Here is a 72,089-nt window from a genome sequence, read left to right on the forward strand (position 1 = left end):
CCTCCCTCCTGTCCTCTCGGTCCGTCACCCTACCGGCAACAATGTTTCCCACACTGAACCAGCTCTCCTGCTCCCACACTCCCGCTCCTGGACCCTCCGTTCAGCCGCGGATCGATGTCTTGGTCCGGGAACGCTGAGCTGCGCTGCGGACCCTCCGAATGTTTCTCACTCCCTCCCGTCTGCCACAGCTCCGCTGCTTCACCCTCTTTGAGCCCTCGTAGATGCCTCCCTACCGGCTATGTCGGGCTCCCCGCAGTCCCATCCGGTGTCCAAGGCCGTCTGCTGGTGTTCAGCTGTTTCTCTATGAGAATTGCTGCGTCCTTCCGTGCATTCCCAATGCATCTGTGGGGAGGGATGCACTCCACGTCTCTCTACTTCGCCGCCATCTTTAATTCTCCTGCTTTTTTCTACCTAAGCCCCCAGCCCCTGTTGAGTGGCCCTCTTCTGTGGCCATGGGACTCTCCAGTGTCTGGGAACTCTTCCCTTCCTTTTGAGAATGCCATCTGTTTCCTGCCCCGGGCCTGACTGACATGCCACCTAATTGTGATCCTTGGGCTCCAATTTCACCTGTCACCATCCAACCCACCCTCCAAACTGCTCTAAAATGAGCTTCCTAAAGCTCAGAACCTGTCACTATTTAAGCACTGATGGGCCCCCACTGTCTCCTGGGGGCTGCAATGCAAATGCCTTCTTCTGGCATATTCTAGCTCCTGCAGGCTCTGGCCCCAGCCTACATTCTGGCCAGATCGCCTCCTTCTCCCTGTAAAGCAGCCAAAGCTTTGACCACACCAGGCGGCCTGTGCGTCACTGCACATTGCCTTGCACGCTCGGGGCTTGCCACCTGCGCTTCCTGAAGTTCATTGCTCCCCCTCCTGTGCCTGAGGAACACGCATCCTTCAAGTCTCAGCCCAGATATCGCGTGCTCCTGGAAGATGTCAGTCATCTTCCATGTGTCCCAGCCCAGGGCGAATCACATGTCCCCTTGTGGTTTGTATAGAGCTCTGAGCCAGCTAATGGTTGGATTGTTGGCCTGTTTGTCTTTCCCATAAGGTGGTGAGTTCTTTGAAGGCAGAGGTACCACGCCTAAGTCATCTCTCCATCTGTGGCAGACGCTGTTGATGCCCCATCCCGTATCGCCTTGACCCACCTGCAGTCACGGTGGGCAACTTCCAAGCACACTGACAATTTCTTACCTCAAGAGCCTGCCTCTCTTGGCTTCTGGGCCACAGGGACTCCCCAGCACCTTAGAAGCTTGCTCTGCTGCAAGCAGGCACAAGCCGGAAGTGCAGGTGCGTTAATACCCCTGGGGCCAATGGAGTTAATAGCCCTGGGGATGAGAGTTGGTGGTTTGATGTCCCAGACTCCCCAGCCTCCGGAGAGAGGATTCCCAGCAGGTTGTACACGGCGCCTCAGAGAGTTCTCAGGGAGGCTGCGCCCCAGTTGCCCACAGCAGTAACTTGGTCATTAAAGCACCCATCATTGCTTTGTCTTCCTTTTCCATCTCACTTTTCTCATTCCCTCACTTGTGCCTCCTAGCTATTCTCCTGAATAAACTATCTGCATCTTAAACCTTGTCTGAGGGTCTGCTCTGGAGGGAACCCCAACTAAGACCGGGACCTCAACAGCCACACAGGGCCCTGCACATAGTAAATGCCCTGCACAGGAATGAGGGATCAAGGAAACACTGGTCCAATTTGGCTGCATGGGGACCACACTGGGATTCAGGAACTGTGTCGTTTTGAGCTGTCAGGTGCCCTCCTAGCTGGGAAGATGCCACCCACATCTTTGGGGGCAGCCCGAGCCTTCTCCCAAGCGAGCTGCCTGCCGGGAGACTAGTGCAGACAGGCAGTTCTGATTAGGTATGCAAATGTAGGTCTGGCCCCGCAGCTTATGTGAGAGCCACAGAGCTCAGCTAAGTCACCCTGGAGAAAGAATCTTACAAAGAATACTAAAGAGCATCCAAGTGTGAAGGATGAAACACACGAGTTTTCTTTTTTAAAAAATGGAAATCAAATCGTACTTTCATCTTGGCTTTCTCACAACTCGGCAGCCCTCACCTAAGCCCTAAAAAGCAAAAGAAGACTTTACCCAAGATTTCTGACCTGGATTCAGACCAACTATCACCTTCATTAGAGCAAGCCTCACAGAATATTATAAGCCTCAAGGGAATGAGATGGAGGCAGCCTGGTAGACTCTGGGTCTCATCTTTACCTTCACAGAGCTCACATGAAACCCAGCCATGGTATAGCCAAGGAGACCGCCAAGACAGCCAGAGGCTTGGAAATGAGGACCACAAGGGCACAAGATGGCACTGCAGGCAGTAAGAAGAGCAGGTGCAAAATCACGGCAAAGCTGAAGGAATCGCAATTCACCTGGCTACTGTGGGTGGCATAAGTGATGGAGGGAAAAGCAATAAGAAGTGGGGAGTAAACAGGGGCTGATCATAAAAGGTCCTGTGTGTCTTGCCAGGGAAGGTCCCCAAGGGATCCTTGAAGGTGGGACGAGGAAGCCAGTTTGAAGATTTCTGCAACAGTCTACATGAGTGCTGAAACCAAGGAGGCTGCACAGGGATAAAATGGGCAGAGAACGATTTAAGAGGTTTGAAGAAGGTGGGATGGAAAGGAGCAGTTGGAAAAGTCAGGGGGCTCTGACTCCAAGGTTTTTATTTTACGTGACTGGGTAGGAAATGAAGCCTTCCCCTGAGTCGGTATATCCAAGGGACAGAAATGTAAGAGGCTATTTTAGTGGTGATGGGAAGATGGGCTGGGGGGCCCATTTGGGATTCAATGGATTCAAAACACAGGTGGGGACCTCCAGATGGAGATACCCTGCGGGCAGTTGGATGGATGATGTCAGAGAAGACATGGATTTTGCCATCATCAGCTGGTAGATAGTAATTGAAGCCATGTGAGCAGATGAATTCATCCAAGGCAAGTGAGCTGAGGGAGAAACAAAGGAGGCTGAAGACAAATTCCAGGAAAAAGAAACATCAAAGGAGTGAGCCACGTAAGAGGAGTCTGCAGGGGAGATGGTGGAATAGTCAAAGAGACCAGAGGAGAACCGGAAATGATAGAAAGGAAGTCAAGGTGGGTTCCATAAGTTGGCCAACAGTATTAGATTCTGCAGACAAGTTCAGAAAAGGGAAGACTGAACACTCGTCTCCGTACACTCCTACCCTCTTGATGAGTTCTTGACTTGATGCTTGTAACTCCATGTGTACCTGTCAATCGTTGGGGAGAGGAGGGTTTATTGACCAGTTTATGCGCTACCCAGGCCCTTTGTCTGCTCTCCTTTGAGTCATTTCACAGTTTATCAGCCCTTCAACCAAAGGCAGGACAAGGGAAATAAACTTTCCCCAGTCAATTTTATGACATAATCTATCAGATCTTTGGAAAGATTTAGCAGAGGAATAATTCGAAATGATTAGTTGGTTTCTGTTTGTTGTTGTTGGATTATCTATGAATTTCATCGTTCAAGCTAGGGCTAGTGGTCTTTCTTCGAGCTAGCCGTTCCCTTTCACTAAATACACAAAAGACTCTCACATGGGAAAAAGAGAGACATTTTCTTTTTAATCTAGTAGAAAAAGCAGAAGGAAATAGAAGTGTATATTTAGCAGACCTCTAGGGGAAGGAGAACTTTCTACGTGTTGAAATGATAGAACGCACCAGAAAGGAAAAAGATCGACCAGCTTAACTTCATAGTTAAAAATATTTGTTTATATATAAATCACATACACGCATACAATATTTATAAAATACTTGCAGCAAAGTTCTTTCTTATGGAGAGATCAGAAAACGTGGGGAGAAGGAAAATGCCCAGTTGCTATTTCAGTGAGCAAAGAACATGCGCAGATAATTCACCAAAGAGAAAACACAACTAGTTCACCAACTTTTAGAAGAATGCCGCGCCTCATTAGGAAGGAAATAATTGCGAATTAAAATAATGAGGTGCCATTTTCCTGCAATAAAATTACCTAAAATCTTACCTAGTGCCGTGGAGGGTGTGGGACAATTGTCACTGATGACAACGTCGATGAATCCAACTGTGTTGGGAAGGTATTTGGTAAATACGAATTGAGCCATAAAAATGTTCATATGCCTAGACCCAGCAATTCCACTCCTACCCACAGGAATCTAGTCTAAGGAAATGATCATAAACACGGTATGTATGGGAGAAACACTATATGCCCGGGAATGCTATAGCAGCAGAATTGCAAATACCAACATCTAAACTCTCAGCTACAAGGGACTGATAGAATAAATCGTGGTGCATTTACCAGATGAAACATTATGAATCCATTAAAAATGATGGCTGGGAAGACTGGCTAGCGTCATGGGAAAAGGAACGTCACATAATGTTAACTGGAAAGAGGAGGAAATTTTGCTTAAAGCAGTATATGATAATTACACACATTCCTACTCACAAACACACACATAAATTAAAACATGTCAAAACGCAAGATGAAAATCCACCCAAACACTGTGTCACAGTGTTGCTTTGGGGATGATTTTTCTTCTTTTCCAAATTGTCCATATACCGTAATGATTATAAGCGTGCATTTGGGGGATCGAATCATTGTGGGTTCAAATCCTAGTTTTTTTGCTTACTGTGTCATCTTGGGAAAGTTATTGAGGCTTTAAGTTTCCTCCTCTGCAAATTGAGAATTTTAACATCTACCTCAGAGGAATGTTATGAGAATTAAACAGAATATAAGAAAAGCACTTATTGTGCTCAGCACAGAGTAACCTATCAATAAGTGGCAGATTTTCTGATCGTAGTTATTACAATTTAATAATGCAGGGGACTCTATCATTTTAGAACCTTGCTGAACGCCCTAGACTGGGAAGTATACCCTGAATCCAAAAAACACTGTTTTTTCTTTCCTGCCCTCCTTTCTTCACAGACAATCACCAAGAGAGATTGTCAAAGAGTTAATTTTAGAAGGGAAAAAAAATGTTTGCTTTGCTTAATGAATGTGAACTTCCTCATTTTTCTGGTGTGTTTTTCTTTCAAGTTGTTTTTATATCAACACCACCCGGGCAGGATGTGCCAGGTGATGAGACTGTGGGAAATTTCACATGGAAAGAACCCTCCCCATTTCACACACTGAGATGCCAGATCTCAGGGGTGCTGAGGGGCTGGTTCACCCCCCACCCCAGGATTTCTGGGTGCCCCAGCCCTGGGGGACTCCTTTACTGTCCTTCCCACTCTGGAAGGACAGGGGGACTTTCTCCCCGTGCTGAGTACTAGCAGCCACTAGAGATTTTTGGAGGATGCTCTAACCAGAAATCGCAGTTAACACAGGGCTCAGAGAACCTGAGAGAGAGAGAGAGAGAGAGAGAGAGAGAGAGAGAGTCTGTGTGTGCGTGTGTGCGTTTCGGGTTGGCACTTCCGAGAAAGGCCAGCTAGGAAGTAGGTGAAGGCAGAACCCTAAGGGGTAGTCAAGGGCTGCAGCAAATTATATTAGGTGGCATGTCTTTTCTGACCAAGATCTGTGTACATGGAAGCTCTGAGCTCAGGAACCACCTTCCCTGACCACTGTTTCCTAGCCTCTCACTCTTTCATTCCCTTTATCGAATCCTCCTGGGTCCACCAGGCCTCTGCCCGCACCCCTCCCATCACATTCCTCAGTAAACACCCTCCCCTCCTCCCTATCCAACTGGTCTGGGCTCGACCAGTGATCTTTAGCTTGGGGGCCTTATCAGCAGTCTCAGCACCCTCCCTGCTGGTCTTCCCACAGGACCAGAGCACCTGTGTCAATCGAAACCCCCACTCCCCTCTCTCTGATACCAAGTGGGGAAAATCTCACAACTGTATCCGAGAAGGAGATTACACACTGATCTTATTCCACCTCAGTGGAACTATTGACAAGGGGCAGCCATCTCTTACCCAGCCTATGATTCCCCATATCCCCCACCCCACGGTCCTCCCCGCCCACCCCACTTCCGTCCCTTCAGTCTGTTGCTTCCGTTTCTACCCTCCTCAAGCTCACGACCCCATCTTCTGCTCCTCCAGTCTTGTTAGGTATCCTGATATCCTAATTCAAAGAAAAAAACGAGGCAAGTTGAGGCATAAATTCTCTACATTCCATCCTCTTTGCCTTCAAATTTTACCTTTTCCTGTTTTTCATCGGTCTCTGAAGAAAAGTATCCCCTTTCCCTGCCAAGAATAACTCCTTTTTCTTTGTGTAAGATAGCACCTCCCCGTCCTGATTCTTAGCTTTCTGGAGCTAGTGAGCAGTGAGCAAGCCACAGTTGCAGTATTCTACCTTATATTAATATTTATAACAACTCTGAAAGGTCTGCTGTATTATTACCTTCCTTTTAAAGGTGGGAAAACTGAGGTGCAAAGAGGAGTAGTCATTTTCTCCAGGTCACCCAGAAACCATTGGCTGGGTGGGGATTTGAACCCAGGCTCTCTGGCTCCAAGGCATTGTCTCAACAACTGCACGGTGCCCTCTTTCTCGGTTTTCTCAGGGAACTTATCATCCAACTTATTTCTCTAATCTCTTCACTCTCCCTCTCTACGCATTCAAGCTATCTCTCTTCCTGAAAGAAACATTTGCCTCCTCCTCTTCCTCCTCAAGGCTTTCTTCATCCTTCCAATACCAAATTATCTATAAAATATGCAAAACGTTCTCCCCACTTCCCAATTGCTATATACTCTGTACCCTCTCAGCCCCCTTCTTACCCCACCATGCCCAGAAACCTGAAGACCCCGTGGCAGGATGCATTTCCAAGATGGCTGCCACAGGACCTCTATCCCACGTGCTCTTCTTCTCATGTTATGTTGACACTCCTTTCATCAAGAGATAGGCTTGATGTTCCCTCCCCAGGAACCTGAGCAGACCTGTGACTATGGCCGATTGACTTTATGTGACTTTTGAGACTAGGTTATAAAAGGGGATAGAGTTTCCACCCAGTCCTCTTGAGATGCTTGCTCTTGGAATCCAGCCACTGTGCTGTAAGGAAGCCCAGGAGCCACATAGAGAGGCCAGATGGAGATGCTCTGTTTGATGGCCCCTCTAAAGTCCCAGCCAAGAGCCAGCATCAACCACCAGACAGGTGAGTGGAGATGCATCCAGATGTTCGCAGCCCCCAGCCTTAGAGCCTTCCTGGTGAGGCCCTGACATTGTGGAGCAGAGACAAGCCACCTCTGCTGAGCCTTGTTCTAACCAGTGAGGGACAATGAAATAATGGCTGTTTTAAGGTACTGTTTTGGGCTAATTTGTTACGCAGCAATAGTAACTGGGGTAGAGCCCCAACTACTACCAAGCTGAATGGTATCTGCATGGTAGTCATCCCTCCAGGTTTGTTTTTAGCACTTGACCTGGGCCTTTCCTTCCTCCTCTAACTCCTCTCTTCAATGGCAGGAAGATACTAAGAAGACACAACTAGATGCAGAGTGGGATCATAGACTGGATCCTGGGACCAAAAAAAAATGACATGAGTGAAAAAAATGGTGAGCTTTCAATGAAGTCTGTAATTTAGTTAATAGTATTGTACCAACGTTAATTTTCTGATTTTGCTAAGTGTGCTATGGTTATGTAAGTCATTACAATTATGGTAAGCTTGGTGAAGGGAATACAAGCATGCTGCAGTTCTTTGCAACTTTTCAGTAAGTTTAAAATTATTTCAAAATAGAAAGTTAAATAATAGCAAGATTAGCACACAACATAATGACTATGTTTATGAAAAAGTCGCCTCAAGTGGCACCTGGGACTCCAGCTTCCTTGTTTTCCCCTTTCCCTGATTACTCTTTTTCAGTCTCCATTGGTAAGTGTCCACTGTGCCCCACGCTAGGAGCTGGGCATTGCTACCCAGCATCCTACTTTGTCCTCCTGCTCTTTCTATGCAGCCCTAGTGCTCACAGCCACACCCATGACCTGAAGGGCACCTCTCCTCTGCTCTGAACTGAATACCCACTGCCTCCGGTATTCCAGATCCCCCTGGGCACCACTCGGGCAAGACACAGTCGATTACTCCTCTCCTCCTCTGGCTGCACCATCTGGCTCCTCCTGCTCAGGTCGCCATCACAACAAGTGACCTCCCCATCAACTCTGTGGCTCCTGGTAGAAACCTCAGTTTCACTAATGCAAATGACCCAACCACCTAAATCGTTCTCAAATTTTGTCATCTCCTCTCTACTTCCACAGCCTGATCCCTGTCATCTCTTATCTAGAATAATGCAATCATCTTCTAACTGGTTTTTCTGCCTCTTGTCTCTTCCCTCTGTCTCAGCTTAATGACTGTCACCAGAGATTATTCTGAAGCGCAAATCATGGTCCTGGCACTCTGATGCCTCTGGCTTTTGGGAATGAAGTTTGACCTCCATAACGTGGGATGCAAAGTCTTTCTCAACGCTGGTCCCAGGGAGCCTGTCCAACCTCATCTCCTAGCAGCCTTTTCCTCATCCCCACCGTCTTAAGTCCCAGATGCTTACAACCACTCCCCAAGCTTGAGACCGTTCTGCATTCCCTGCAAGCCTTCGATCGAACTGTTCCCTCTGCCTGGAATGCCTGGGGAAATCCAAGCTGTCTTCTAGACCCAATTCAAATGCCTTCTCTTCGGAGCACCCTCTCTGATGCTACCGGGCAGCTTTAATCACGCAAATTCTTTCTGCTCTTTTTCTCTAGTAAAGTGTTTATCAAATGCTGTTATTTTCGTATCCTAAAGTGTGAAGGACCAGAGGACATACACTGGAACTTCCATACGTTTCGATCCCAAGAGCACACCCTCATAACCTTTGTGCATGCTAATCTCCATCTCACAGTCGGCTCCTTGGGAAACTGAATCTTCGACATCCCACTTTTACAAATCAAGAAACTGAGGTGCAGAGAGGTTACGCAATTGTCTGAAGGCCACTCCAGGTGATAAAACTGGGGCATGAGCCCAGGCAGTCTGGCTCCAGAATCCGTACTTTTTTACTACATAATCCTGTCTTGGTGGATCACTGAGGGCCAGCCCTTTCTAGGATGGAATGTGACCTCGAGAAGGTCACATTCTGGATCTCCCCTCCTGCCTCCCTGCAAGGCTATTAGAGGGTGAGCAAAAGGGATTTCCTCAGGGGTCCACCAGAGCTCTGTTTTCCTAAAAGGCAGCCTGAGGGACCACCTATGGAGGCTCCCCCAACACCTGCAGCCCAAGTGGCTCTTTCCAGGCCAGCAGTTATGAAGACAGCTTCCCTTCCTCTCAGCTGGCCCTCCCTGCTGCTGCCCAGCTCACGGAGAAACACGGTGTAATTCCTCGCCTTGTAGAAGCGACCTGAATCAGCGCCCCTCTGCTGACAGCGTTAGTGACAAGCGATCGCATCAGGACACTGGAACAGCAGCCAGGACCTGGGCGCCCGTGTTATTTACGGGTCCATCATGTATAATTTCAGAGTTTAATTTTATCTTCACAAACTTACAGGTGCAAAATGCAGGATAAAGTTCTTTAAGGGGCCCCCGTGAGAAACCAGGCTACACTGGTCTTCCCTCCCTCCCCTCCAAGAGCTCTCAGGGTGGCTCACTCAAATTAAATCATTATTGAGGAGGAATAATCCTGGTAGGTTCAGAAAATCAGTTTTAAATTCAGCCTGCTAGCAAAATTCTGAATGTATTTACTTTCTAGATTTCATTTCTCCATCCATATTAAAGCTCCGTGGCATTATCAATTATGGGTTTATTGCAAAGCACAATAGGATTCAATCTGGAGGAATGCCTCAGGGTATGTCTTAGGAGGACGATAAAGCTAATAGTAATGGGTCTACAACTTCTAAGGCTAATTTTCACAGTTACAAATTTCATAAATAAATAGAAGCCATGTCAGTTTCCAGTCACCCAGCTTGAGGTCTCTCATGCTGATAAAATGGGACCTTCCATCGCTTCCATCGGGGGGCTCCCATTTGAGTCTTGGTGGGCTGGCCTGAAGACTCCCTGATCCCCTGAGAAGGGGAAATGACGGAGCCCTTCGGGACCTCCCTCTGCTGCTCCTCCAACCAGGTGAGGAGCTGGTTTGAATGAAAATGGACACAAAAGCACAGCCAACCCTGGAATCTGGGAGAACGACCATACGGCTTCAGCCCAGAATCCAGCCAGACTCCATGACGGGGTGGGAGGAACTGTCATGCATTAGTGCTGCGGTGCTTAAGCCAGGCAGGTTGGAGCTGTGTCTGATACAGTCTGGGACCTCTGTTGTCCTTCCGGAAAGAGCAGCAGGAAGAAGGAGCTGGTGGTGTAACAGGGCTATTAGTACACTCCCAGCTATTTCTCAGCCAAGTGCTTCTGGTACAGGAAGGGTGGGTCCTACCCACTGCCTCTGTGATGCCTGTGCTCACACACCTCCCACCTGGTATCAGACACTCCGGTTCCCAGAGTCACATCAACCAGCTAGCTGAAGCTACTGGCAATCAGTTTCCTGCGAGCTCAGACTCACTTCCAGCTGGTAGCACCCCGCCTCAGGTATGGACCTCTCATCTTTCCACTTTCTACCCTAGGCTTTCTCTGACAATGCAGCAGCCCCCTCGCCCAGTGTGCAAGTACGATCCAGAGGTGCAAGGTTAACACCCGAAGAGGTGGTTTTCAACCAACTGGGGGACAAGAGCCAGGGCTAAATGCTCCTGCCTCCCTTCTTTCAGGTGGACAAGTCCAGAAGCATTCCATGTACTTCTCAGGGTGTCTCAGCAGGGCAAAACCCTGGTTGCCTGCGACAGCAACCTGAACACACCTACCCTGGCTTTTCCCTCTTTCCAGTCTCCCTCTTTCCTGATTCTTGGGATCACCTCTCAAATGAGTGCCCTGCACCCAAGTCTTAGTCTCAGGTTCTGCTTCCAGAAAAACCAAACTAAAACAAATGTGCATCACTGGATTCGCTCCTTTGAGTAGGATAAAAGCAAGGCATCTTCCAACAGCTCTTGTAAAAATGCCCACGTATAACAGCGAGGGAGAAAAAGCCCTTTCCCTTTCTCCTATTCATGTGGAAGTTTCATCAGGGGAGTTATTTATCACCTGGGAAGGCAGGGTGAGAGGAAAACCAAGAGATGGAAGATTATTGATGGGGGGAGGGGTGGCAGGGAACAGGGCAAAAGAGGCCCTGGGAAAGCAAGACTCAACAGGAGTGACACGAACAAGGGCAGGCAGCCACGAGTGTGCCCCAGGTTGTGTGTGTGTGTGTGTGTGTGTGCAGACGTGTGCATGCCTGTGTAAAGGGGGCTGCACAGCTTCCAGGCAGCATGAAAGGGTACTTTTAGCTGAGGATGGGCCTGAGTCCAAGGCCAGTGTGAGACTCAGTGGCAAACACCTCGCCTGGAACTCAGTTCTGACTGCACACAGTTTCTGTCCCCAACAGTGACCTCCAGATGCCAGGAGGGCCCATGAGGTGGTGCAGGTACAGCTGTCTCAGGTGTGGTAGATAAACAGCAAAGCCAACATGGAGATCAATCAATAGATGTCTCAGGAGCCTTTAAAAATCCAACCCAGGGGCTTCCCTGGTGGTGCAGTGGTTAAGAATCTGCCTGCTAATTCAGGGGACACAGGTTTGACCCCTGGGCTGGGAAGATCCCACATGCTGTGAAGCAACTAAGCCCACACACCACAACTACGTGGCCTGTGCTCTACAGCCCGTAAGCCACAACTACTGAGCCCACGTGCCACAACTACTGAAGCTTGTGTGCCTAGAGCCCATGCTCTGCAACAAAAGAAGCCACCCCAATGAGAAACCTGCACACCACAACGAAGAGAAGCCCCCACTCACCACAACTAGAGAAAGCCCGTGTGTAGCAACGAAGACCCAATGCAGCCAAAAATAAATAAATAAAGTAAAGAGATAAATAATAAAAAAAATAAAAATTAAAAAAAAAATCCAATCCAGTTGGAAAACAACACCAATTAATAAATGGCTAGCATTTCTTAAGAGTTTACCATGTGGCAGGAACTGTCCTAAATTATTTGCCACATGCTGGCTATTCAATCCGCGTGACAACCTTAAGAGATAGGTACCATTATTACCCCCATGTACATATGAGGAAACTGAGGTACAGAGTGGCAAAGTAACTTGTCCAAAGTCACGCAACTAGTAAAAGGCTAGCCTGGGACTGGGATGTGAGCAAGGCAGAGTGTTTGGTGCTTCAGAGACATAGATGTCATATGAGACACATTTCTGGCACTCGAGGACTCTAAAATTTATTAGGGGAGACAGACATTTACACAAATAACAGAATATGAAGCAAAATGAAATAATCCCCACCTCCAGGGTACCATCCTCTGTTAAATAGTCTCTGATTCTATGGTTTATGTCTCATTGCAACTTTCACAGGAGCAGGTGCTCAGAAGTTTTGGGATGGATGAGCTTGGGGTCCCAGCAGTGACTGAGGTCAGGTTGATGTGCTCATTTGGAAGAAGCCACGCCTCCTCGATACTACTAGGAACAGGGGTGTGATCTGCCTTCAAGGCGCTGAATGACCTCCATCATTTCAGGTTTCTCTCATATGTGCCTTCTTTCATTCAATCATTCTGTAAACCCACGTTGAGCCCTTCCAGCTCCTATGTGCATCCCCCTGCCTTGTTTTAGGTAGCATAAATACTCTGGTCAAGCCTACTAGACCAGCCTCCCTGTGTCTGTACCCTGCTGAGTACCTGCTGAAAATGCAAGGGAATGTAGATTCGGGGCTTGGTGGCTCTGATAGGCTGTGTACAAAGTGAGTAAGTGAAGGAGAGGGAGCCTGGGCAAGGCTCACAAAGAGAGTCCAGGATGAAAGAGATCACATGACCCCTGGGAGAGTGAGACCTTTGGTTCCTGAATTTCCATTCCCAGTCTCAGTTTATAGCATATTTGCTGTTCTCCATTTCCTGCTCTTGGGATTTTGTAAGATATGTGTATTCACAATAAACCTCCCTCTTCCGGGAGATAGCTTGAGTGTGTTTCTTTTTCTTACAGGCAGAAGAATCTTTTTTATCATTTATTTTTTAGACTAAATAGAACTGTCACATTATGGAATACTAACAAATAATAAGAAAATATATTAAAGAAGAAGGCAGTGGAATGTGCATAATAAATATGTGGATAAAATGTTTTCTTCAAACATAGAAAGAATTATTGCAAACATATAGTCAACATCCAGATTCCATGATACGATGGGTCAAAGGGGATTAATGAAAAATGTTCACACAAGGACATACTAACTGTAAATCAATGCCTAGGAAAACATTAACTTCACAATTACAAAAAACTTTATTCATTCAGACACTTAAAACTTATTCATTGAGCACCCATTATCTGCCAGGAACTTTGTTAGATCTGAGGAATTTGGAGTTGAATCTGTTATAGATGATGCCTTCAGAGTGCTTATGGTCTAGTTGTAGAGAGAGTAAATTGGGCAGACAATAACAATCGCACTTAAATATTGGTAAAAGTGTAATAATAAAATATTACAAAATTAGTACCAGCTGGAAATGAAGGAAATGAAACTCCCAAGGTGCCAGGATCAAATAAAAAGTTAAGCCAGCACAATAAATGCATAAGTTGATCCTATGGCATCCAGGGAATCTATCAGAAAGAATATAGACTTTAGAAGCTAGGAGCCAGAGTTTGAGCATGGATGTGGAGTCAGAATATGGCTGTGGGCCTTCATAAAATGGGAGAGATAAAGGTGAGGTCTTTGCATAAAGCTGATATCTTATGGGGATGAAACAGGGAAGTAGACAACTTGGCCATGAGTCCAGGATAGAGGCAAATATCCTATTCTCTTTCCCCAGAGCTCTAGATAGTAAATTAAAAGCCCTCAATGAGAATTCAAAGCCCTGTGGAGTCTGAATTTACCCTACATGCATCATATAGGAATTCCTCAAACCATAAAATCTGGGCCTAGAAAGCAAATGCAAAAATCCTCTGTGGCAATGCTACCACATTCCAGAGTGAAAAAGACTCCCATCTAACCTCCTAAAAAAGCCCACTGAAGATGACTTCACAATAAAACACATTACAAACCATGCGAGGATATGACTCACCATGAGGAAAAGGGAAAAGAAAAAACAAATAAGTGAATGAAAATTCCTATAGGCATCCCAAGAACTTGAGGTAATAGAACAACTGAGAATGTAAATACATTTAAAATAATTAAATCAACAGAAGATGTAAAACTCATAATGAAAAGTTGTGACACTATGCTAACGTATAAAGCAGGCATATTCAAAAAAGAAGCAAATAAAATTTCTGGAAATAAAAAAGGTGAAATTAAAAGTTCAATGGATGAGTCAAACAGAATAAGAGACACAGCTGAAGAGAGAATTTGTGAACTTCAAGATGGAATGGAAGAAATCACCTATAATGTATAGTGAGATAAAGTGATGTGAAATACACGAGAGAATTAGAGAACATGAAGGATATAATGAGAAGGTTCAACATGTATCTAATAAAGTCTCTGGAGCAGAGACTAGAGGGAAGTGGCTAAATTAGAAACACTCATGACAAAGAACTTTTCAGAACTAATGAAATCCGTGAATCCTCAGATTCAAAAGTACCGTGAGTCCTGAGGGTGAGTGAAAATTAATCCACAATTAGATGCATCATAATAAATAACAAAGACAAAGAGGAAATCTCAAAAATAGTCCATGAGAAAAGGAAAATGATTTATAAGGAGCAACAATTGAATGACAGCAGCAGATTTTGCAGTAGCATCAATAAAGGAGAGAAGAAACAATGGCCAAAACACAGGGAGAAATAACTGTCAACTCAAAAATTCTATACCCACCTCAACTATCATTCAAGAGTGAGGATGACAGTGACCAAACAGCCTTACTAATAGTGGGTCCACATGTGCCTCCTGATATGATGCAATATGAAAAAAAAACATCGCGTATGAAGTATTCTTGTCAAAAATGTTTAATCTGAAAAGAAAGGAATAGGAGACTCTTCGGATTTAAAGGGATTTAAGAGACACAACAACTAAATGCAGTATGTTGTGCTCAAGTTGCATTCTAAATTAAACAACTCAGCTATAAAAGATAATGTTTGGAACAACTGGAGGAATTTGAATATGGACTAGATATTAGGTAATATTAGGGAAGTACTGTTCATTTTGTTTAGTTTGTATGTTAGTGGTATTATATTTATGTTTTAAAAGTCTCTTTTTTTAGAGATACATATTGAAGGACTTAGGAGCGTGTATTAGTTAGAATCAAGTGGGATAACAGAAGAAAGTTTAATAAGGGAACTATTCACAAAGGTATGGCCAGGATATAGGGAAACCAACAAAGCATGTTAAAGTACCCTGGAGCTACATGAGTTCTCAATCATGGGTCTAAAGGGAAAGAGGAGGGAGCAGTTACTCAGACCTGGAGAAAGAATTGTGGTTGTAGCTCTACAAGATCCCCTGAAAGTGGAGAAGTACAACCACTGCCGACTCTTGGCCCATCTTCTAATCTTCTCCTGGATCCTCCTAATAATCAAACCCAACCAAGAGCCAGAGAGCAAGAGGGTCTGGGGATCCAGTCCCTAGAAGTAATTTTTATCCAGAACAGAGCAGGATAGAGAAAAGGGAAAATAAAAATATTCTGCACAGGGTAAAAGTGAGGATGCCTGTTATCTACTCAAAAATACTTTAAGAAAAAAACAGATGAAGCAAATCTGGCATATGCTAACAATTGTTAAATCCAGAGGAAGAATATGTGTGTTTACTATTTTTCATACTTTTCTGTATATTTGAAATTTTCCATAACAAAAAGTAAAAAGAATGAGGGTGAAATAGATATAGAAATTTAAGAACAAAGTGAAAGAATTTACACTTATGATTTTAGCTGAAAGAATTACTAAAGGATTTACTTCACAAAAAGAACTCAGAAATTAAACCCGGAAGGAAGTGATAGGATGCGAAGAGCAATGACAAGCAGTGACCTTGGTAAATAGGCAAGTCAATCCACATAAGCATTAACTAGAAAAAAAATAGCTGGAAATTACAGATCAATGTGTAAAGTAATAATGAAGGTATAGGAACAGAAAAGAGAACATCAAAGTAGACGGAAGAGAAGGAGAGTTGAGGAAAACTTCCTGAGAAAGGGAGGAGTGACAAATTGACATGAGTTTTAAATGTCCAATAGGATCGACCAAAGAGGATCAGAGGGAAGGACAAATCCAGGCAGAGAGAACATCATGAGAAAGAGCAGAGATGGTTCCAAGGGTACACAGCATCTGATAAACTTGGATGGAAGGATACCTTTGGGGATGGTAGGAAAAGTAAGTAGGTAGGAACCACAGCCCAAAGGGTCTGTTAAAAGGCACACCTCAGGGGCCTAAGCTAAAGCTTGGGGGGTAATGGAAAAATTTTATACAGAGAAATGACCTGATCAGATTTGCATTTTAGAAATGAAACTCACTTTTGGAGGTCTGATTGGAGAGTTCAGTGGGAAGGAAGAGAACAATTAGGAGACCACTGCACAATCAAGGTGAGGCGGGATGGAGGTCTGAACTAAGGCAGCGGCAGTGGTGATGGAGGGGAAACTGATTCAAGAGATAGTCAAGAGGTCAAATGAATAAGACTTGGTGACTGATAGGATGGGGGTTGGCGGGGAGTGGCAGCAAGGGGGAGCCAGGAAGCAAACCCGGCCCTTGGCTTTTGCCTGGGTGATCGATACATGCTGGTGAAATCAGGGACTGAGAACCTTCAGAAGGAGCAGGCTGGAAGGCAAATTGATGGCTCAGTTTTGCTCAAGTCTAAATACCTAGGTCAGAGGCTATGACCTGGGGTGGGGGGTGGACCACAAGTCTAAATTTAAGACTAGGAGACGGTGCGGGGAGGGCCGTGCAACCTTGCTATTCCTTTTATCAGGAAGAAAACCTTTCCCAGAGTATATCCCCCAACCACTGCATGCACACACCCAGACACACACTCACACACAGAGTCTTATTGACCAGATGATTAGGTCATGTGATATCCCTAGCTTCCCAGCAGTCTGGGAAAATAGAGAAGAAAATTGTCATAATTAGCTTAGACAAATCACCATCCAGTGCTTGGGGATGACGTATTGCTCCCAAACAAAATGGAATTTCTGTTAGCAAGGAAGACAGGGGGGTGGGTGTTAAGCAGACAACTAAGAGTGCTGGCCCCACACAATCATACTAACTGGGCTGGGGTTTGGGAGCTCAGAAAGATGGACTGCAGGGATAGGAAGGTGAGCTTCCACCAGATGCCCGACTCTGAAACCTAGAGATGGAGACCAGGAGAGCCCCTGCTTCCCGGTCAGCCTGTTAAGTGGGGAAGATGGGCTCCAGATCTGGGCCCGTCCAGTGAAGGGATAGAAGCCAAGGGTGATTGAAAATGTCCTGCCTCAATAGATTGTTCTAGAACCCAGGACAGTGCTGAATATGCAGTTGGGAAGTTTGATGAGCCCAGTTGTAGGGATTTAGGGAGGCAGAGGGGGTAAACAAAAGAAAACCAAGTCAATGTTAGATTTTCTCTTAGCGGCAGCTAAACAAGCACTCCTAACTGATGCAGTGTGTTACAGCTTTAGCCTCCATCTGAATTCCAATGCCAGTAACTCATCCTATCCCGGGTTCTCACCCTTATCCCCTCAAGGCCCTGGGTCTTCCTTGTTTTTGCTTATCTAGAACAGGAATCCTGTCCCCAACCAGAGCCAGATGTCTGCAGCCTCTCTTTCTGGGAACAGCTTTCATGGATGTTACTTGTCTGCCTTCACTGCCCAGAGTTGCTGTCCCCAAACCCCTCATGGGGTGTGCCTGGCTGGTTTTCATGACAGTAGAAATTCCTTGAGGAAGAGTAAGTATGGTATCTCTCATCCATCTTTCCAGCTTCCTTAGTGCTTCATACAAAATTCCCCCCAAAGTGTTTGTTAGATTCAATTCTATTAAGTTGAGGAGGAACATTATTTAGTGGTTAAGGGACCTGCCGCCACAGCTAGTCTTCCTGGATTCAAATCCCAGCTCGGCCACTTATTGGCTATATGATCTTGTGCAACTGGTGGTGTTCCTTTCAAGAGACAATAGTGGTACTTACTCTCCAAAGATTGCTTTTAGGACATAAAGCACTTAGAGCAATGCCTGCCACATAGAAAACACTAGGTGTTTGTTCTTTTTATTAAAATTGCAATTGGAGGTGGGTTGATGCAGTTAAGGCTGCTCCTGGGGAAAGCAGGCCTAGTTTGGCTTCATTCTTTCCCACTATTCTTTCCTGTCTTCCTGTCTCCTTCCTTGGAAACCTCTTCCTCACGTTCTTGCGTCCTTACTGTAGTAGCCCACCTGGTCCCACCTTCCAGGTCAGTGACTTCCACTCCAAAATGACTCTCCCTCCTTGGCACCTCCTAAACCTCCAGCTACTTGTCACAGAGGGAAAGATCTCAGCCACCATTTCATTCTACAATGTTAGTACATAACACTACCTTATTTCTTCAATTCCAGCCCCACAAGGCTGTTTCCATATTCATAGAGCAGATCTCAAGAGGATAGGCCAGGAGAGACATTTTTAGAAAGAGAATAGTGGGGTCCCTTCTGGGTGTCCTTAAATCACCACGTAGGCCACTGGCTCCATCAGTTATGAGTGGCTGTTGTGGGAGACAGGGCTGGGGTACAGGTGACAGGGCAGTGTAGGCACTGCCAAGTGCCACTTCCCTTCAGCAAGAATGGTTTCTGCTGTCAACCAGGCCTGGATTCCCAGAGATGTCCCCATTGGCAGACGCCTCCGGTGCGAGAGGACCAGATGATGCCAGCAACTGAAAGTTCAGGTCAGAAGAGCAGGGAAGGGAAACTCTGAGACCCCTGTCAGAGTGTCTTGGAGGGGATGGTAACCCTCTTTCCTATTCCACACTCTTGCCTTCCTCCCAAGGGGGATGTGTAAAGCTCTCAAGGAGGTACATACAAGGGCACCCAAAACTCAAAATAATGCCATAGCACTATCAATAGTAAGAGTAATGACCACGGCTAAGGCTTGCAGGCTTGGAGAAAATGATATCATCCTTAACAGAACTTAACATTTTTTAGAGTGCTTTCAGGCTTTTAAAGCACTTTCACTTGCATTTTCATATTTATTTTCATAATAACTCTGTAAGGTAGGTAGAGGAGGCGAAAGCTGAGTGAAGACATAGGCTGTCTTAGGTTAGGTGCCTTAACAAACAATCGCACAATGTCAGTGCCTTAAAAAAATAAAGTGTGTTTCTCACCCATGTAGCAGTCCGATGTAAGTGTTCCTGGTCGGGCAGCTCTCCCACAAGCAGTGACTCAAGGACCCAGGGTCCTTCCATCTTGTGGCTTTGCTACCCCTGAGGGCCTCAGACCCTACATTGCATCCCTTCAAATGGCCAAGAAACAAGGGAGGAAAGAGCACGGATGAGTGCATGGGAGGTTTTCTGAACCAGGCCCAGAGACTGTGTACTCATACTCCCATCCCCCTGACCTAAACTCAGTCCCAGGGTCACACCAAACTGGAAGAGAGATAAAACAGTCTGGTCAACAACCAAGCCATCTCCACCACACAGACTATATTCATTGTAACTATTTCTGACAATAATAACTACCCGGGATTGTAACCCCATTTTGCTTCCAGTACCATATGGAGAGTTACATACATGAGCTCTACTTTTCCCAACAGCACTAGCGGGTAGAGATGGGCGCCTGCATTTCATAGAAGGTGAATCTGAGCTGAGAGAAGTCAAGGAACTTGTCCAGGAAATTCACAGCCAGATACCGGCAGAGCCAGAAACCAAGCCGAGTCTGATGCCAAAACGTGCTTTTCCCACTTACCAGCGTTCCACTGCCGGCAGGACCTGAGAATTAGAATCCAGGCTGAGACCACAGGGTGTTCCCTTTGGGGTGGAGTCAGAGTGCTTTCTTATTTCACTAGTCTTGCTTCTGCACTCCGGGTTGAGAACCTAAACTCCCTGAAGCCGGCCGAAGTACTTCCTGGGAAAGATTTCTGCTCCCCGCTGTGAGGGGACATCTGTGTCCCTGTGAGGCATCATGACTGACATTTGCTGCTAAAGTTGGCGGTGGTAAAACTCCTGTTTGGTCTTCTGGCATGGGCAGGGCGTGCAGTCCCCTGGCCCGGCTCTCTTGACCTCACTGTTTTTCACTGCTGTCACAGACCCTCTCAGCCCTCAGCTACATCCTACATCTGCTTCTGGCTTTCTTCCTCCACCCCTGAGCCACTACTGTGAGGGTCACCTTGTCCCCCACGGAGGCCCAACATTTGGCTACTGCCCTCAACCCTGCTATGCTCTGTGACCACACTGGATGAACTGGGAACATCTGAATCCCTGCCACATCACACAGCAGCTGAGATCTGCCTACTCACGTGACATCTCCTTTATCTTGTTCTGTGACTCCCCTCCCCAAATGACGGTACAGAGCCCCCAGTGAGGTGGCCTCCTCCCAGAGGCCCCATAGGAAGTGAAGCAAAAGTCCTATACTTTTGGCTTCTTTATTCTACTATATTTGGGGTCTCACTCTCCTCCTGCCCACTAGGAAGCCAGCCCCTGGCATCTCACTGCTTTGTCCAGCTCTTCCTGACTCCCTTCTCTCTACCTTGCCACCTGCTCTCAGAAGAGGATGTGGAATTATTTGTTCTAGGTGGAGCTCATCTTGGCAACAACAACGAAGAGAGTGTAATCAAACGGATTGACTCACAAGGAAAGGAGGTCTGGTAGGAAGTACTTCTAAAATATTATCCTGTGACGTGCGACATGTCTGTCCACCATCTGGAGGTCCGTTCTGAAGGGCCTTGCCACTGTGCAACGCCAACCAGGTACAAGACATTCCCAAACTGAAGACACCACAGTCAACAGAACATCAGGCCTACTCCCTTCTCTCCAAATCACGTAGTCAGCAGAGTCTTAAGGCTTGTCAAACTGGGATCCAAACCAACAAAAGGAGATTTACATGTATAGCATGTCTATCAACTGCCCTTCTGCTCTTGGATCCATTCCTCACCCTTCCCCCACTGTGTCTTGTATCACAGGGAACTACATTTCCCAGACTCCCTTGCCCTTCGGCTTCCATCTCAGTTTGGCCCATGAGAGTCACTAGAGGCAGGGGAAAGGGAGAAGCCAGGGTATTTTCTCCCTCACTCTCCACTTCCTGTGGCATCTCTGGCAGCAGAGATAACCCAGCTCCTCCCTCTGTGGCTACAGCTCCCTGTGACACTTACACCATGGTTCAAGCTTCCCTGGATGGCCTCAGCTCCTGGTCTCCATAAAATCCCCACTTCCTTGTGTCCTCTGAGCCCTTGAAGTGGTAGCCACTTCCTGCGCTTGCTAACCTCTGGGTTACCTGATCATTCTGTTTGGCTTTTTCACTCTTCCATTTCTTATAACCAGTTCTCTGAATTAATTTGAAAGACGTGCTGAAGTTTCTGTTTTCTTGTCCTAACCCTGATAGATATACACATATTATACCCATCAAATATATATATATATATATATATATATATATATACATACTTTAAGGGAAAAAATATGGACGTGACACGATTGCATATCTTTTTTAAAACTCGGAAAGTTACACGTGAAACTTGTTCATGGTTTTTGGCATTTGTTTCCCTCTGTGGCTTCCCAGAAAAGAACCACCACCTCCAGTGTTACAGCCTACCCCTGGAGGTGATACTCAGGTCACCCTCTGATCCCACAAGTGAGAACAGTGCCCTGTATAAAAGGCCACAATTAATTTTTATTACACATACATGTGGGGAGATACCTGCTTGGCCTCTGTGTGAGAGCCATAACTCTCTTAAATTGATGTGTCAGCGAACTAAAACTCAATATTTTTTTTCACACAGTATATTTTACAGTCAGAGGCCCTTCCCTAATCAGAATAAAGCAATTTGGCTCCCTGTCATCGCTCACTGAAAACATATGAGCTGGTTGGCATTTCTAGCAGCCCAGATTTATCAGGGTCTCTGATCGAGTGCACAGGAGGTTCAGGGCTGTGGCATGGACAAAAGTGGATTTTTTATGACAGCATCGTGCTGCATCTCTGCATAGCTAGATTTATCCCTTTATTTCAGAAATATTTGTACTGTCTTTAGTCCCAAATCTACTTCAGACTAAAAAGATTCCACACGGTTTGCATGAGGGCTTGGGGTCATTCTTTCTGCACCTTATAAACGCTCATAAGTTTTTCAGTCTATAAAAAAAAAAAAAAGTCCCTGGGTTGCCCTCTTCAGCATCACAGGATTCTGAAAGTTCAAGCTCTGAAATGCTAAGTCTCCGGCATGGCGACTGTCTGTATTACAGCAGACCAAGGACAGGACTCTTGGAGCCCTGTGGCCAAGGCTTTGCCCACCAGGCCTTGTAAATCTGTAGCAGAGCAGAGAAAACCCACATACACGTGTGACTGCCATCCTCGTAGTAACTGCAGCAGACAGTGACAGTGCCCCCTTGGATTCCTCATACTGTGGTTCTGGGCCCCCTCCGGCTTCATTGTGCTTTTGCTCCTAGTAGCCTACACCTGCTCTCCTCAGAAGACTGTCCTCAGGCAACTGGAACCACTCTGCCCATACTCATGGAGAACTGGATATGCCCAGAACTTTATGTCCTCCTGGGATGGCCCTTAGCTAATGACTGATGAGTGAGGGAATATGGAAGCCCAGCTGCCTTGCCTGGAGTCCCCCAGAATCTGAGGTGTAGCACACACTCCAGAGCTCCCCCGTGGCATCCGGCTGAGGCTGGGACTTTCCCCAACATGGAACCCTTGCATGGTTTCCTTCCCCTCTCATCCTGCTTCTCCCACTCCCTTCCTGCCCTCCCCAGGGAACAGTTCCTTAATGAATCACTCACACCTGAATCCTCATCACAGGGTCTGTTTCCTAGGAATTCAACCTTAGACAGCAAGTGTGTTAAAAGTTCCTCATTCCAATCACATATCTGATGCTATGACATTCTTTCCAAGTGCTTATCAGGCATCTGCTTGGATACTTATAGAGATGGGCAAACACCCCATCCCCTAGAGTAGAAAACCCACGGTGCAGGCAACTCTATGCGTCAGAGAATCATTGAACATAATAGCTGGGAGGAGCCTTGGAGGTCATCTAGACTAACTAGTCTCTATCTTGATATGAGCACATTGGGGATGCCCCCGCCCACGTTCCTGAAGTCTTGGACAATCTTGGGCACACTAACAGCTTCCCACCTCAAGAGTATAGAGCAAACTTATATCATGGGTACAACCCAGAAGGGCAGGTAAGTTGATGCGCAAGGGGAGAAGCCTCGATAGTGGGAGATGGGAGTTGGCGCATCAATGCCCCAGCCTTCCCATCCTCCAGGGAGGAGATTCCGAGGTGTGAACCACGTGTTGTCTCACATGGCCCACCACAGGATTGAACCCTAGTTGCCCTGAGTGGTAATCTGCTCATGAACTCACATCTATGAACTCCCCACCCTTCCCTCGATCACCCTCCCCACCCCCTCACTTGTGCTTCTTGACACCACCTCGCAAATAAATGACCTACACCCAAGTCCTCCACTCAGCATCTGTTTTGAGGGAATTCAAAGTAACTAAATTTTGAGGGAATTCAAACTTGACAGGGGCCCAGAGAAGCTAAAGGATTTCTCCTTCTTTCCCCCTGGAAGGTCCTTCTTCCCACTAAGTGAACTTCCCATCCCTGAAGATCCACTGAATTGGCAGATCTGATTCAGTAAATGATCACGTGTCCCAGCCCTTTGGGCTCCAGGCCATGGACTGGATTCCATGACACATGCATTCACTTTGGTTAAAAAATACATAGACATATATATATATATATCGCTGTATTTTTGCTAGGTAATACATTACTTGCAACTTTATTCAATATATACTTTTTATAACTCATTTGCATAAACACACAGTATTATATTTATGTTTATGTCATCTATTTTTTCTCAGGGCACATTTTCTACACCGTGAGTTGAATTGCTGTGTTGGTTCCAGTTACTTGTGTTACTAATGAAGGGGTGAGTCAGGCCTCCTGGTTGTCAAGTCTACAAACATTAGCCCATGGTGGCCATAGACAGCCCTACTAGGCTCCCCTAAGAGCTCCACGGAGAGACTTCCAGGCAAAGTCTCTCTGCTTGATGCCATATGGCTTTGACCCTCAACCCCCATTTACCTCTGTGTCAAACCCCTGGATGCGGAGAGCAGGGCTGGGTTGTGGCAAGTCATAGAACTCCATTGCTTTGCTGAGTTACAGCCCGGACTAACACATGTCCATGTGACAACCTTTCCTCTGTCCCATCCATTTCCTGCCTTGGTTCCTTACGTGTGGAAAGGGCCCCTTTTATGACATCAGCCACATGGGAGAATTTTCAAGAGGTTGCATCCCGAAGGAAGATCAAAAGACTCTCATTGTGCACATGGAAAGCCCCCTAACCTCCAGGCTGGGCACGGTCAAAGGCTACCTGCCCACACTTGGGCCCAATAATGCCCTTGCCTTCACCCATCTCACCCATCTCTTCAGTCCTCATCCTCCCCAGAGGATAGAAGGAAGAGAGAGAGGTCTTGAGCTCCCCCTAGAGGCTACATGTTTTGACTTACTGTTTCTTCATCAAATGTTGAGGGATCCTGAAGAAGAGAGATATTTATCTCTTGGAGAACAGAGTTATGTAGGGGCTACATGTTGGTAATATATACAATATATACCTCAGAATTACATATCTGAAACGAGCACAATTAAAAACAAAGTACGAACTGCAGTATCTGCGCAATGCTTAGACTAACGCCCATCAAGAGTTTCTCAGTAAATACGACCATAGTTTCATTCTTGAATAGCAAAAACAGGCACGATTATAAATTGGAAATGAAATCATCTGGATGACTCCTTAAAAAAGAACTAAAGAACAACACTGCATACCTTATCTCCTACTGCTCGGGATGCATGTAAATGGGGTGTGGCCACCTTTACTCAGGCACCATTTTGAGCTCAAGAAGAGGGAAAACAGGTAAGTGTGGACTTTACTACTCCCTGGGGTCAGCACCAGGCCAACAAATACTTCTGTGCAGGTAATACAGCTACAGAAACAAACCTTAGATACTCATATTATGTTTTACTAGGTACTGGGAAGGTAAAAATCTTTATGGCCTATAAGACCTATAAAACCATCCAATTTGAATTTAGAATCCTGGTCTTCAACTATCAGCTCAATGACTGAGGTCCTGACTGACCTCAGGAAACTTGCTTAACGTCCCTGAGCCAGAAAGTCTTTAATGATGATGTGGAGCTAATTGTAATGGCTCCGCATCTCACGAGGTGGCTATTGTTGTCGAAGCAAGAATGCATAGAACTGGAAATCATGACCCACTTGGGCTCATAAACAAATGGGCTATTTCTACCAAGGGACTACAATAGATATGCAAGTGTGAAAGCTGGTTTGGGGTCTGAAGGGAGGGAACCTGATCATAGAACATGTTTTTCCTTCACTGAGCTTGTACTGCTCTTTTTGAGAAAATTATAATATTGGCTTCGATAGATAAGATACATGATTGCTAGATAGACAGGTGATAGGTAGATAGATAAACATTTGATACAATAACCATATGGACAGGAATTTGCTTGTTTCACTCCCTCCTGTGAATACGCACCTAACATGGAGGAGTTGATTAACAAAAATTTATTAAATCTCTTGCTTTTCTATTTCTTACGTACTTGTCTCTCTACTTCCCATGCCTGGGAAGACCCCCAAAGGAGAGCTTGCGTGTTTTCTAAAAGAGAAGCGAAGGTGGCCCATGTAAAAGCGTGCACCAGGTCCAGGCACAACAGATGTTCACCTTTGGCCATGGGGTGGTGGGTAGGCCCTGGGTCTGTGAACAGAGAGGGGCCCCTCAGAGGAACCTGTTTTTCTTTATTGCTGGAGTGAAGGGTGGGGCGTGAAAACTGTGAGCACAGGAATGTCCAGGGTAAGATGGGGACTCAGAATGGCTTCTCCAGGTAAGTCTAAGTAGTGTTCCATCAAGTTCATACATCTGTCCACACCCTGGGTGCCCTACCAAAGGGTCGTGGGAGGAGGAAAGCCTGGGTCAACCCAGTCTCAGACCAAGCAGGTGCTAGAGTCTGGGCTTTCCCTACCCAGGAGGAGACTCCAGAGGTCAGGATGACCTCCTGCGAGGAGAACATCAGAGGCAGGAAAGTAGGCTGACGCTGTGAAATGTTTACTGCAGATCAAACAATGGGACTGGAAAAATGGTTCTCATTTCCTCAACACCAGACCAGAGGCAGTTCAAGAGTCATGGGAGGGGAGGAAGTGCAGATGGCAAGTATAGACAACTCTGTAAAGGAGCTTTACTATAAAGGGGAGGAGAGAAATGAGTGGTAGCTGGAGAGATGTGTGCATCAGGGTGGTTTTTATTTATTTACTTTTTGATGGCAGGTATTACAGCATGTTTTTGCCCTGATGGAAATGATTCAGGAGGGAGAGAAATATGGGAGAAACAGGAGAGAGAGAGAGAGAGAGGGGGGACTTAATTGCAGGAGCAAAGCCTTGACTGAGCAACAGGGAGTGGGATCCAGTTCACACTTGGAGGTGTTGGCCTTGGGTAGAAGAACACACAGTTTGTCTGTCGTATCAGGGAAAATAAAAGGCAGAATCGTGAGTACAAATGCAGGAAGGTACATGGATATTGTTGTGGGCAGTAGGAGGGTTCTCTCCTAATCGCTTCTCTCTCAGGTACTAAGAAACAAGGTCATAAGCTGAGAAGGAGGACGGGGGAGGAATTTCTGGGGTTTTGAGGAAAGATGAAAAAGCATGAAATAGTCATCTCAAGGAGAGGGGAGAACGAATTGATTGGGGAAATCGGGTACGATTGCCTGGCTGCACTGAAGTCACACTTGAGGTCTCCATCGTAAATTTCAAATCACACCAGTCAGCAACGGTTGAGTGTTTTTCGCCAGCCACCTTCAGCTGTTTAGGAGCCAGGATGGAAGAGGTGGTGGCTGGAATTAAGCAAGGCTGAGCTGGCTTAGCAAAGGCAAGCAAAATGATGGAGTTGAGAGAATGTACAGGGAGTTGATGCTGTGTACAAGGAGTGGTACATACGGTAAAGACTGTGGACTCTAACAAACAAGGTGGAGATGGAGGAAATGAAGAGGGTAAGGGGTGGTGAGAAGTCGGCACAGTAACAGGACTGGGGGACCTATGGGGACCCAAGGTTAGTTGGAGTCAGAATACTAGAGAGAGGGAGATGGGATAATAGGAGGTAGGAACGTGGGAAGCTTGAAAGGAACGTTAGGGAATGGGGCCATCCTTGGTCATGAGACCTTGGCAATGGCTGAGATGAAGGTGGTGAAGGCCACAGGAAGTGAGCATGTCAAGGAAACGAGAGGCCAGAACGTTGGAAGGACTCCCCATGTGTGTGTTGAAATGACCAAGAAGTAAGAAAGTCGTAGCAGTGGAAAGTAAGACAGTATTCCTGGTGGGAAAGTCTTCAGTGAAAGCGTGGGCTGAAGGTGGGGTGCGTGTGGTCAGAAGACAGACAGTGACTACAGCGAGGAGGTTGCAGCAGCCATGAGAATGCCCCTCTCAGACCTCTGACTGTGCCAGTGCCATTGACCTATGGCCCCAGCTGCTGTGCTCTGCAATCCATCACCCTGCTGAAGCCCCACCTCCCACTGGCTGCTCCCAGCCAGCGAGTGAGCACTGCAGGAATATGAAACCAGAAACACTCCTGGCAGATGCAGCTTTGACTCCAGAATTCCCCATCAGCTTCTCCAAAACTTTTCCAGGCATGCAGTAAAATCTAAGACTTTTCCTACCCAACCTTCCTTCCTTTCACAGAGTTAGACTCACGTGCTCTACCTCCTCCACCTCCTTCTCCATTTTTTTCCCTCGAAGTTGGTTTCTCCAATAAATCTCTCGCACATCTAATCTTGTCTTGGTGTTCGCTTCTCAGAGGACCTGAACTAGCACAGAGAGGAAATGGGGAATGTGGTCTATGATTTCTTCCAAGAGTCTGGATGTTGTAAGGAAGAGGGAGGGACGAAATAATCCAGAAGCACCAATAAGGAGCAGGAAAATATTTATGCCTCCCCCAGCCCCAGGGATTCATGAGGTTTAGGTGCAGCAAGATGGTGAGAAAATGCCACCCGTTTTAAGGTCTCAGGATTCAGACAGAATTCAGGTAGGTAAAAAGTGAGGGGAACCTTCTGATAATCCCTGACCTGGCCACCTAGTCTGATGACACCTATGCTGTCCTGTCTAGGTGCTGGGATCCTAACTTGGGCCTGTGGCCTACACAGTAGAGGGCAGACCTGGTGCCCAGATTAGCTCAGGACCTTGTGAAGCCTCTGGGTCATCGTGCTGACTCTTCTTTCCTCTTCCAGGCACTTGAATTAGCCAGCAGGATTAGAATCCTACCCAGGACCCCATTCTTATTTTTGGTTAGCCATTTTCTTGTTTCTTCTCTCTTCATCCAGAACAAAGCCCTATCCTAAAGCCAAAGTTATCGATTTGGGACCTGAACGTCCTGTCTGCCTTTTGCTATTCCCTGTTCTTCTCCAGGGATGGAGTCTGTCTCTGTGCCTTCAAATGGTTGGGGTCTTCACCAATGACAGATGTGCAGGAAACACCTTCCCAACCCCTAAGGATTTAACCAACTTCTGAAGTCCTTGCTGAGACCCACCTAAAAAGTTCTTGAAGTAAGACAAGGTTGCAGGGCCCAAAGGACACCACCTGGCCTTTGGATGGTTTTTCCAGGGTAGCTGGGAATTTCCTCAAGTAAATAGTCTAGCACTTCCTGGGGGCCTAGTGCTGCCGAGGGACTCATAGGATGGTGTGCTTGAGTCTGCACAAGTCCTGCTGCTGTGCTAGGATCTTAGTTTCTTTCTGCTCTCTCTAGCCCTGCCCAGCCTTCCCACATTGTATGCATCCATTCCCTCCAACTGACCTGGCAGTCCCCTCATCCAGGGTCTTTGTTTTGTTTGGCCTTGTAGCAGTCACTACCAATGCCTCACATCCCCCTGGTTCACTTCTAAGGTCCCCTGCAACCAGACTTGTCAGTTCCCATGTGTTCTCACTGCTTCCCACCTCAAGCACCTGCTTCTCTCTGTTTCTCTGTCTTGGGAATTTCAGTAGCATCAAAGGAGCTTGCTCAGCCCTAAGCAAAGACAGCCCAGAGGGCAGGAGATTTGATGGCCTCATAGGGGCAACCTTTAACCAATAGGAGATCAGAGTTGGTGGACTATATATTCCAGCTTCCTCAGTGGGATGATTCTAAGAGATCTCGTAGTATTCAAAAGGTGAATGATGCACCCCCTCCCACCCAAAGAGATGTCCAAGTGGAACCTGTGAGTGTGTCCTTATTTGGAAAAGGGATCTTTACAGACATAGTTAAGGATCTTGAGATGAAATCATCCTGGATTAGGGTGGGTCTTAAATCTAATGACAAGTACTTTATAAAAGAAGGGAAGAGAAGACAGATAGAGGAGATGACATGAAGATGGAGGCAGAGATTGGAGTGATGCATCTACAAGCCAAGGAGTGCCAGCAAACCACCAGGAGCTGGGAGGGACTCAGGGAACAGATTCTTCCTCAGAGACTCCAGAAGGAACCGATCCTGCTGACACCTTGACTTCAGACTTGTGGTCTCCAGAACTATGAGAGAGGAAGTCTCATTGTTTTAACCCACCAAGTTTGTGATTATTTTTTACAGCAGCCTTAGGAAACTAACATAGGTTTCTACACAGTTTCTCAGAGACTTCTTAGGGATTTGAGCTCCAGTTGCCCACAAGGATAACCCATTCCTTAATGTATCTTTCATTGGCCTCGTTTTCCTGTCTCACTTTTCCCATCCCCTCATTTGAGCTACATGGGATCTACATCCAAGTCCTCATCTCAAGGTCTGCTTTGGGGAGAACCAAAAATAAGACATGCAATTGAAGGGAATGTTTCTGCCAATAACTCCAGATCTGACCAGTAAGATTATTACTAGGGTTTGCTATCCTCTCTGAAAAGGCATAAATGCTCAGTCAATCATTAGGTTAACTCACTCTGCCCCTCGTCTCCTTTCTACTCCTCCTCTGCTCTTTTTCCTTCTTTTTTTCAAGTCTGGTTTCTTTCAGTCAGTGGTATTTGATTCCTTCACTCCATCTATATAGCTGGAGGGAGGAATCATCCGTCCATTAAAAAACCAAAAAACACAGACAGAAAAGGGTTGGCTTCTAGGAATGTTCTGAGAAATACCATTTCCTCAAGAAACAAACAACCTTGCCTCTTTTCTATGCTACCTACAATTCCTTTACTGACAAAGCATCTCAAAGCTATAGTGATTCAAAAGCAATCCATGATCCCAGGCTTTTAAGCCTGAACTGCTTAGTCTGTCTATTCCATCAGGGTCACACTGGGACCTCCCCAAATTGTGTGTCCTTCCTTCTGGGTCTATTTGACCTTTGGATTCCAGCCATGCCCACCACTAGACCAGCCTGCTCTGGACAGGGTCCTGGGTGGGACAAACGTGTTTGTTCCTCTTCATGCATTTGTGGCTGTCTTTGAGCACATTCTAAAGCAGTGGGATTTGGGCATTAGTTGCTGACCTTCATTATTTGAGCTGCCTGCTCTTCGCTGTCAGAACTCATTGTAGATATTTAAAGTGAACTGTTAGTGTCACATAAAAGTGTAGGAAAGTTTACAGTCAGAGAGTAGTCCAAAGTCTATTCATTTATCACCTGCCATCTATTTTCTAGCTCAGGTGAGAGAGATGTATTTTTCCTGGTTTTACTTTGACTTGTTTTCATTCTGATTCAAAAGTTTTGACTCATTCATCCACTCTGATGCCATTTTGCTTTCCCACTTGTAGCATTCTAGCCTCTTGCATGGAGTGAGAAGAAAACCTGGGAACGAAAGTAGAGAGAGAGTCTTGGATACTTAAAAGTTAAAACTGGAAGGGATCTAAAAGATAACATAATCCAACTGCTTTGCTTTATAGGTGAGGAAACTGACACTCAGAGAGGTGAAATGACTTCCCCAAGGTCAAACAACTAACTGCAAAGTGAGCTGCAGAACTTGGAGGAGACATGCAACCCTACAGGCCCCAGTACTTCCATGACTAAATGGGCTGGAAGTTGAAAACTGATGCTTTCCCAGTATCTCCTACTGCCTAGGCTGTCTGTTGTCTGTGAGGTTTATTACTTCCTTGTTTCAACTATGCTTTAAGCATCTCTTCTTGTATTCTTATCTCTTAACAGAGTCATTATTGAATTCAATAGGGAGCTCACTTTCTGTTGTCTGCAAGTTCCCTTTGTAAAACATGAAGCAGTCAATATTTTTTAAAAATCCAGTATTAGATAAACCTACCATTAACTGAACATTTTCCCTGAGAATTGCCCCAGAATGCTTTAATTAATTTTGCCCAGTGTGGGGACAATGACTCACACTGGATATTCCATCACCAATGCCCCGTTCACACTGAGGCCAGAACAGAGGTTTTCTTCCAGCCTAAAACAGGGAGGTGCCATCCATTTGTTAAAATGAAATAGATGTTCTCCGTAGCTTGGGCTTCCGGGCAGTAGACAAGCCAAATAAATGCAGAATTGCTCTTTTTTTCCCCAATTCTATGGTTTCAGACAGAATACAATATCTATCCATTGTCTAACACAGCCCATTAGCCACCTGGCTGACAGAAAATAATCTTAAATGGACACTTTGAAGATGGGTCAGCCCATGGCTTTTTTCTCATAGGTTTCAATCTTAATAGAAAACTATACTTAGCATTTATGGAACCTTGTCAGTCAAAAGTCAGGGGCTGTACTGAGTCACAATCCATTTTTGCTAGGAGGAAAAGTAGCACTTGGAGGTTGTTATTTTTATTATCATTATTAACATTAGTTTTGAGAACACAGTATGATGAGCAACCTAATTTTTTTTAGCATTGACTCATGATTTTTGTTAAAAGCCTATGAAAATTACCAGCTGTGCAGGCTTTGAGCTTCACTTCTCTCATTTATAAAAAGTGGACAATAATATCCACCTGGCAGAGTTATGAGGGTTAAACAAGAGAACATTTGTAAAATGATTACCTGATACAGAATCAGTGTTTCTCGAAGATAAGGAGATCCTTTTTTCCTCTTAAGCACATAATCATTCTGAAGAGTCCGTTTTGTCTTCCTCCCACAAAATTCAAGGATGGTCCCTAGACAACCACAACAGGCAACCCAAGGTTTTTCTCGTAACAGGAGGGCAATGAATTTTGTTGAATAAATTGAAATGAAGCTTGATGTAACATCCTTCCCCGGTTTGGGCTATAGAACTGTCTCACTATTGAAGGTCATTGACCCACAAAAAATCAATCAAAGGCTCTGAACTGCAATGTAAATTAGCATTCTTTTAGAGAAAGACACAGGAAAGGCTGTACTCATATCATTTCAAAAATCAAGAAAAGGTGGCTCTGCTCCCAGTATGGCTGAGTAAGCTCTTACTGGACTAACCTTCCCATAGATAACAGCTATAAACTCTGGGAAAACCCACACACAAAAAATCCCCAGCTACCTGAAGGCTCTGGAGAGTGAGCAAAAATAAGAAAGTTCTGCTGGGGAATCAACCTTGGGAAGCAGGGAAAACATGGAATGAGCTTATGCTGTTTATAGCTCTTAGCCTGAGACTAGGCTGTAGTCAACACTGCAGAGGGCTATTAAAACTCCCATAGAAAATCCATTTTGGCTTTGCTACTTACTTTCCAATTGCTTCTCCAGAAACACTCTTCTTCCTTCTCCACATTACTCCCTGCCCCCAGGGGACTGACACATAAGGACTCTATCATAAGTGCTCCCATAATCTTTGGATTCCATTTGGGTTCCACCAGTGGGAAACCCTGGCAAGGAATCCAAAGGAAGAAAGAACTTGAGGTCAACATATTTATTCCCCTGCTCAAGATATTAACCCCTTCCAGGTTTCAGTAACTTCTGTCTTTCTTCATGGCTGAGGATGGTAACAGATTTGGGCTACTAGACCCATTTTTCCCTGTGATTGCTCTTTACTTCACTAACACCTTTGCAATTATTCTTTTGTAAATAGAACTTCCTTGAAGAAAATCCATTTGGGGAATTCCCTGGGGGTCCAGTGCTTAGGACTTGGCACTTTCACTGCCATGGCCCAGGTTCAGTCCCTGGCTGGGGAACTAAGATCCCGCAAGCCATGTGATGCAGCACAGCCCACCCCCACCCCCCAAAAAAAGGCAAGAAAAGAAAGAAAATCCAGTTTTTCTAGCCTGAAACATTCAGAGCAACTCATATACACAGCCACTAGAGTGTGAGAGAAAAATCCTAGAAAGAAGTTATCCACAGAAAAGAAAGTCTAAATTCTATGTGTGTCCTTTGCCCAAACCTCCAGCTGACCCCTGAATCACATACACAGGGAAGACCCAAAGTATCCCGGCTAAGGAAAAAATAATTATATTGAGATTTGAGATACTACCTAAGAGATAGAATGTACAGTTTAAGTCCAACCAATTTAATTGCCTGCTTAAAAAGAGAAACACTCTTTGGAAGAATATAACAGAATCCAGAGTCCCCATAACATTCAGAATGTCTAGGATAGATACAAAAATTACTTGAGCTGTGAAGAACCAAAACTGTCACCCATTTTCAAGAGGAAAGACAATCAATGAAGACTAACCTCAAGGCAACCCAGATATTAGAATTAGCAAACAGGAATTTTAAACTCGCCATTATAACTATGCTCAAGGACTTAAAGGAAAATATGCTCGCAATAAATAGAAAATCTTAGCATAGAATTTCTGAAAAAAATAAAAATTCTAGAACTAAAATATACAATATCAAAAACAAAAGTTAAGAAAAAGAAATAAAACCTTATTAAACAACTATTTCTAAACACAAATGCTTCATACTATGTTATTTAAGGCAAAGGTAGAATAAGCAGAAGAAAGAAAAAAGAGGAAGAGGGAGGAAAAGCTAGAAGGATAGTTGGAGAAGAAAGTAAGAAAAGAGTTGTTATAACCAGGGCAGCCTCCAGAAGAAAGAAAATATGCATAAGGCATGGAGAGAGGGGATAAATTGAAGCTGAGTGAGGGAACTATAGGAAGACAGAGAACAGAAGAATCATAAAATCTTAAGGCTTATAAACTGTTTTTGTTTAAGTTGCTCTTCATTTGGCATGAGATGAAGAGGTCCATGAAAGGCCTGAATATATGGCTTTTAATTACCTTTAAAATGACCTTCAAAATGCCAATTATTTTTTAATAAATTGTTACTTAAACTTACAGAGATGCCACTCATAATCATTTCCTTGGCTTCAATGGTGGACCCTTAAGACACAGTCACCCAAGTGGAGATTCGATTCTTTATCTTCACCTTATACAAACCACAGAGCACTCAGGTCACAGCCAGCACCCGTGACAATTGTCCGACTGAGGGAATTCCAGCAAGATGGGTCCTCAGAAATAACTCCCTCTCATCATGTGAGTGGGACTGGAAAGGGGCTGCACATCTAAGGGCTGTCAGGGTAGCTTGGGAGTCTGAGAGGAAGCCGTGTCTAATGCAAAATCAACTGGGATCTTGTATATTTTTTGAGCTCCAATTCTCTTGGCACAGACTGCCAACCAAGGCCATCATAGAGCAATTTTTAGTTTAATAGGGGACTCTACTAAGTAGAAAACCCCTTAAAGACTTAAAGATACTAATTTTTAATGGTAGAATTCCAGAAAAAATACTTTTGATTGAGAGAGGAAAGACTTCTCAGAGAAGACAACTCCTGTCTCCTGGGGCCGCAGATCAAGTTGGAAAATGACCAAGGAATCCAAAGCCATTGATAAACCACTGTCCAGCTGTGGGATGTAGTTTGTTTTTATAAGTCCACTAAGGCCACGTGTAATGAAAACCAACTGAACAATTTCTAACTCTTCTGTCCTAGCATCATTTTTCAGATTCAGAAGCAGACGTTAGATTGACATTGCTATATCTTTTCCACTCTATTAAGCCTTTAATCCCCCTCCCAAATAATTTAATCCCCCTCCCAAATATGCATGTTTTCATGCTTCCATCCATATATGGCAACATTGTCCGTTTTTCTGAATTGGTTGTGTAATTTCTGTAAAATGTTTTTGATCACAAGCCATTCCTTATTTGCTTTAGAGAAGGGATAGGAATTAGTCGGTAATATCACTGATGGGAGAAGGAAATTGCTGGTCTACATTTACGCACTAAACTGTGTTTGCTCAGAGCCATGAATTCAGGAAAGGTTCCATGATAAAGAAAGAAAACAATAACAGTTGGCCTTGGTATAAAAGCTCTTTGTGTAAGAAACAGATGCAGATCTGTAAACAATGCATGCCTCTTTCAATGGATGTCCTAAATGAATTTAGACCATGCTTTGCTTTGTTTTTCAACAAAACAATTTTAGCATTTTGAGGGAATTCGTCATTTTCATCAATAAGAATAGACTGAGTTATGAAGTACATGAAATTGTGCTGGATACTCAAGACACTGAATATTTTTGATGGAAAATAAAGAAAATTTCTTTAGGAATTTCTCTAATCAGATCAATAAATGAAAAACTTTTCAGTATAATTCACTATGTTCCAAGCTGTGTGGGGATATAAATGAATACGGTATGACTTTTGTTAGACAAGTCATTCCAGTGCTGCACTCTGTTGTCAAAGGATAACACTGTAGGTATGTAGCATGTTCTGAATGTGGAGCTAACTCTTTTTTCTGGGACCAATCTGAGCAGCACTTCCCCCCTCCCCCCACTTTTTAAACAGCTTCATTGACATATAATTTACATATCATCACATATTTACATATATCATCATATATTTACATTTGCATAACTACCATCCCTAACTAAATTTAGAATGTTTTTATGACCCGAGAAGAAGCCTCACACCCACTAGCAGTCACTGCCCATGACTCCCTCTCTTCAGCATATGGCAATAACTAATCTTTCTGTCTCTATACACTTGACTATTTTGGACATTTCATATAAATGAAAGCATATAATATGTATCCTTTTGTGACTGGTTTCTATCACTTAGCATAATGTTTCTGCAGTTCATCCACATTGTAGCATTCCTTTTTTGCAGCTGAATCATAGTCCACTGTATGGATATACCACATTTTGTTTATCCATTCATCAGTTGATGAATATTTGGGTTTTTTCTACCTTTTGGCTCTTATGAATAATGGTGCTACAAGTGTTTGTGTGCAGGTTTTTGTGTGAACATGTGTTTTCATGTCCCTTGAGTATATACCTAGGAGTGGAATGACTGGGTCATATGGTAACTCTATGTCTAAATTTTTGAGAAAACTACTCTCCAAAATGACTACATGCCAGCAATGTATGAGGGTGCCAATTTCTCCACACCCCTGCCAACCTTTGTTATTATCTGTGTTTTTTATTAGACCCATCCTAGTGGAGGTGACATGGTATCTCATGTGGTCTCCCTCAACTTTTAACTGTTGTTACTATGAAGACTCCTGGGCCATCGGCCCCCTAAAGCCTTTTACCTTCACTGTGCCCCTGAATTCACCTCTTCTCTTGTGTCTGGTAGCAAATCTAAGGAAGAAACCACTCATTTATTCATTCATTTAATGTCTACTGAACGTCAACTGTGCCAGACACTGGAGACAAAATGAGAAAACCACAGTTCCAGTCCTCCTAAAGCTCACAGTCAACGGGGCATATGGCTGTTTGCACAGGGGTACACGATAGTGTGGAGAGTGTGGTGGAGGAAAAATCCAGAGTCTCTATTGTGGTCCAATAGAGGACGGTGGGAATAAGGATAGAGGAATGGAGGGGGTAGGAAGGTCATAAAAGGTCCCCGTGAGCCAGGTTAAGAAGTTTGGACTTTATCTAAGAACATGTATAAAAATACAGGTTCGTCTAAAAAGGGGAGTGGCTTGATCATATTTGTGTTTTAGATAATCACTCTAATCAAAGCAGAAACCTAGAGGAGAGAGAAGCCCATGATGGTAAGGGTGATGAGCCGCTAAGATAACCCAATTCCTACAGTGGTAGGAATCCTTCCAGTCTCTGGCAGGACCTCTGGGGAGCTCATCCTGTGTTCTTGGCCTCATGGCTGAGACTCCTAATTCCCACACAACTCCCTTCTATAACCTCTTCCCTTTTACTTAAAGCAATGGCTCTCAAAGTATGGTCCTTGGACCAGAATCATCTGTGAACTTGTTAGAAATTCAAATTCTTGGCCTTACTCCAAATCTATTCAGTCAAAAATTCTGGGAGTGGGCCCAGCAATCTGTGTTTCACCAACCCCCCCAGGGGATTCAGATAAACATTCAAGTTTGAGAACCAGACATAACTCAAGTGGGTTTCCATTCCTTGCAAATAATCCACTAACAAAAGGCAGAGTATTTCAAGCTAAGGAGATGTTACAAGGCAGTATATGTTTAATTGCCTAATGGCTTAGACTAGGAGTCAGCAAACTATGGCCCATGGGCCAAATCCTACCAGCCTCCTGCTTTTGTAAATGAAGTTTTATTGGAACACTACTGTACCCATTTGTTTAAGTACTGTCTATGGCTGCTTTTGCACTGCAGTAGAAGAGTTGAGTAGTTGTGACAGAGACTACATAACCCACAATGTTTACAATATGACCCTCTACAGAAAAAGTTTGCCAATCCCTGATCTAGACTAATTGCATCATACAGGACATTCTGAAGAAGGAGATGTTGTATGGGAATGCCAGAGTCCAGGTGATAAAACACAAATCTAGGTGATAATAAAAGCTAGCCTCTCCAAGTACATTGGAAGACACATTTCTTGGTGAGCAGGAGTAGCTGCACCATATTAAATCAAGGGTTAAATCTTCACAAAGACCTCACCGACCACAAGACCTGGGGATTTCAAACTTAAGGAGCTAACCAAAATGCAAATTGTATGTATGTATAACTGAATCACTTTGCTGTACACCTGAAACTAACATTGTAAATCAACACATTAAAAAAAGAAGAAAACATTTTTAAAATGCAAACTCCACCTTCTTTTCCATTCTGATTCAGAAATTGGATCTGAGGAGGAGTCCAGGAATCTGCATCCTGATCCAGTGTCCCAGGGGAACCTGCTGCAGGTGCTTCCTGACCAGCCTTGGATGAGCCCTTGGCTGGAGGCTGGTCCAGGGGCTTTACGCAGGGAATACGATGAAGCTGTGCACTCTGGCCTGCAAAGCACATGCTGCTTTCTGAGGCTCACTTGTCTTTCCCATCCATGGGGGATCCAGGAAGAAGAAATCTTCTTTTGGATTTCTTGCTTTGTTGTGACTTCTAAATCCCTCTTCCTAGCATCCTACCTCAGACGTCCAGATGCTTCCAAGCATAAGACAAGGGAGAGGCTGAGCTTTCTCCCATCTGTCTGAGGCTCCTCCTGAAGTTCTGGGTCCCTGTCTAAGGATTCACCCTTCTCAGGGTATCTGCTCTAGGAATGACCTCAGGTTTCAGAAGAGAACATTTCTATTGCCCATAGGGATGCCTTACTTTGCAGATCTCAAGAGATGAGACTTAACAGAATATAACGTAATTACTGAAATGTCCATGCAAGGGAAATTGACATATGGCATGAGGGTCATCTGCTTATGAGGTCATGACATCTGGACAATGTTATCAGAGGATTGATGGGATTACAGCCAAGTCAGTCATACCACAGGAAGACCAGACCATTTAGCATGGTCTCCTTTGTCATTGATATGTCCAAGCTCTTCAGATCTGATGTCGTAATTCTCTTTACTTGTCTGTATTCCTCACTAGACAGTACATTTTTTGCAAGCAACAGTGTCTCATTCACCCTCTTATCCCCAGCATCGTGCTTATACTATAAGAGTCGTTCAATAAATGTTTACTGAATGAACAAATGACTATATGGATGGTTCACTGAGTCAATGCTGACCTGATAAACCCAACAGTGAATATGATAGTGTCTTTATTTCCCTATTCAAAATTCCCATTGCATTGGCTGCAGCATTCCAGCTGTATGAACAAATTTGTCAATGTGATTGCTATATCGGGATTTTCTTAGAGTTTCTTTTCGAGTAAGTGAGTTTTGGAAAAACCGTAAGTCATGAAGACTTTTAAATCTAAATGCAAGTCCAGCCTACTGAAAGCACCTACCTGAAGTTCTAAATCTGAATGACCCCAAAGCGATACTCTAATATCTTCAACCAAAGAGAAATAAAGGGTGAAATATTTCAATCGACAACTTACCTACATTCTGGTTGGCTCACCAGCTCAGAATTCAGTTCATTTATCAAGTTTTCTCATTTGAGGTTTACTGTATAATTCCCCTTTTCTGAATGAAACTTACTAGGCAACCAAGATACTTCACTGTCAATCTTAGTTTGAATTAATGACTTTGAAATTATTGGCACGTAGACCAGCCATGAGTTATTACAGAAACAAATGCTATTAAAGGGAGCTAACTTTAAATACCTTTCTCTTAAGCACCGTTCTGCCACTGGTATGGGTCCTATATTAGATGCCTAAGCAGGAGGCAAGGAGAAGAAAGGAGGCAGAAAAAAGAAGACTATCTGCCTCTCAACTGCAAGCCCAATAGGTGAGTAAGAAGACACCCGTGCATGGGAACATTCATACCACACAAAGTTCCATAGGAGATGACACAGTTTAGTACAAAAATGGCCTCAGTAGACTGTTGGAGAACTGGGGTCTCTGCCTACCACCACTTCTCCTTGGCTATGTGTGTAATCTTAGGTAAGTCTCATCAGCTCTCGGGGGTACCAATTTTCCTATGTGATGAACTAGAGTCCAAAGTTTCTTTTCAGGTGAGTAGCATATACTCCAGTTATGGTGGTTGCCTGTGCCTTTGGCTGATTCAAAGAGAGAAAGGATCCAGTTGCAAAGGGATCTAAAGCTGAAGGATCATTATTCCGAGAGAAGTTACAGAGGACAAGATGGGCCCCATGCAAGTCAACATTATGAAGGAGAAGGAAACGTGAGCAAGTGGAAGCTGTAAGGTAGGGATTAGTGGATGATGAGAAAGTCCATAAAAAGAGGGAAATGGAACTGAGATGGGACTTTGTTGGGCCCACAAACCCCTGTTCCTAGGGGTTATATTCTCACTAGCTTTGGAGCCTTCCGTCAACTCTCAGTACTTCTCAGGGCCCAGCCATACAGTATTTCCTGGTCACAAGTATCCTTATCCCAATGAGGTAATCTTGAGGTAACCTTACTCAATTGCTGCTTCTTGAAACTCCAAAGAACCTAACTAGAACTGGAGCTTGAAATCTATGATTCTATGAAGTTTTACAAAGCTCTATGGTACAAGCCGTGTGCTAGTCACAAAAAGAAGAAGGTATATTCATTTCGATCATGAATTTCCAAACACCAAAACCAACAGCTAGTTAAAACCCAAACCAAAACGGACGCTGACCCTTCAGACGTTTGTTCCTGTGGACGTGGACAAGATCCCAGCGCTCCAGGCCTCTTGAATCAGCTAGGGTGTGGTTGCTTCACACGCCCAAAGGACCGAACATGCGGATCTGAATCAGCCACCAGAGGGAGTATAAACAAATGTACAAATAGGCAAGGGGGAGCCTCCCTTCTCACATTACTCCTGGGTGCTAGGATTTCCACCAAGGATGTCCTTTCATCTGTTGTTCATCTCAAACTGCAGCTAACTGGAGACCAGCATGGGTCCCAAACAGGGAAGCACTTGTTCAGACTGCGAAGCATCCAATGTCAAGTGTAACGTGGTTTTGCAATCTCACACCATGTATTGTTTAGGTAGGCGATGGTCTCTTTCGGCACAACACAGGCAGTATGCATCCAAAGAACTCTGTGTTCTAAAGACTGTTTCCAAATTGTTTAGAACATAGAATGCTTTGTCCCACAGAAATGACATGAGGAGTCCTTGGGTTTGCAGGCCAGCCCTCCCAATGCTATTGACCCCTTGATCAGACTGAACCACACTATGCTTCTAGAAGACTGAACAACCGTTTAAAATGTTACTGACATAATGCTTTTCAGCTCAAAGACCAAGCACCACCTTTTCCAGGCAGTGGTTCTTGATACCCCACACCCTGGATGAGGTTAACTGTTTCCCCCTGTGTCCTCTCACATCCTCACCCCCGCCTGGTCTTATACATCTTTCTTTCAGAGCATCTATAATACTTCATGAAAACCAGGTTCACATAGGTCTCACCATATTCTTCCCTGAACCCAAGATCTCATTGCAAGGAGAATGGGCATCTATTCTTTATTACCTGGGTGCCGGGCACAGAACGCACACCTGTGGTGTGTTTGGTCAAAGGGCAGGGTGGTGGGATCCCGGCACCTCCTCTCTCATCCCTGCTTTCAAGCCTCTTCTGACCATCACTCCACTGCTCATTCTTCCTCCTATAAGGAGAGCCTGGGTCTGGGAGATTGAACTGAAGGCAGGGAGTAAGAAGACTCCGGAGATTTCTCCCTTAAAATACAGGAGGGTCTTTTCTAGTCTGTAGGAATGGCAGGGGGTGGGAGGGAGAGGATTGGATGGGAAGAGGACCCAGGAGCTCTCCTGCTGATCCCCTCATTGGGTCTTATTGGAGGTGGGGTCGTGGGCAGTGGTCTTGACTCCCACAGACATACAACTCTGGGTCCCCACCTTGGCTCCATTGGAAGGGAAGGCCAATATTCTGGAAGAAAAAAAAAAAAAGGAATAGCCTTTTCTATGTTCAGGCAGAGCCGAATCTCTGAATCTTTGAACTACCTGTGCTCACTGAGGAGCCTCAATTTGGGAACTAGAAACATCTCGCAGGTTTGGCCATGGAATTCATGAAATAACCATTGGAGTCTCGGGTGCTGGGCTTGGATCGGCCATTCTCCAATTCTGAGGCCACACCCCATCTTGTCCAGAAAATGGGCCTTTTGGACTATCGATGTCAATGTTGTATCTTTGTGGCAAACTTATCTTCCCATTTCTTTTGACTACTTTGTTATCTCATGAAATTTTAGTGCAAGGAAGGATCTTAAAAAGCATAAAGCCAAGCTTCCTCATTTTACAGTTGAAAAACCTAGGAGGTCCCAGGAGGTAAAGACATGTGCTCAAGGTCACGCAGCTAATCAGGAGCTGTGTCAAGAGCAGAAGCAGGGTCGTCAGACCCTCAGTTTGGCCCAGTTCCACCTCATCTGCCCGCACCCCCGAGCCAGCACCTGCAGAGGGGGCCAAGGGTGTGCTGCAAGTTCGAAGCAAGTAATTTTGAGTTTTCAAATTAGCTGTGGATAAGTCACACATGGATAATCAAGAGCTGACTGCAGCCTGGGCTCTAACTGAGCTTTAAGTCAATATTATAAGCTTGAATATTTATGGGTATTTTGGTTTGTTTCCAAAAGTGGATGAAAGCGCCATCCTTCCTCCTGTCACATAAATGGAAAACACCAGAAAGGCAGGATTTACAATGCTTTCCCAGCATTTTTGCATTTTGATGTTGATGAGAGTGGACTGAAATCTGAAGGGAAACACAGAAGGAAGAGGGCACCACTGGCTTCTCAGTTTTAGGGGAGTGAGTGGTGATTAAGGAATTCTGAGGTCGCAAAAGGTGCTGTTTGGCTGAGTGATTAACTCTCAAATTTGAAAAGCATTATAGGACATCTTCCAGGAATGAGCTCTTTGGAGGAGAGTGATAACTTCAGGTCACCTCTTGCACGTGGCAGTCACCTTCCCGCCCTGGCTCTGACATTCCCTGGCTATTGGAAATCTGACCTCCTTCCTTTCTCCTCATTTCTAGGGCACTTTTCAAATTGATTAAATTCTAATTAAGCTGTATTTTTTCTTTGATAACTTAGCAATGCCCTTGAGATGATCAGAGAAGATAAGAGCAAGGGCTTTAGAGAGGAACTCTGGGTTGGTGGCCTTGCTCTGTAATTTACCAGCTATGTGACCTTGGGTAAATCACATCTTGATAAGCTTCATCTGTAAAATGGGAGTCCTGTGTGCCCCACAGACTTGTCTGGAGGATTAAATGAAGGATGAGTATGGTAGGGCTTTGTAAACTGTAAAGTGCTATCCCCTAATGCACAGTGTCTATAGTCCTTGTTACTGCTAGTGGGTTCTGGGCTGTTATACAGCCTGGTATGGGAATTGCGTGATTAACCTTCTCACTAAGATGAGCCTAAAAAAGGTGTCATAGGTGAAGCTGATCCTGGGCAATTGCCTCCTTGGGTCTCAGTTAAAGGTGACATTTCTGAGCACTTACAATGTGTCAGGCATTCTGTTAACACCATGCGTGGCTCACATTGTTAAATTCTTACAACAACACTATGATGACAGGATTATTATTCCAGTTTCACTCACGTGGAAGCTAAGGCACAGAGTGGTTAAGATACTTGCCCAAAGTCACACAGCTAATATGTGTCAGAGGCAGGAAATGAAACCAAGTGGGTCTTACTTCAGAGTCCTAGCTGCTATCTATAGTGGAAGATGGTATTTTCCAAAGCAGGCTGCAACGAAAGCTTCCTTCCCCACAAGTAGTTCTACACTAGGACCCACCACTCCCCCATCAGGAGGTGGAATCGAATTCCCCTCCCCTTGAATGTGGGTCAGCCTTGGTGATTGGCAGGTAACTACTCAGTAGGATGCATTGGAAATGATGTCGTGTGACTTCTGAGCTAGTTCAGAAAGAGAGAAAGAGCTGGGCAGCTTCCAGCTGGGGCTCTTGGGACTCTTGCTCTCTAGACACTCTCTTTGGGGATGTTCTTTCTCAAAACTCAGCCTCTGTGCTAGGAAAAGCCCAGGCCACATGGAGAGGCTGCATGTAGACCACCTGTCTATAGTCCCAGGCTTCACAGCATCCTCACCCAGGTGCCAGATATGTAGTGAAGAAGTTTCCAGATGATCTAGCCTTCAGCGGGCAAGTCTTGCCAGCTGAGGCAGAGACAAGCGCCCCTGCTGTGCCCTGTCTGAATTTCTGACCCACAGCTTCCTCAAACATATACAGTGGTTGTTGTTTCACTTCACTAAGTTTGGAGAGGTTTCTGATGCAGCGATAGATAACTGGAACGGCCACTCTGCTATTCTCTGTCAGTTCTTTCCGGGCAATGCCCCCCCACCCCCCCACCCCCGACTGATCAGAACTCCCCACTGTGATGTCCTAGATGGTCCCGGAAAAATCTACCTCTTCTGTTTCCCTTTCTCTTAAGACCCTGAACTCTCTGGATGAGAGAGGGAAATTCTCATCCCTGCTAGTCTATTTCCTGGTTAATCATCAGCCTTCTAAGATATCAGAGGGCCTTCTTTTGCTAATATGCCTGTCTGCGTAAGAGATCCCAGGAGCCAGGCTGACCAAGGATGAGAAAACCTGGCCCTTCACTGAACACACTTCTGGATGGGGGCTTGCTGGGACCCACAGAAAGGCTGCCCTGCTCTGCCTGATGCTGGCTCTGGTGTGAAGCAGCCAAGAATGGCTTTCCCTTTGAAAAAGTCAAAGCAGTCTTAAGGGGAGCCACACAGACACCAGGGACTAGACCATTATTGTAATGATCCAGACATTTCCCAGCCATGCCTGATCTTGTCACATCTCCCAACCCTGCTCCCTGAGCTTCTCTTGGCCGAGGACTAGCACCCAGCTGGGAAACCTGAGGGCAGAATTCAGAGTCAGGAAGCTGATTACCTATTGGCGGATGGTAGTGACTGGAAGGGAGCACAGGCAGGAGGGGGGCTTCTGAGGGCCCGTCAGGTTCTGTTTCTCTAGATCTGGGTGCTGCTTGCACAGTGTGTTCACTCTGTGATGACTCACTGAGCTGCGCACTTACGCCTTGTGCATTTCTTCTGCGTGTATGTTACACATCAGTAACAAGGGGAAAAAAAAAAAAAACCAGACCAGCAATTCAGCTGCAGAGTTGAAACCTAAAATAAATGCCCGAGGAGCAATAATAGAGGAAACGTGCTGTACTATAGCAGTTGGAGCAGTGCCCCTCAGCAGTGAAGTCCTTCAGAGAACAGGCCATAGCTTTCATGTTTGTGTCAACCAGTACCAACATGAAGCCTGGCATACAGAAGGTGTCCTAGGAGTGTTCATTGACCCCCCAACCCTTAGCCTCACCTTCCTCCTTCCTATTCCTTATCTCGACTGACAGGAAAAGCCTTTCCAGAAGGGTCTTAGCTAATAATACCTCCCCCCTTCCCCACAGCAAAATCTATATCTTCTCATACCTGTTCCCTGTCATTGTGGATACCTGAGATGATGCAGAACAGGTAAAGCAAAAACAAATGAAGATCCTAAAATTCCCCTGGGGAACTTTAATCAAGGTCTTTGCCTGCTTCTCCCAGCAAACACTCCACAGGGCTGTGAAGAAACAGCACTATATAGTGGATTGATGCTGTGCTGGGTGATTTACATGTACAAACTCTTTTTATCTTCGTGACAACCCTGTGAGGTGGGGACTGCTATTAATCCCATTTATAGACAGCTAAACCGAGGCACAGAGAAGTTAAGCAACTTGCCCAAAGTCACCCAGCTAGTAAGTGACAGGGCCTGGATTAGACCCAGAATTTGGCTCCAGAGTCTGTACTCTCAAGCCCTATGGAATCCTGTCCTTATGGAGATGACAATAACGTATACTTGGGAGACATTTCCAAAATATTTGTTTGATAAATGCTGAATAACTGAATAGAGAATAGTTTATTCTACAACATAAAAAGAACCCAGTGTTGGAGCTGCTGGTATTTTCAGCAATTGGTGGTGAAGGTGGGGAGAGGCTGGAGGGGGGTTTGCTGGACCTCCAGGCCTAGTAAATAAGTGCTCCTTGGATCAGAGAAAACAAAATCTTACTCATAGAAGAAAGATCTCTTGCTTTTCCCCCACCCCCCTCAGGATCTGAACAGATAATCAGAGCGTGCAGACATTCAGCAGTAATCAATTAGTACCTACTTTAGATTAAATTGAGAATATGTAAATCGGGCGCCTCATCAAGGCTGCATAGAGCCAGTGATTTGAGATGCAGGCACCCCAACGATGTGCTGCAAACATACCTAGTCTCTGCGACACAGAAGGGCATGCAAATCTCATCCCACTGCTGAAAAATTTCTTAGACTGGGAAATCTGCTGTTCTTCTTTACACACACACACACACACACAGACACACACACACACAAACACATTCGCACACATGCACTTTCCTTATCCACTCTTCTCCATCTTTCCAGAGGCACGTCATTTCTTATATCATCAGAAAGAGCCCTCAGTGTAAAAACTCAGTGTCAGGATCACAAACAGCACAGCATCCTTGAACTTGATCCATCATTCCCATCACCCCAACGATCTAGATGTTAAGCCTTGTTTTGATGTTCGTGACTGTTTTTATTTTTGACAGTGGTATAAATAAAATCAGTGACTACATATGACTAAGGCTGCCAGGATTCCTTTCCAAATTCCCAGAAAGGGAAATGAGAGAAGGGACGCCGAACAGATTTCAGAAGGTGTTTCTGAGAGTCGGGCTGATGTGCAACCCAAGAGCCAAACAACATACTCTAGGATCAAACAAATTAGGAAAACAGGGCCCTGGATCAGCAAGCCTGGGAGGCAAAGGGGGTCTAAGCAATGAAAGATCTGATTGGAGCAGAGGCCTTCATGAGGCACGTCCTATGCCAACCTGTCTATGGAGGGTCCCTGGGAGCACAAACGATAAAGCCTTAACTGTCTGAGCAGGAGCCCAGGGCAAATTATAGCCTGTAGGCAAAGGGTATTTTCAGATTGTGGTCCCCAAACTGTCCTTGTTGAGGCCTGGAAGGTTGGTACTTTTCATGGAATTCTCGCAACAGGCAAATCAAGAGTGAGAAAGATGCCGATTGCCAGCCATGGAGTAGGACATGGAGCCTACACAGTAAGAGTTAAGGGCCTTTAAGAGCGGTCGTGTGGCCAGGAGGGTGAAGAAAACTGGCTGAGGAGGCCCACAAGATTCACTGAGCCCAAGGTTAGGAGATGCATTCCAGTTGGAGCTGTGATTCTCACCTAGTCAGAAAGCTGAAATCATTACATCATCTGAGCTTTCCCTGCCACCTTCTTCAGAGTGCTAGGGGCAAAATTCTTTTTTTTTTTTTTTAACTTAAATGAATTTAAGAGAAAAATGGCTTTGAGGAGAATTCTGAACTATTCCTTGATAGCAAATAACCAGCAAGTATTATTTGGCACCTCCCAGATGCTGGACCCTGTGCTAGACATGAAAGTAAAGATATATGAAAGCTATAAATATATATTTCATAGATAAAGATATGAAAAGCAATCCTTGGTTAATTTGTATTCCCATTCAGAAGAAAGACATGAGTTCAAGAAATGATCAGAAAAATGACAAAAAGTAAGGGAGAGGGCAGAGATCAGAAATGGTGGAGAGCTGGTTATTTGGGAATCCTTAGGGCAGAGTTCAGAGAGGAAGCGAGTTGTCTCTAACCTTTGGGAAGAAGAATTTGAATTAAGGGAAAAGAGCAGAGAGGGAGGATATTCCTATGACAGAATGGACAAGAAAAGAATACTAATGAGATCCACTCCCAGTTCATGCTGAGTGTGGTAGATTAGAAAAATGCTTACAAATTATTCGCCTCTCTGCATTCACTTCCCTGCAATGTGACACTGCAGCTCCTCCCATCAAAAGATGGGGTCTATTTCCCTTCTCCTTGAATCTGGGTTGTCTACATGACTGGCTTTAGCCAATGGGACATTAACAAATGAGACATAGGCAGAGGTTTCAAAAGGACTTATACCTTGGGGTTTGTCCTCTTGCTGCACTTGGGACCATTAGACCACCATGTGAATGAGCTTGAACTAACCTACAGGAGAGGCTACTTGGAGGAGAACTGGGGCGCCATAGCCAACAGTCTGCCACCTCCAAACATATGAGGGAGATCATTCTTGATCATCCAACCTCCAGTCAACCCACCAGTTGACCGTAGATGTGTGAGCAAACCCAGCAGAGACCAGCCAAGCCATTTTAGACCAGAAGCCATACCTAGCCAACCCACAGTATCAAGAGCTAAATAAAATAGGTACTGTTTTAAGTCACTAAATTTTGGAATGGCTTATTATGCAACTAAAGCTGAAACATTGGGGAATAGCCAAGTTTGTATGTAGAATAAATTAATTTGAAAGGGACTAAAAGAAATTGGATGGTCAAGATAAATGAAGGTCCTGATGTTCTGGAGGAGCAAAAGACACTCAAGAGCCCTCACAGGTTCTTTGGCAGAGGGATACTTTGATGAGAGCAGTATTTTGAGAAGAAATGAATGAGAGATTGGAAGGGTAGAGCTTAGAGTGGAGAAGCCCAGCTTGAAGGTGATCAGAGCTTGGATAAAGGAGGATCTACAATCTCAGAGGTATTTCAAAGGAAGGAATAGAAAGTCATCAAGACAGATCAGCTATAAAGTAGTAAAGGATGGCTTCAAAGATGCCTCCAAAGCTCACCCTTCTGAAGCCTGGGAAACAATGGTTTCAAAGATATAGAAAGGAAAGCTGGGAAGGGCAAGCAAATCAAGTGTGATTCAGTAAGAAATTTGATGGCTGTCAAAACTTTGTTAGAACTCACTTAAAACTGTAATTTGTTGGAAGAATCAGGGTATCCTTCAGAATGCAAGGGAAAGCTGACCACCCAAGCCTTAGAAAGGGCAAGAAAGAGGCTAAGCTTGGACATCTCAGTAGCACGATTTTCTGGGTCTGAACTCCACTGTGCCATTCCAGGATGCTCTTGTTCTCAATTGAGTTTGAATTCTTGAGAGTAAGGCTGTAGGCCACTCAACTGATGAGCTGCTGGGTCAGGTATTTGTGGATCCTGATCCAATCAGCTGTGGAGGAGGATGAAAATGATAATTGTATAGGATGTACTCTCCAGAGCTGTAAAGAGGCAGATGAGGGTCAGGGAGGAAATAATGGGTGGGGAGAGGATAATGCACAGGGGTGTGGGCAGGCTGAATTGGAAGCGAAAATAGGACCTCCAGATGTGGATGTCCTGCTGGAAGTTTGAAACACAGGCCTAAATAGTTAGGCCTAGGTTTCAGATTTGAGGGACACCAGCCTATAAGTGATGGTGGACACCAGCAAATGATGAGTAATTCATCTTCAAAGAGAACAGTAAGAGAAGACCCTAGGACAGAGGCCAGGAGTCATGGGCAATGCCTGTAGATGCAAAAGGAGAAAGTGGACCCACTTAAAGAGAAAGGGCAGAGTGAAAGCCTTGGAGAAAGTGGTATGGAAATCAAGGCGGGGGAGACTGGTCAACTATGTCTAATGAAATGGGGGTAAAAGAGACCGAGGACCACGAAAAAAATCCTTTGTATGTTTAGGCGATCATTGGTGACTTTTAGGAGAAGAAAATAGAGGATAATGGTTTACCCTTTACCCTCAAGGGAAGGCAAGAAATAAAACCATGAGAAGAGTCTACAACGAAACTCACACCAGTTGGTTTGGCACTATACTAAAAGCAAAGCGGCTACTTTTCTTTGAGAACGTAAGGATGGAGAGAGAAAGAATTGGAGGAATCTTCAAATGTCCACAAATCAGCCTTAGGGATGTCTCCTTTTGAGGAAAATAGTACCCAAATTCAAAGCCTATACAAAGAGACTTCAGCTTTCCACGTATCACCCATGGAGGTGTCATCCTATAGTTCTGGAACCATTGCCAAAAAGACTGGCTGAGACCCGTGTGATCTGTAGAGTCTAAGTTTCTGTAAGACATTTAGTCAGGCAGTTAGGTGACAGTCGAGTCAGTGGACATGCCCTTATCGCTCACGGGGATGCCCCTGGGGCTGTCTTCACTGCAGTTAATTTCCAGGCCATGGCGCCACGAAATATTAGCATGTCCCTTCGTGTTAATGGCAAATGGCAAGAGGCTCTCATAATTTAGATATTTCTATGGCTGTTCTGTGGAAGCTAATTTTGTCTAACAAAACCCCATTAAGTTTTAGCTCCATCCTCTTCCCGTCCTCCAACTCCCAGAACTGGGACTTCTATGTTAATTGCAGCCAGTCTATGCTAATTAGGTTTCATTTCTGTTTCTTAAAGAGACAGATGCCATGGGGCCCTGCCCCAGTCATCCCTCCCTCCCACCTCCACAGCCAGCTTTTCAGAGGTTAAACTCCAGACTGGGTGAAGAATTCATGTAAGGCTTACACTTGAAGTTGCAAGGCAGAGGGGCAGCTATTTCTGTATTTCCCACAACTCCCTTTGAAGAAGAAATGCTTCTTTTCCATGAAATTCTATGTGTAGCATTTCTAATTGAGAAACAAATCAAAACACTATTAGATTCCTTAACTACACACAAAACTCAGCAAAATACCCCCAAGGCCTACTATAACCACTGCTTTGAACAGAACACCCTCCATTCTGAAGCTTTCATCCACTGTGACAAGCTCAGGCTCATCACTAAAGGCTGAGTAAGGATTTGCAGGGCAAGAGTTGCCCAAGTAAAAGAGCAACTTTTGGTATTAATGCTTGATTCTATTCATTGAATGAGTGCTTTCTAGGAGCCCAATAGGCATTTGGGAGGAGAAAAAGGTGGGTAAGACAAAGATCCTACTGTAAGAAAGTCCCCAGTCTAGTGGGAAGACATAATAATACTATTAAATAAGTTACCTACTATATATCAGGCACTACTGTGAAAGTTTACATACATGATCACATTTTAATCATCACAATACTAATATGAGGTAGATATTTATCTGTCCATTATACGCATGGGAAAATTGAGGTTTAGAGAGGCATAATATATCAGCTATCTAGTGCCACAAATAATGTGGTGCAACCAACCACCACAAAACTCAGTGGCATACCATAATAAGCCTTATTTTTATTGAGCATGGGTCTGTGGGTCTGCTTGGGAAGTCCTGCTTCAAGATGTGGGTCAACTTGGCTTGGCCGCAGGTTGAGTTCAAGTCTCTTCCTGTGTATCTCATCTTCTTTGGACCCAACAGCTAACCTGGGGTATGTCCTGCTCATGATGATGGTAGAATCACAGGGAGACAACTGGAAACACATGATAGGCTCAGAACTCATGCCCTGTCACTTTCACTCATATCCTATTAACCAATACAAGTCACGTGGCAAGACTAACATCAATGGACAGGGAAGTATTTTATGCCCAACCAAGTGGGAGAAATTGCAGAGTCACATAGAAAAAAATGAAAAAAAGTGATCTAATCTGCACACACAGATCAAAACGGGTAGAACTGGGATTCAAACTCAGAATGATCAGACTCTAAAGCCCATCCTTCCAACTGTCACGCTGCATGCAAACATCTAAGAATAAGAAAGTCAGGCAGTGGTAAATGAATAGTAATGACACCTTCTGACTGGGGGATTGGGTCAGGCTTCACAGAGGGGATACCTGGGCATGAAGATGAAGAGGATATTTGATAGGCAGAGACGAAAGCAAGGGCATTGTTGCTGCAGGAAACAGCGTGCGGATGGATGGAAGGACATGATATGATCATGAGATTGGAGTGGAGAGTTCCAAGGGATGATAAGGAGTGGTGAGAGCTGAGGATGGGAAGTCAGGATGAGATCAGAATGGAGTTGTGAGCACGGATGTGACAGGATCTGATTTGGAATCTCTTGGGCCAGCTCTTCTCAAACTTTATCTTGCATACGAACCCCCTGGGGATCTTGTTAAAATTCAGATTCTGATTCAGTAAGTCTCAGGTGGGGGTGCCTGAGATTCTGCATTGCTAACAAGCTCTCTAGTGATGGTAATGCTGCTATTTCACACTTGGAGTTGCAAGGCTCTGAGCAAACAGGTTGCTAGCCATTCAAGGTCAGCAATAATGTTTTCCTTCTCTTTGTTTCCACAATGTCTCGCATGTTAGCTTATACATAACAGACCCACCATCAGGTTGGAAGTTGCTGCTGCTGCTTCCACCTTCCCTTCATTCTAATCAGCCTCCTTGCCCTTCCCCAAGGTTTCCCGACTCCTCAGGAAAAAGCCAAGGTTCTCCAACACCTTGTTGCATTAGCTACCTGCATACCTATGCCCTTTTTCTCACTAGAAAAGGGGGAAAACAAAGGGCTGCAAAAAGCAATCTTGTATTACTGGAGGTCTACGCAGATTCATTAGAGCTTTGGGGAAGCCATCAGAAGTTGATTGTGCTTGAAGGGGTTGCTCATCTCCTCCCATTTCCTAATTTGATTTCACGGCTCTGCAACGAAGTCAGAATTAGAGCCACATTAAAGTCAGGAAGAGATGGAAAATTCCACCACCAATCAAGTTCTGAAACTTGCAAGTTGCCTTCTCCCAGTCTCCCCAAGGAATCACCCATTTTACTAGCGTGAAGGTGACCTCAAGAGGGACCACGGGCTGAAAAATCCCATTGGATGGATAACAGAGAAGTCTCACGTTTGTGGGTAAGGGCTTCTGGGAAAAGGAGGGAGTGAAACGCTGGAAGTCCTACTTCTGTTAGGACACACCTTAGGAATAGGTGGCTTTTGGGGGTACCAGATGGATGGCACTGGAGCTCATGCCTCAGGATGTCCTGACCCAACTGCCTGTCCTTCAGTTTAGAGATGTTCTTGAGTTTAATGGACACAGAGTCTTTCAAGTTCAGATGATGTTCAGGTGTCTGTCGCAGATGTGGTGATGCCCTGCCCTCATGCCCTTGGCACTCACTCCTGTATCCTGCAGGCATTTATAGCAAATACCTGCCAAGGATTCTGGCCATGGGAGCACATTCAGGACTCTAAGAAGGCAAACTGGTTGGGAAGCTGTCCTCAACCAATGAGTTGGTGGATACATACACCGGCTTCCTCACTTCTTGGTTGGGATAACTCTGGGGCATATTCTACTATCGTCCAGAGGTCCCCAGCTGGATTGAGCTCCAATGGGGAGCCCACAGAGGTCACCTGCTCGATAATACAACTTGTATTGGTGTCCTTTCTTTCCCTGCCTCACTTCTTTATTCCTCTATCAGAACTTCCAAGGATTAACTTTTAAATAAACTCCTTGCTCTCAAATCTTTGTCTTAGGATCAGCTTCTGGGGGAACCCAAGCTAAGAGAGTGCCCCAAACTTCCTCCATTAAAATGCTACCACTCCAGGGTGGCAAAGATTCAGGGCTTCAGGAATGAGTGGGGTCCTCTGAGTGAACATGTTATGAGTGGAATGTGGGAGAGGACCTTGGGATAATCCCCCGGGCAAGGACGGGAGTAGGGGGTGTGTTGGGGGGCTGTGGGAACTAGGTGCAGGAGGTGCGCACAAGTCACTGATTGCCAAGTGGAAAGGTGCCAGCTCATCTGTCATTGCAGCTCTGCTTGGAGCTTATCCTATTCTTGGGTTTTCATTGTGAAATGGGAAAGATGAATGAGTTCCCTTAAGATATAGGGTTTGAGTTTTGCCTTGTCTCTTCCTGGGTGTGTATCCAAGTCATTTTGTTTTTCAGTGAGGTCCTTGGATGTAATTGGAGATAATAATAACACACATTGTAGTGGTAAGGAGCCTGGGGTAGAGAAGAACCCTCAGGCTCTGCAGGCCTGGGTCTAAACCTCCGTTTTGCCCTTTCCTTGCTGGCTGACCTTGTGCCAACAGCCTAATAGCTCTGAGACTGTGTCTTTATAAAATGGAGAAATAACATTAATTTTAATCACATGACATTGCCTATATTTGATATTTTGATCTACAGAATCGGCAATTTCATGTGGTTCGACCTAAGACCTATCTTGCAAGGGTTGATGTGAGGATTTAAATTAATAACTGAAACACATCTAGTATACTGACACGTACATTGCAGGCACCCGATGTACCACTGCAGCTGCTATGACTATTATTACTGAGATAACATCTTACGGAGATCACACTGTAAAAAGTGTAAAACCCTACTCAGGTTTTGAGTAAATACTGATAATAACATCCCACTGCCCAACGACCCTGTTTCCTTCTCTTAACACCAACCAAGATCAAAACAAAGCAACAATCACTGGACACCCAGATGCTGGGAGAACATACCAGGCTTTGCGCGTTTCCCAGCTCCTTGCGGAATCCAATTTTTTTGTTTGTATTTCCGAATGTCATAATGAAACCATTGTGAATAAAAGAATAAGAGGTGATTTCAGCTTCCATCTTTTGTGAGGCTCAGGTTTAAAACATAAAGAAGGGCCCAGCAAAATTAACTTTATCATTTGAAGAAACAACCACTGAAACAGCCGTTGTGAATATATTCATGATTATACAATGCCGAGCGCTGTGCACCAGTGCGCACAGCATCTGTCTGCTCCCTAATTCTCCCGTTATTATTACCCACTGAAAGGGCAGGCGGGAGAGAATTCCAGGCAATCTCCCTCAGCAGAGGTCTGCAGGTTTCATAGAGCACTCAAAACTCCCCCAAATGTGCTCCTCGAGCATGTGGCTTGCTAATCTTGTTGACAGGACAGAAAAAAAATCGAAAATAGCTAATGGCCTTAATTTTCTTATACCTGACAGCTAACCAATTCATCCCATCCCAAACACTTACTCATATGATTCCCCCCCGCTCCCACAAACACACATACACACACAAACACGCACCACTCCTCCAAACCTGTCCATCACAGCTGTGTGTGTGCGTGTGAGAGAGAGGGGTGGGTGGGGGAGAGAGAGAGAGAGAGAGAGAGATGCGGCTTAATTGTATTTCTTTGCCTCTCAGGAAGGTCACAAATCACAGATGCAAAGAGGCTACTCAGATGGCAAGCTGGGAGGGACAGACAGAATGGTCTCATCAAAGTCCTACGGCAACTAGGCACGATCAGGACAACACGTGGTATAGATCACTCAAGGTGACCATTGGGAATAAGACAGAGAAACAGCAGAGTCGGGCCTGCAAGGGAGATCTGGTGAGTGTCTGGTGGGCTGTGGGGCCTGGTGGTGACAGCTGCCCTTGCAGATTGTTTCCAGGAAAGCGAGAAGCTCAGGCGAGGCAGGAGGTTCTGGAAAGGGCACCAGATACTGCTGCGTCAGGATCCAGGATCATGGGGAGCACCCAGAGGGGAATTTGGCGAAAAAGACATTTACAATTTGTGGCTTCCTCTCCCCTGGTTCCCGTTGCTGGTTTAAACTCTTTCAACTGGACCCAGGGCTGTATTTGTGAACCTGAAAAGTACAAGAGCAGCGGCTGCTGTAGCTGAGCCAAATGAAATGGAACTATCCTTTGTGTGTGCGCGTGTGCGTGCATGAGCGTGCTTGGGGGGGGTTGTGTGTGTGTGTGTGTGTGTGTTAGGGGTGGGCTGGTTCTGCATTTTAAAGGGATGGATTAATGGCTAAATGGCTGTTCTATGCTTTAAAGGGCCAGCTGTTCAGCGGTTAGTATTACAAGATTTATCTCTTGGAATGGTTTTTTTAAATCACCACCGCCCCCCGCTTCCCCAGCTGTAGGCTTGTTGTTATGGGAGAAGAAAAATATTGTCTGGGTGGAGGCAAAGCACCCGAGTGTGTAACTTAGACGCTTCCTGTACAGCAGACGCCTGGACAATGCCTCCCTCCAAGGGGTTCCTCTAAATTTCTTCAATTTCCTGGGTTACCTGGATAAAACATGATTCTCCTCAAAAACAGGAGACTCACTGACAAGCTCCTGGAAGACAGGGATCTTATTTTCATTTAGATTTGTGTTCTTGCCACCCTTCTGCCCCAGGCTTGGAGCAGTCCTGATCTAACTTCCCCACCCCCATCTCCTGTCCTCGGTTCTGTCCTCTGCCTTCCACTTCCTTCTCCGCCCAGAACCTTCCACCTCTGCCTCTCCACAGGGCTGTTCCTTCAGCTCCAATGCTTTCTGCCTTCCTCTCAAGATGCCTCTGTATGCCCTTTGAGTAGTCAGGAAGCCCCCTTCCTCCAAAAAGCCTTCCCTCCCTCTACTGAACTCGAAGGCTCTAAGCACAAGGGGTCCTGGGAGACACCCTGCCGCTGTGCAGATCTCCATTCTCTCCTTGCGCCCTCCTTCCAGAAGACAGGGTCCTCATCCTTGTTTTACTTCTTGCCCTCTTCTGCCTATAGCCTGACTCCAGCTGGGGAGCTGGGTGCCCAGAGACTCCCCGCGATCGATGACAACAGACTGAGGGGCAGCTGCAAAACAACTGGAACAAATCAAACCAAGGCCAAACGTTAACTGCCTCTGGCAACTTCTCCTCTTGGGCCTCCCTCGCAGGCCCCAGAAAGGCTAAAGGTTCAGGTCATAAAATCCAAACTCCCAGACCCACAAATCATCGTTTCCAGCCTGAAGGAGACACCCAACCCAGCCAAGGTCTTCCTGAACGCACATTAGTCATCGGAGCGGCCCTCCCCACCTCAAGGTCCTGTCACTTTCACTCTCCTCTGACTGTCCCAGGACTGGTGCTCAAAGAAGTGGTCCAGGAGATTCTAAGGGAGACCTGAGTCTTCCCTGGAATTGTGGGTTCCGGGCAGCTAACTCCAGGCGCCTGACCCAAAGGAACTGAGGGTGAGTTTCAGCTCCTGAGGTGAAGGCCAGAAGACCTCACACACCTACCAACCAGAGTTCCCTGCTGTGAGCACACGCAGCCTGAGCTGCGACCTGCCCACACATGTCCCAGATGGGATTTGTCCTCCCAGAAGAAGCCATCTAAAGCCTACTCGTTCAAAACGCTTGTCTTTCCCTCTTTAATAAAAACCCATATGCAAACATGGGCCATGATGTCACAGACACATTATGAAGGGATCCTCAGCTTTGCAAAATACCCCCTAAAGAGCTCTTTGGGGTCATGAGATACCCCATTCCAGCAGTGAGAAGGCATTAGAAGGTAGAAGCTGAGACCACTGACAGGAGGGGCTGTCATTCAGGCTCATTCCTAACACTGCCACTGACGAGCTGTGTCACCATAAGCAAGTTACCTTTCCTCTCTGTGCCTCAGTTTCTGCATCTGTTAAATGGGAGAAATAATTGCAACAACCTCATAAGGGTGATTTGAGGACCAAGTAAGATAAGCCAGGCAGGGCATTTGGCATCCTGCTCGGCACAGAGTAAGCCCTCAGAAAGATGAGTTGTTACTTGAATTGTGATTTTTTAAAACCAAAGATCAACTGATACTCATGCTGGGGAAGGAACAAGGTCAAAGACAGGCTGATAACTTCGCATTTTCAGAAAGAACCGATTTAGCCTGGAAAGACACTGAACAGATGGTTCATTTCAACATTTTATCATGTTGAACATCTTCTATCTGCAAACTTCCTTTCGACTTTGATTATTAAAAACAACCAGAATAGCAAGCAAAGGACCCGTCCCCTAAATAGTGTCCATTTGTGGGGAAAAAAATTAAAGGAATTAAATTGGAAATCCAGTGGGTTTTCTTTTTTCTTTTTCTTTTTTTGTCTATTTAGTTTCTATTTTCTGATTTCCTTTGGGGCCAACCCCCGCCCCCTCCTCGCACCCCCCCCCCCCCGCCCCACTCTTAGTCCTGTGATTTGGGTATGGTTATGTAGTGGTGTACTGCGACCACTTCTACTAGCTCTGCTTGTGGTCATGCGTGCCATCTCTTTCCAACTCCGTGTTCAATGGCATCATGATGGCAACTTGAAATCAGCCGTGGTGAGAGTATGTCTACTGCTGACTTTGGCAAATCCTACGAATAAGCATCTCCCTCCTCTCACCCCAGAGCTGGTTGTTAAACCTTTACCAGCACACCCTTGGGTTTACACCCCATTCCATAGACATACGATCCAAGAATGGCCAATTAGCATATTTCAACTTCCTGACTTCAGTGACAGCTTCAGAGATGGATGCGTGTCCAGAGCCAGACCAATGACAGACAATCTTGAGATGTTTGTTGGAAAAATTTGGAGAAAAAGTTCTTTTTAGTGGAAATGTAAGGATGAAGCTGTTGGTGTCAAATGTACCACTATATGGAAGTGATCCCACCTGAAAGAAGGAAAGAACAAGATACCAAGTGCTGGTGACTAGGCTGGACTAACCTTTGGATTTAAAAGGAAGGTGACCCAATAAATCCTCTCTTCCTTTTTCTTGATAAACCAGTTGGAGTTGGAGTTCTGTCACGTGCAACCCAGGGTCCCCCTGACAGAGCTGTGTTACCTGTTATCTCGCCTCGGGTTTTATCTACTTGTGGTAGATAGTTTAATGGCTACAAATTCCTCCTCTCCCAGCATGCATACTCCTTTGCACTGTGATTTTGCAGCTTCTTCTTTCAAGAAGTAGACTCTACGTCCCCCTCCTTGGAATCTGAGCTGACCTTGTGACTTGTTTTGGCCAACAGAAAGTAGCAGCAGTGATGCTGTACAACTCCTAAACTAGGCCTCTGGAGATCCTCTGGCTTCCACCTCTGCTCTCTTGGAACCCTGAGACCACGATGCTCTGACACCACCATCCATGTGGGATGAAGGACCACACAGAAAGGGATGCTCAGCTGATCCATCTATCCCTACTGAGCCCAACCCCCAGCCAACCTTGAGCTGAATGCAGCCCAAGGAGCAAGCCCAGGCAAGACCAACAAAGAATCTGCGGCCAGTGCACAGAATCAAGAGAAATAATAAATCATGTTTTAAGCCACTCAGCATTGGTACTCAGCACAAAGCAAAAGGTACTTAATGCTTTTTAGCATCCAAATTTTATCTATCCATTAACAAGGGGATAAACGTCTTATGTTTGGGAAGAGAATTGGGGCTCTGGAGCCAGAGAGTTGGACTTGAGCCCAGGTTCCACTGCTTAGTAGTTGTGTGCCCTTGGAACAGTTATTTAACTTCTCTGTGCTTCAGTTTTCCCATCTGTCAAGTGGGGAAAATAACAGCAACTACCTCGTAGGATTGTCATGCGGATTAAATAAGCTAAAAGCTTATTATATGCCCAGTCCTTGGCATAAGCAAGCACTAAATGGTGTTAGCTACTGTAACTATTAGTATTAGCACCCATGCTATGTGAAATAAATCTAAACTCTTTGTTGAATCCAAGAACAGTGATTCTGACTATAGTAATTGTCACAGGTTGAGCTTAGGCCATGGTCATGGTAGGATTCAAACTTATCCAATCACGTCTGTAAAAAAGTGGCAGGGGGGCACCACCCACCTGTTAGCATTTGTGATCAAAGGGGCCCCTGGGAAAGAACTTACCCTAAGTGTGAAGGATGGTTGTAAATGGTAATAGTTTGCATGTATTGAGTAGTTACTATGTGCCAGACACTCTGGTGAGTGTATTACGTGGGTTATCTCATTTATTAAGCTTCACAACAATCCTAGAAAGTAGGTGCTACCAGTATCTTTATTTGCAGATGAGAAAACTGAGGCTCAGAGAGGTTAAGTTACTAACCAAAGTCACATAGCTAGTGAGAGTGAAGCCAAAGATTTCAGCCCCAGCTGGCTGATTCTAGAGCCTGCCCTCCTAACCTCTTACCACACTGCCTTGGTTCTTGGACAATGGGCCAGAGCTGGCCAACACCATCCACCTTCACAAAGATGATCCTGCCCCTAAGCCCTGAGGCCAGGGGAAGGAATATGTAACAAAAGGGCGTGGACATTCTCTACCCTCAGTGGGGCACTGAACATGTGGGGAGAGCCTGGCAGTTCTGATGTCAGCCCCTCGATGGCCTACGGAAGGTGGTTCCTCTGCCCAGACACCAGCCTTCGGGCAGAGGGTTTGGGCACCGCTATCAGACATTGCCAAGGCATGTCTGGTAGGTGTGGGTAGCAGCGACCATGCCTTTGGCACGCGTTGAGGGTGAAGGGGCCATTTTGGCTTAGGCAGACTCTGCCGCAGCAGCTGCAGGGGTGGGGGGTGCTGGTGACACCACAGGCCACCAAGAGCACAAGCCTGCTGAGCACAGCAGGAGGGCTCAGAACCATCTGGGAGGGATCTGAGGGGCGCCTAGTCTCTGCAGAGTGAGCGGGAGTAGAGCCAGAGGCACTCTGCTGTTAGTGGCTGTGACTGTGACGCTATTCTTACTCCCAGGAACTCCAGATAGCAGGACACGTCAAAGGCAACCATGAACCCAGATGTTGGCCGAGGCCGCATCCACAGGAAAATCTCTATCCCCAGAAACATCTTCCCCTCCATTTCCATGCCTCCTGAAACTCCAATCTGCTCTTCAATGTTAAGCTATCACCTTTCTAAACTCCCTGGTAGTAGGCAGATATATAACAGCCTAGCTCATCATGTGGGTCCTGATTACATAGGTGGTAGGAGGACTTGAGATTCGGCTTCTCTGACTGGCTCCCAAATGCTGCTGCTGCTGCTGCTGCTGCTGCTCTGAGGATCACACTGAGTAGTGGGGCTTCACGTTCCTCTGTACTGAGCTCCCGTGCATCCTAGCCACCTCCTTAACATAAGGAGCACTAGTTTTTCACAAGCGGCCCTGAAGACCCATTACACTGTATTGCCCTTTTGCTAAGGTCCGTGTTTAAACTACAGCTAGTTTGAGGCTAGGGTGAGGGAGTCATTTGGCTTCCATAGGAATGTAATTTTGGAGAAAGCCCATATAAACATTTCTCTTTTCAGAAACTTGGATATTCACAAAAGATGCTTCCATCACAAACATCAGGGCTATATAGTTCTCCAACTGTCCTCATCTCTGTGCCATTCATCAAGATGTCGAGGAAGCAAAGTGGTTCCATAGGCATTCATTCACCTAGTCATTAAACAAGTATTGATCGAACACCCCCTCATTGCCAGGTATGTGCTTGGATGTTGGGTAGGGGAAAAAACCTAGCAAAATTGTCACAGGTCCTTGAGTTCGCGGAGCTTATAGTCTAGAAAGAGAAGTAGACCCGAATCCAACAGTCACACCAGTGTGATATTATAGCCCATGAAGCTGCTGTGAAGGAGGAGAATGGGTTCTGGGAAAGCAAGTGACAGGGGACCAGCCTTGGGAGTCAGGGTTGGCTTTGCTGAGACAGGATAGCGCACACTGATATCTGAAGGATGGATAGGGTAGGGGTGGACGCCAGACAAGGGCCACTGCCAGAGGCATGCTTAACGTTCTTGCCAGCTCCAAACCCCATCTCCCTGTGGGTAGGAATGTCATATCACCCACGCTGGGGCTCTAGTCAGGCTACTTCCCGGTCTTCACCAAAGTAAGGCCTTGGAGGGATCTACCTAGAGGGAGTCGTGCTAGGTTGTTCCTCAAGCCTGTGTTCTTCTGTCCAGTTGCCCTGTGAGGACAACCATAGGCCAGTGGGATACCTGTATTTCTACCAGAGTGATTGCTATGGGAGGAACCGTGTTCTCTCCACCTTCTCCTCCTGCAAAGACATGTGCTGATGCCCTAACACTCAGTACCTGCAAATGTAACCTTGTTTGGAAATAGGCTCTCTGCAGAGGGTCAAATTAAGATGAGGTCATTAGGCAAAAACTCTAGTTTGAAAAGATACACGCACCCCAATGCTCACAGCTGCATTACTCACAATAGCCAAGACATGGAAGCACCTAAGTGTCTATTAACAGAAGAATGGATAAAGAAGATGTAGCGTATACACACACACACACACACACACACACACACACACACACACAATGGAACATTACTCAGCCATAAGAAACAATGAAACAATGCCATTTGAAGCAACATAGATGGACCTAGAGATTATCATACTAAGTGAAGTAAGTCACAAAGAGAAAGACTACTACCCATGATATCACTTATATGTGGAATCTAAAATATGATACAAATGAACTTACTTACAAAACAGAAACAGACTCACAGACATAGAAAACAAACCTACAGTTACCAAAGGGGAAAGGAGGGGGGAGGGATGAATTAGGAGTCTGGGATTAGTATATACACAGTACTGTATATAAAATAAACAACAAAGATTTACTGTATAGCACAGGGAACTATGCTCAACATCTTGTAATAACCTATAATGGAAAAGAATCTGAAAAAATAATGTAAGCATATATATATGTGTAACTGAATCACTTTGCTGTACACCTGAAACTAACACAGTATTGCAAATCAATTATACTGCAAAAAAAAAAAAAAAAAGATGAGGTCATTAGAGTGGGCTTTAACCTAATATGACTGGTACTCATATATGAAGGAGAAATTTGGACAGACACTTAGGGAGAATGCTATGTGAAGACACAGAGAGACACAGAAGGAAGACAGCCATGTGAAGATTAAGGCAGAGAACGGATGATGAAGCTAAAAGCCAAGGAATGTCTGGAACCACCAGAAGCTGAACGAGGCAAGGAAGGGTCCTTCCCTGGAGCCTTTGGGGGAGAGCATGGCCCTGCCAACACCGTGATTTCAGACAGCTAGCCTCCAGAACTGTGAGACAATCAATTTTTCTTGTTTTTAGCCACCCAGTTTACAGCACTTGGTTACAGCAGCCCTAGGAAATGAATACAGTGATGGAACCACTCACAGAGCTGTCCTTAGGGATTCAAACTGAGCAGCCTGAGAGGATGCTCACAGGGGACCACTCTGCCCGGGGTCAAGAGTGTGATCACCCAGCTCAGACAACTGTGGGTGGAATGGAGTAGAGAGGGCAAGGGTGGAAACTGAGGGACAATTAGGAGGCCTCTGTAGCAGTCATGGACTCATGAGACACTAAGGAGGTAAAATGGACAGAATTTAATGATTTACGTGGCAGAGGAAGACGATGAGAGTTTCAAGGGTGACTCCCAGTTTTAGACTTGAGGACCTGCTGAGAGCAAAGGTAAAGAGGACCATGTGGGGTTTTTTCTGCTTAATCTCACCAAAGAAGGTAATTGTATTCTCGAAACTCTTTGGGCTTTCCTCTCTCATTTGATGGCTAATTTAAAAATGAAAAATGTTTGCTCATTAGTGAAGGCATTACTCACAGAGAATGACAAGTAGAGAAAACAACTAAGGTCAGAGCAGCTCCTTCCTCTCTCGGCAACCCCCTCCTTCAGTTTGTATTTCTCAAAGGAGGCCAGTCAGGGTGGGTGTGAGGCAGAATTCTAAGAAGATCCTCGATGACCCCCGCCCTTGTGTAATGCCCTCCCTTAGAGTGTGGGTGAACCAGACTTAATCAGATAAGCCCTTTAAACAGGGTCCAGAAGTCAGAGATGGAAGAAGTCAGAGAGATTCTGCTGCTGGCCTTGAAGAAGCAAGCCGTCATCAGCCCTATAGCTGCAAGGAACGAAATTCACCACGTGAGCTTGGAAGAAGACCCAGAGCCTCAGATAAGACCCTCAGCCCCAGTCAACACCTTGACTGCAGCCTCGTGAGACCCTGAGCAGAGGACCCGGTCAAGCTGTATCAGACCCCTGACCCATGGCAAATGTGAGCTAATAAGTGGGTGTTGCCTAAAGCCTCTAAAGGGGTGGGAACTGGTGACGTAGCAGCAGGTCACTAACACAGTGGTGATCCTGACTCCCCCCAGCCAGATTTCAAAGTGGATTCAGCCCTTCCTTATCTTCTTCCTGTCACTTTATTTCCATCCCTGAAATATGCTAGATCTGGTTGAGGTGTTCCGGTGATAACAACAGCAGATGCTGGAATGTTTAGTTGAAGGCATGACCAGCAGGCAGTGAAAGCCTAATAAGGCCCCAATAGAATTCCTTGCCTCGAGGATGAAGGTGGACTTTTCCATTCCTCCGGCTTCCGCTGGCAAGCATGGGTTTGGGTGTCGGGAGACAAAAATCACAAATGAGAGAAGGTGCTGGATGTGCTGGGTCCTAGAAGGTGAAGAGAGAAAAAATCGTTCCCACTTCTGATGGGAATAACTTTCCGCTGTGGACTTTGTGGTCTCCAACATCAGACAGGGAAGCATTATTAAAGCGCCAGTGGGCCTGAGGGTGTGGCACGACCGCGTGGGTGAGGCAATGCTTTACGCGCGGAGCCCGGATCTGGGTCTCTGTCAAACCTTCCCGGTGTCTTGGTCTGTTTTTCCAGAAAGCAGAGTCTGAAACAGAGTGCAGGTAGTTTGAGAGGGTCATCCCAGGAATCAGGAGTGAAGGAGCAGAAAGCCTGAGACAGGGAAGGAGAGCAGGCCAACACATGAGTGTGTTATCGACATGGTATCATCATCAGGAATTTGATTGTGCACGCACTTCTGTGAAGTCTGCAGAACGTCTTCTGGAAGAAGAACAGGCTGTGGCCAAATCCACAAGGACTTTACATGCAAGCTAAGAATTTATGGTGGTTTTCCTATCCATAACAGGAAGCAATATACATTTTTAAGCAGGAGTGTTGCATGATTAGGTGTTCATTTTCTCAAGCTGAGGAGGGGAGACCAGGTTCAAGGCTGTTATAGAAGTCTTGGTCGGTTGGTTTCAAAGCGTATCCTTAGAACCCAAGATGGACAATGGGTTTACCACAGGAGGGCGTGTGGGACACCATTCCCTTTATCCAGGGCAACAGCTTCCAGCAGTTTGACGTCTTGTGTAAAATTTCATTTGATGGGAGTGTTTCGCTCTAAGACTGATTAGATCCCACTGTCATAGGAAAGATGGGATCAGGGTCTTTGCTAAAGTGGCCAGTGAGGTTGACACGAAGCAGAGGCCAGATCTGAGTCCCTCTTCTGAGGTTGGCTGGTGGCAGATGGGACATGGGAGAAAGAAAGCAAGAAGGCGAGCATGACGGGAGTCTCTGAGCCTGGTTAGTTCCATCTGGCTTTGGGGCCAGGGGTTGGTTTAATGTGGTGTTGGGAGCGCTGTTTTCCACAGGGGTGGGTATTGTGAAATACATCCTGTGCATTTGGCTCCTTGAAGGTCAAACGGCCTGTCACCTCTGGGAAATGCCTTGGTGTTATGGAAATTAGATCATTCGTTCATTCGTTCATCCATTCATTCGATAAGGATACTTTGAGCACTGCTATGGGCTGACTCAAAAATAGGTCAGACACAGTCCCTGCTCTAAAGGGATTCACAGCCTGGGGTATTATTGTCTGCAGCAAGGAAGCAAGCAGGGGAGGGAGGCTGTGAGTGGCCCTGAAAAGAGCTACAGCCACAGAGAGCCTGGTTGCCAGGGGCGAGGCCACCCACTCCCCGTTGCGTGAGGTTCCCATCCTCCCCACTCTTCCCACTGCAACAGTGGCGGGGCTCAGCCTCCCACCACAATGAGCAGGGCTGGGAAGAAGCCAGGCCCTGTCTTCGCCCCAGGCCAGGAATGTGCTCACTCAGCTGGGACTCAAACCCAAGACAATCGTGGGCTTGTGGGGAGCTTGGCGAGGAGGCTCAAGAAGGGTTTCTTTTCTTTCCTTTTAGCCTTTGAGAGCCACTCTAAAACATGTTGTTTTCTACTTAATGAGAGTTCTCAAACTAGTCCGTATTTGAGAAAGTAGAAAAGAGGTAGAATCAAACGTGTAAATTTTTGTTATGGTCCCAGACGACCCAAGAGCACGGTCTCAAATTTTAAAGTAACACAATCTAAATTGCTGATGTTCAATCAGATGGAAGACCCCGGGGCGGAGTGAGAAGGGCTATTTAGCAAACCAAGCAAAGGTTTTGTAAGCTGCAGGCCAAGAGTCTTACAAAGAACCCACAAAAATTGCACAATTAAGCCCCCACCCCCCTTTTTTCACCACACATCTCTTCACACCATGAATGATTTGAAGGCTGCATGCTTTTGGATTGCCCTGGTGAAGATTTAGTTTCCAGCTCAAGAAAATCCATGTCAGAAAATCGTCCTTCAGCGTTCTCAGAGGATACATTTAAAAGATCGCTACCGAATGCGCCCAATTTTGGTTTTTCAAACTATATGTGCAAATGGACACCAAAAAAAAAAAAAGATGGGAATGATATCATCGAAATACTATAAATTGTAATCTATGGATTGAGGGATTATAAGGATTTCCGTTTCCTTCTTAGAGCTTTTCAATTTTCTTGCCAATTAACTTTTTTTATGATTATAAAAAATGGTGTTTTTTTTTTAAATCCCTATGAAAATCAGTTTCCTTATCAGTAAAAAGGGGATAATCATGCCTCACGTAAGATTCACAAGAATTTGATGACACAATGTATATACTGATCTTGTCATAGACCCTGAAACAGAGGAGACATTCCATAGATTGGCATCTATGCTGTGAAGGCATCAATCTATGTTATGTATTTTTAAATTATCTTATTGTTTTTTTAAACAAAAGCACAGTGCATAAGTTTTGCACAAAAATGGCAGGATAATTTATTAAGATATTCATTTGCAGTTTGATCTTGCTGCTTTAGGTATTTTTCCTTCTCCAGGGGCCCCCACAGGAAGAAGAGTCGGGGGCTCCTTTGCCTCAGGGGCTCTGTGTGGAATGACTGGAAACTAGAGTATGCTGGTGCCAGGACATGGGATAGGAATTGTAACTCCAGTCTGTTGTTTTACAGAAAACTTGAGCCACTGAAAAGAACTGCCCTGACAAAGTGTGCATCTGTGCGTGTGTGCTGGGAGGAGGGGGAGGGGAGATGGACGGGAGGAAATGGAGGAGAATATTGGAGATCAAAGATTTTAAGAAGGCGAAATCCCCCTTAAGAGGGAGGAGGGTTAGAGACTGTCTGGGACTCTTTGATGAAAAGGACTGGTTTCTTGCAGGTCCTGCTAGCAGTAGGGCACCCAAGCCCTGTTCCCACACACGGTGACTGAGTAGGGTCAGGTCCTCTGACTAAAGGGCTCTGGGATGGCAAGTATGATGATGTCTGTCACTCACGCTAAGTGATTCCAGCATAGACCATGTGATTGGATGTATGTGAGAGTTTAAGCTTCAGCTCTAGGGGCCATCAGTTGCCTGTTGGAGACTCCCCATGCCAGGAGTACTTGGCTGACATTAGATCAAAAAGGCCATTTTCCAAAGGTGGCCCCTTCAAGCACGCCATCCATAGTGTCCAATCAACACTTGAGGCTTTCCTAATTAGTACACAGTGAGTACCAGAAATGGGTTTTCACTGGTGGAGTTAGTGACTTGTTAACTAGCAAGGGGAATGCCAGAAATGGGCTCTCTTCCCACCTGTAGCAGATGCTGTTGGCATGCCACCTGTGGTCCCCTCACCCGTACACTTTGGGCATACCAGCCCACTGCCAAGTGTCAGCAGCTGCACTGCCCAGCCTACAGGCTTTCTTTTGTCACTGAAGTCCACTCTGTTGTCTGTGTGTCTGGTCACAAGTGCCAGGAAATTAATTCTTCTTGCCCTCAATCAATCATTAAGCAGGGTTGGTGCATACATATTCCAGCTTCCTTGCCCCTCACATGGGATAACTCTGAGGCCTGTGCTCTACACTGGCTCCAAATATTTTTCCCGCAGATTTAACCTGTAGTCACCTACAGTGGTAATGGGCTCGAAAACATACCTTTTATTGGCTGCCTTTCTTCCTGAGGCTCACTTATTCATTCTCCTACTGGTGGTTCCTTCACCTCCTAAAGGAACTACTTGGCTTATGGGAGAAGCCAGATGGAAGCATGAACAGGCCATGAGAGGCTAGCAAGGCCTGTAGCCCACATTCACTGGCAGCTCTACACTCAAGCTTGAAATGATCTTGTACTCAACCTTGAACAGGAGACAGTTGATTGCATCATTCAAGAATCCTGCCTCTCGAGTTTTGAGATTTGCCTCTAGTAAACCTTTCAAGCAACATGGTGGTTAGAGCGCTGGAAAGGACAGAGACCCAGGGCTTCCAAGCCTGCAGGTTGTATGAACTGTCCCCGTGCTTTCCTTTTACAAAAATTAATAAATGGCCATGCAAGTGGCAGAATGTGTTTAAAGACCTGCATTCTTTTGGCAAGGTTATAGGAAGGGTAGTTAATGCTTCCTCATCTCAAAGTTTCTCTTGGCTACAATGGCCTACCAAAAAGAACCAAAGAGCTTGCATGTTGGCATAGATTTGAAATTGCAGGGAAACAGGCTAGTGAACTCCAAGATATAGATATCTATCTCTATCTCTATCTCTATCTCTATCTCTATCTCTATCTATCTATAAGCAGTAACTACAGAGCATGAAATACACCCCAGGGTCCTTCCTCAAATGTCACCTGAATAAAGTACTCAAACCTTTCACCCAGCTTTGGGAAGGGCGCACATAGACTTAGTAGTAACTGAGATTGAATTCCCCACCAGCTCAGAGCAGATTAAGCTGAATTCAGTAAAATATGCATTTCACTTCTTGCACCCAGATTTGTAAATTAAAACTCATACTTACACACATTAAAATTTTACATTGTCCATGTTTTTGTACAATTAACCAAACCTATGCTGTGTCCTGAGTCAATGGATTTTCTAATAGGTCCATTGATGTAAGTTATTCTCAAATTTTTCCTACCTCCATCACTTCTAGACCAAGCAGTCTAGCATCCCTATCTGGACCCTGCCACACCTTCTAACTGGGATGGCTTGTTCTTGCCCTACAATGTCCCTATTCCACAACGTGCCACAGGTAAGAAGCCTGGGTGAATCCATGGCTGGGGTCTGAAATCATTTGGAGGCTTCTTCACTTATATGCAAGGTGTCAAAGCTGAGATGATCCAAAGGCTGGGCTTCTCTGGGATGGTTGACTAAAGCCTCTGCATGTGGTCTCTCCTTGTAGCTTGGATTCTCTCAGCATGACAGCTAAGTTCGGAAAGGGAGCATCCAGAGAAAGAGAGAGTATTCAGAGAATAAGCATTTCAAGAGCCATAGAGGAAGCTGCATGGCATTTTACGACCAAGTCTCAGAAGTCACATACATAACATACTTCTACCATACTCTACTGGGCAAAGCAGTCACAACCCTACCTAGATTTAAGGGGAGGAGACCCAGACTCCCATCTCTAAATAAGAGGAGTGTCAAAGAATTTAAAGCTTTTTTAAAAAAAAAAAAAAACCCACCACAGCCAGGATGGGGTAAGAGGTGTCAAAGGTAAATCATCCATGTATTTGAAATCCTATAGGAACTTCCCTTGAATGAGCTGAACCTTCATCGAATGCAGATGAAGCTCCGGATGTTTGATATCGGCTCAGTTCAGGAATGATTCATGTGATTGTTGCTGCCACGTCCAGAGGATGAAATGGAAGGGAAGACAGCTGAAATATTAATCTATGGAGGCCTGTCTTTTCATGAGGTCTTATAAATTATACAAAGCGAGTCACTGGTTCTAAGTGGATTAGCTGCCCATCATGTAGGCAAGGTCATGGCCCATGCTCTAGTTAAGGAAGATTGTTTCCCTCCAGTTTAAATGATAATATATCTAGAGAAACTTTGAACTCAAATGCAAGTAGGCAAGCTAAGCTGAAATTTCTTATCATGAAACCAAATAAATTACCTCTCTTTGAGGCAGAGCAGTAGTTTCTTAAATTCCAAAGGAAGAAAGTAGGAAGTGAAAAATAAACCAAAATTTTAGTGAGTTGCCATCCATAGTATTTAAACTTAAATAGCTTTCCAAATCCTAGGAGCCTGGATTCCATGACTTCACAGTGGTCCATCCAAGTGATTAGGTGATTAGCATAATGTTATTAGCATAATGATGGTTTTCATAATTATGGGATCATCTACTGCATTTGAAGAGTTCCTTTAAATTTTTTCAGGGATCTTAACAGGTATTATCTCATTTTATCATCATAATCACACCATAAGATGGGAAGGACTAATAAGTCCATTTTACAGATAAAGAAAATGAAGCACTCAGGAGGGTTAATATATTGTCCCAGTTAGCCAACAATGTCTTGGCAGGCCTGCCCCTAGAATCGACACTCCGAGCCTAATTCTTAGTTAACCAGATAATATTAATCCTGCAATTGTTTCTCTGGCACCTGAGTGAACACCAGTTTTATACTAGGGATGCTCATGGCTCCTCCCCAGACACAAAATCACAGACCAAGGGATGAGAACTAGAAGCTGGAATTTCTTCCTAGTCAGCCTGTCTCTCGGCATCCTCTAGCATACCCTAAATCTTTCAGGACCTGTGGCTTTCAGAACTGCTTTGAACTGTAATAAAAAGCACCATAGAAATATTCCTTCCAGCTGCTGAGCTTACAAGACGAAGGGTGACCTCAGATGCCTCCCTGTATACTGCCCTCTGCAACTAACAATTAACCTGGGGCCAATTTCCTCCCCTTAGAGTTCAGAATTTACTGTCTGACACCATGGAGTCATCTTGTGGGTCACTTTAGTCCTTCTCTCCCTCTCCCTTCCACGTCTAACTCATCACCAAATCCTCTCTAATGCTCGTAAACACACCTCTCCGCCATGGGTGTACTCGTGAATGTTTAACAACTGATTCTATCAAAAAATAAAAATAAATAAATAAGGCAAAACAAAACAAAGCAAAAACCAGCCACCTATGATTTGTCGTGTTGGCCAATTTCTTTGGTGTAAATGCCTTCACTGCTGCTGATTTCAAACTACCAGTCTGACCACATCTCCCTGCTGCTTGAGACCCAAGCCTGGTTCCTTTACCCGGTACAAACACCAAGATCTACAGGAAGGTACACAAATTCCTTCAAGGTCTGGAACAGTGGCTCTCAATGCTAGCTGCCCCTTAGAACCACCTGAGGATTCTACCTTTATTTAAAAGTGTTAGATTTTGTTCATGGAGTTTTTGCATTAATTTTTATTTTTTAAAATATTGCACTCACATATTACTTACCTTGATGACTGGGTTTCTTGGCATCCCCTTAAGTTTTGTAGCCAAGGCAAGTACCTCATTTGTTTCACTCTAGTCCCTCCCCTGCTACCTGGAGAATTTTTTAAAATCCCTGTGTCAACACAGCAACTCGCACTTATTACAACAGAATCTCTGGAGGTGGGAACCAGGCATCAGTATTTTGGAAGCCTCCTGGTTGATTCTAATTCCACTTTGAGAACCACGGTCTAACTTTCCTGACTCCTTGACTTCATCTGTTGCCCTGGGGGTACTCTACTTTTTGCAATCTAGCAATACTAAATGCTTGTAGGTCCTGAAACACACGAGGCAGCTTCATACCTGGAAGCACATGGAGTTGTTGTTCTCTCTACTTGCAATATTCTTGCTCCCTGTGCTATCTACTGAAGAATTATTCTTATTCCAAACATTTGGCTAAGATGCTTTATGCTTTCTTGGGCTTCTCCCACGCCAGGCTGTTAATCACCCATTGTATTAGTCATCTATGGCTCCGTAACAAATTGCCACAAAACTAGCGGCTTAAAGCAATGTTGCATTTCTCATCTCCCAATGTCTGGAGACTGAGAGTCTGAGCATGGCTTAGCCGGATCCTCTGCTTTGAAGTCTTTCATGAGGCTGCAATCAAGATGTCAGCCAGGCCTGGGGGGTTCATCTGAAAACCCACCCCTCCCCCTTCCCCTTCAGTCCTTCCTGAGGTGGGGGTTTATTGCCAATTTGCCTCTTTTACTCTCAGCTCCATTTCTGCCCTTCTGTGCTCTGCTCTGTGTCACTCAGGGTTGGAATCCTGCAAAACCAATTTCCCAGACTCCTTTGCCAGCTGGCTCGCAGGCAGGTTCTTCTGATGGGAAGAAGTGGTGGGTGACTGGGAAGGTGAGAAGGAGATAGAAGACATTTTTCTTCTTTTCTCCTTAGAGTGGCAGGGGCCGGCTCCAGGCTATAGGGACTTTGGTGACTCTAGAGGGGCTTCTGGAGTTTCAGCAATGGCTTTGTTCCAGCAAATTCTCCAGCTACATCAGTGGAGAGCAGGCCTCTGGGCTCTGGTGATATGCCTCCTGTCGTCTGCCGCTCAGCCTGGGAGTGTCTGGGACTTTCTGCGGTGAGTTGCTAGGCTCTAGCTTACCTCCTGTCATAGGTCGGGCTGTCTGGAAGCCGATGCTGATATGGCGTTTGGGGGGTGGGATATTTCTTAAGGATCAACATCTGTGGGAGGGAGCAGGAGGCAGCAGGATTGGGTAGAGGGAGAAGCCAAACGGCAAGCCCAGTCTGACCAAGCTTTAGCCAACCCCACAGGGCAATCTGGAGGATACAGAGCCCTTCAGAGGTGCCAAAATGGCGCCCCAGAGGGTGCGGCCTTGGCCAAGTGCTCTCTGCAGCTGAGGCCCACCCTGAAGAGAGCTGACAGCTGAAAGCTTTCTGCCGCCAGCATCCGCAACACTTTCAGCAGCTGGGACATCAAGTCCTTCCTTCTGGGAGTTGCGTGTAGAACATCATGGCGCCCACCACACATCTCCTCCCCCTGCCCATCCAACATTTTGGTACCCAATTCTATGTATCCAGTTTCCTGTGTTTTGAAACACCTAGAGTGCTTTATGCTGTCTTGACTGAACATTCACTGATAACAAAAGGCACAGTGCCATCTATGAAATGAAAAGGTCATCATTCAAGGGCAGTTACTACCAGACAAGAGGAGCAAACGAAAGCTCACGTGGTGATGGAAGTTGGAGTCTCAGAAAGAGAGAAAAGGGCCAGAGGTCAGCTGCCAGCATGCTCACTCCCCTCACACACCGACT

Source organism: Hippopotamus amphibius, chromosome X (genome assembly GCF_030028045.1).
Source record: "Hippopotamus amphibius kiboko isolate mHipAmp2 chromosome X, mHipAmp2.hap2, whole genome shotgun sequence".
In the NCBI taxonomy this organism is placed as follows: Eukaryota; Metazoa; Chordata; class Mammalia; order Artiodactyla; family Hippopotamidae; genus Hippopotamus; species Hippopotamus amphibius.